The 72,089-nt window shown below is 46.6% G+C and overlaps 2 protein-coding genes and 1 pseudogene across 2 annotated transcripts; 2 read left to right on the top strand and 1 right to left on the bottom strand.

Moving 5' to 3' along the window:
• Positions 1-37,513: 37,513 nt before the first annotated feature.
• LOC123076119 (uncharacterized) lies at positions 37,514-38,360 on the bottom strand. Its single transcript, XM_044498531.1, has 2 exons — positions 37,937-38,360; positions 37,514-37,779 (listed from the first exon to the last, which is right to left on the bottom strand). Exons 1-2 carry the CDS (start codon positions 38,358-38,360, stop codon positions 37,514-37,516), a joined length of 690 nt encoding a protein of 229 aa, XP_044354466.1.
• A 10,616-nt stretch (positions 38,361-48,976) lies between these two features.
• On the top strand, positions 48,977-53,014 carry LOC123074010 (probable ubiquitin-conjugating enzyme E2 23; annotated as a pseudogene).
• An 804-nt stretch (positions 53,015-53,818) lies between these two features.
• Positions 53,819-55,012, top strand: LOC123076118 (uncharacterized). The gene is made up of 2 exons (XM_044498530.1): positions 53,819-54,305; positions 54,780-55,012. The coding sequence occupies exons 1-2, from the start codon at positions 53,819-53,821 to the stop codon at positions 55,010-55,012; spliced, it is 720 nt and encodes a 239-aa protein (XP_044354465.1).
• Positions 55,013-72,089: the final 17,077 nt, after the last annotated feature.

Genomic DNA, 72,089 nt, shown 5'->3' with positions numbered 1-72,089 from the left:
TAATAAAGGGGTTATTAAATAGTTGATATCAGGAAATGACGAACTAAATAGGCCGAGATATAGTTAATAATGATTGAAATTACCTGTCGGGTATCCCCTTCACGATGGTGAAGTCACTTTTTTTAAGTAGTGAGTCCAGTACTTCAACTTTTCCTTCTTCAACTTTAATGTCTAACAAGACCCAGTGGTAACTGCATGCGCACATGTTTGCATGTCTTAATTAAGCGGGGATGTGCATAACACTATTCAGCTACCCTAAACCCTATACACTTAATTATTAACATCTAGCTAGTTAGTAAGCAAAAACAGAATTTGTAGTACAAGACAGAGTGACTCACCGGAAGTTGTAAGGAAGTAGTATATCTTCATTGCTATTGAGGCGCTTCAAGAACTCTAGCATTTTATTCTCTACATCTTGTTTATAATATTCATATGTCCATGTCTTTTCATTAATGGTATAGGGGTCAATGGACCCAATGCCATAGCGTCCAGATTTTTTCATTTCATACATCTTCATCCTGCATAATACCACAAAAAAGAATATAGTGAGGATAATTATAGGTAATGATCGATCAATGAGCACTAAATCTAGCTTGAGACTTCAATTACAGAAAGAAATCACTTACAGACAATAGCAACTGATGAGAGATTTGTCGAGTGCATTTTGATTGAATAACTGAAATAGTTCTGAATACTCAACGGACAGAGTTAGCTTATGGAAGTAATGCTCTTCCTTGACCTTCACCATGAGGGACTCTCGATTGGAACTCTTGGTAATTTTCATGTACCAATCATGCAATTCATACATTCTCGTTGGGAGGTTCTTGACCTCCTCGGGCTCGACCAAAGGTTGGTCACGGACATATTTCCGTTTTATTTCGTCCTCTCTAAGCGGAGACATGGGCTCGATCTCGAGGAGTTGTCCAACAGTGATATTGAGAATTTCAGCCTGCATTATATGCTACTCGGTTATTACCAGATTGCCCAGCTGGGGAACGGTTTGCCCACATATATATAGGGCAGCGGTACTGTCATGTGTTGTTGGCACAACAAGCGGGGGATCGACTGCGCCGCCTGTTCTCCCAGCTGGGGAACGGTTTTCCCGCATTTTTTGCCAGCTGCTTGGCTCGAGCTCGAGCTCGACTCCTTCTGTAGTCGTGCTCGATGTGCCTTCCTGATTTGGCGTTCATAGTCTGAGTCAACAGGCTTGGGAGCTGGTGGTCTAGCCATACGAATGAAGTGGTCAATCTTTTCCTCAGGCACTTTCTCCCTTGGCGGCGGTGCCGGTTTCGGTCCAAAATGGGCGTCCACTTGGGCCTGCACTATCGCTGCGTTTTGGTCCTCGGTCATGTCGTAAGGCCTCCGAGGAAGAGTAGCGAGGCTTGGACCATATGTATATCGCTTGCCTCCGCCTGTACCTCCTGTACTACCTCGACTCATAGCGCTACGCACCATAGCTGCAGCGGCGGAGACGGCTGACGTGGCTGAGTTGGAGTAGGAGGAGTGGCCTGATGCGGTGCCTGACTTGGAGGAGGAGGAGGAGTGGCCTGACGCGTTGGTGGACTTGGAGGAGAGGGAGTCTGCTGACGCGGTGGCGGACTTCGAGGAGGAGTCTGCTGACGCTGTGCCGAACTTGAAGCAGGAGGAGTGGCCTGACTCTTTGCCGGACTTGGAGGAGGAGGAGTGGCCTGATGCTTTGCCGGACTTGGAGGAGGAGGAGTGGCCTGACGCAGTGGCAGACTTGGAGGAGCGGGAGTCTGCTGACGCTAGGACTGGGCGTTCGGTTACACCGAACCGATCGGTTCGCTACCTCCGTTAATTTTGGAATTCGATTTACAGATTTTACTAACCGATCGGTATTCTGAGAAACCACTAACTGAGAGTTCGGTCCACCGATGATTCGGTTCGGTCGTCGGTATAACTGAAGAGAGCCGAGATTGGCGGAGAGGAAGAAAGTCAATCCAATACGCCAGCCGTGAAGGAGAGCCATGGGCGTCGCCGCTGGACGCAGGCGTGTGGGAGCCATGGCTGCCTGGCGCCGCTGGTCGACGCCGCGTGGGAGCCATGGCCGCCTGGCGCCGCTGGGCGCGCTGCCGTATGGGAGCTACTCGTTGGAGCCGGCCGCCCGTCGCCTGGAGCTGGTCAAGTCCGCAACGGCGGTGTTGCGTGATGTGCCTCAACTCTGGAGCGCATTAGGATAAGCTGCAGCTACTGTGCCTGCACGCGGATGAGAAAAGGGTAGGAAAAGGCTTCGTTTTTTTTAAGAACTAGGAAAAGGCTTCGTGTGGTGTTGGATGGTCTGTCTCACGTGGATGGGCTATTGGGCTTTGTACGATCTTTAGTACATCAAAGTTCGGGGATTCGGTTAACAAACTCCAACAACCGAATTCACCGAGCTAGATTCGGTTTATGCCAGTTGCCAACCGAGCTAACAACCGAATTCTCGGTGCTCGGTTATTTCGGCTTCGGTCTTGGTTTTTTCGGCTCCGGTCTTCGGTTCTCGGTTTTTATGCCCACCCCTAGCTGACGCGGTGCCGGAGTTCGAGGAGGAGTCAGCTGACGCGGTGTCGGTGGCCTTGGAAAGATGATGCAATCCTTTCTTCATAGGATGATACGATGTTTGGCCTCTCCCAGTGTGTGCTCCACGTCACCTCTAGGAATGTCAAGCTCTAGGCCCGAATATTGGTCCACCACTTCATCAACCCGGACACGAGCATAGCCGGCTGGAATCGGGTTGCAATGGATGGTTGCATCGGGGAAATTTGTATAAGCAATGGCGTCAGCCACCTTCATGGATATGTTCTTCATTTTGAAGTGTAGCTCACAGTTAGTGCTCTCCATGATGTCATCCACAGGGTATCTATCCAGCAGTGCGTTGCCCGGGGCGGAACCAACGCTGCTTCTCGACATGGATGGGATGGTGCTATCCAATGCTGGATCATCCGCTGGCTGCTGCCGTTGCTGAGACCCCCTTTCCTGGCTAAGTGAGTCGATCTGCTGCTGCTGCAGCTAGAATTTGAGTGCCAAGTCCGCGTGCGCTGATTCTAGGCCTTGAAGGCATTCTGCTTCCTGCTTCCTCTGCTCTTCCTCCAGCTTCCTCTTCTTCTCCTCCTCCATCTTCCTTCTTGCACGGGTTCTGTAGTCGGCGTTCCAGTCCGAAAAGCCCTCATACCATGGAACAACGCCCTTGCCTCATGTTCTTCCCGGGTGTTTAGGACTTCCCAGGGCGCACGCAAGCTCGTCGTTCTCTCTGTTGGGCGTGAACACCCCCGTTCGAGCATCTTCTATTGCTTGAAGTAACTTATCTTCAGCTCCTTTTAGACTTGCCTTCTTCGAAACCAGGCCTGTCTTCGGGTCCAACGCCCCCCATGCGCATAGAACCAAGTTCTGCACCTGGGGGGCCAGCTCCTAGTAACTGGGTCGACCCCTGCATCCAGCATCTCTTACTCAGACTTATCCCTCGTAGCCACCTGGCCCCAGCCTATGGAACTGCGTCTTTTTTGCGGCATTGGCCTTGTTTTTTCTCGACCGTTCCTTAGATAATTCTGATTTCCTGAATTTCACGAAAGCGGGCCAGTGTTCCCTTGAATTATGGAGTCTTCCTTCCTCCTTCGACATAGTTGGCCCATACAGTTTTCTTGTGGGTGTTGAATGCAATTGCCATCTTCCTAAGAGCAGCGTCCTTGACTTTCTGCACATTTGCATCAGTGAAATGATCTGGTAGGGTGAAATGTTCTATGAGAGATTCCTAAAGCGTTTTTTTTGCTCTGTCGTCGACCCAAGTAACATCTGGATGTTTATTTTTTGGCTCTTTCAATTCTTGAATGGAGATCGGGAGTTGGTCCTTCACAAGAACTCCGCACTAATGAATGAACTTGTTCGCACATATATACGTGTTGATGATACACCTAACAAAAATACACAAAAACATGAAGAATTATATCTAATAAAAACATACACGTACCAAGTGTATTATACATAACAAAAAATATACGTATACCCAGGTATTATATCTAATAAGTATACACAATCCCATGAAGTTATACCTAATGATAAAATACACATATCGCATGTTTTATACCTACTGAAAATATACACATATTGTTTATATCTATTAAAAATATACAAATACTATTGATCTATTAAAAATATACACACACCAGACGTATTATATTTATTAAAAATATTAACATACCCGAGCTATTATACCGAACGAAAATATACACATACCCGAGTATATACCTAGTTAAATATATGCCTAAAGTAAAATATGGACTAAATACTATCTTGTAGGTATCCAGTCAATATATATACCTAAAATAAAATATGACTACGTATATACCTAATTAAATTATACGCATACTCAGGGTATTGTATCTAATCAAAATAATACACATACTTAAGATACCCCTGTGTATGTTCTGGTGCATCAATAAAAATACGCACGCATACCCTCCTAAGTACAAATAGTTTTTGTATATTACTAATAAGATTCACATACCTTCCATCTATGAAACATGGCAAGAAAGAGCAGATAATTAATCATGACACATTGATTATTGATTTCTCTCTCCTATTATGTCTCAACATGGAACGTTTCCATGCATGGCGTGGAGGGCCATCATTATAGCATTCAATTAGTGATTATATCATATTTATAACGATTAGCGGTTTCTAATGAAACAACCCGTTAGCAAACACACCCATTATGATAGTGCGCATCTAAATGCAATCTAGTGGTGGAAAGTCAAGGAGCCTGGGCACCTAGGTGTCCCAAGCACCCGTTACGATAGTGCGCATCTTGATATATATATATATATATATATATATATATATATATATATATATATATATATATATATATATATATATATATATATATATATATAGAAGGAAATATGCCCTAGAGGCAATAATAAAGTTGTTATATCAAGATAAATGTTTATTATTCATGCTAGAATTGTATTAACCGGAAACTTAGTACATGTGTGAATACATAGACAAACAGAGTGTCACTAGTATGCCTCTACTTGGCTAGCTCGTTGAATCAAAGATGGTTAAGTTTGCTAGCCATAGACATGAGTTGTCATTTGATTAACGGGATCACATCATTAGAGAATGATGTGATTGACTTGACCCATTCCGTTAGCTTAGCACTTGATCGTTTAGTATGTTGCTATTGCTTTCTTCATGACTTATACATGTTCCTATGACTATGAGATTATGCAACTCCCGAATACCGGAGGAACACCTTGTGTGCTATCAAACGTCACAACGTAACTGGCTGATTATAAAGATGCTCTACAGGTGTCTCCGAAGGTGTTTGTTGGGTTGGCATAGGTCGAGATTAAGATTTGTCACTCCGAGTATCGGAGGGGTATCTCTGGGCCCTCTCGGTAATGCACATCCCTATAAGCCTTGCAAGCAATGTAACTAATGAGTTAGTTGTGGGATGATGCATTACGGAACGAGTAAAGAGACTTGCCGGTAACGAGATTGAACTAGGTATTGAGATACCGATGATCGAATCTCGGGCAAGTAACATACCGATGACAAAGGGAACAACGTATGTTGTTATGCGAATTGACCGATAAAGATCTTTGTAGAATATGTAGGAGCCAATATGAGCATCCAGGTTCCACTGTTGGTTATTGGCCGGAGATGAGTCTCGGTCATGTCTACATAGTTCTCGAACCCGTAGGGTCCGCAAGCTTAACGTTTGGTGACGATCGGTATTATGAGTTTATGTGTTTTGATGTACTGAAGGTTGACCGGAGTCCCGGATGAGATCAGGGACATGACGAGGAGTCTCGAAATGTTCGAGACGTAAAGATCGATATATTTGAAGGCGATATTCAGACATCAGAAAGGTTCTGAGTGGTTCGGGTATTTATCGAAGTACCGGGAGGTTACCGAAACCCCCCGGTAAGTGTATGGGCCTTATTGGGCCATAGTGGAGAGAGAGAGAGAGGAGACCAGGGCAGGCCACGTGCCCCTCTCCCTTTGGTCCGAGTTGGACTAGGAGAGGAGGGGCGACGCCCCCCTTTCCTTCCTCCCTCTCTCCCCCTTCCTTCTCTCTCCTAGTCCAACTAGGGAAGCGGGGAATCCTACTCCCGGTGGGAGTAGGACTCCTCCAGGGCGCACCATAGGAGGGCCGGCCCTCCCCCCTCCTCCACTCCTTTATATACGGGGGAGGGGGGCACCCCATAGACACACAAGTTGATCATTGACCTCTTAGCCGTGTGCGGTGCCCCCTTCCACCATAATCCACCTCAGTCATATCGTAGTGGTGCTTAGGCGAAGCCCTGCGTCGGTAGCTTCATCATCATTGTCATCACACCGTCGCGCTGACGGAACTCTCCCTCGAAGCTCTACTGGATCGTGAGTTCGTGGGACGTCACCGAGCTAAACGTGTGTAGATCACGGAGGTCCCGTACGTTTGGTACTAAGGATCGGTCGATCGTGAAGACATTCGACTACATCAACCGCGTTGTCATAACGCTTCCACTTACGGTCTATGAGGGTACGTGGACGACACTCTCCCTCTCGTTGCTATGCATCACCATGATCTTGCGTGTGCGTAGGATTTTTTTTGAAATTACCATGTTCCCCAACAGTGGCATCCGAGCCAGGTTTATGCGTAGATGTTATGTGCACGAGAAGAACACAAGTGAATTGTGGGCGATACAAGTCATATTGCTTACCAGCATGTCATACTTTGATTCGGCGGTATTGTTGGATGAAGCGGCCCGGACCGACATTACACGTACGTTTACGCGAGACTGGTTCTACCGACGTGCTTCGCACACAGGTGGCTGTCGGGTGTCAGTTTCTCCAACTTTAGTTGAATCGAGTGTGGCTACGCCCGGTCCTTGTGAAGGTTAAAACAACACATACTTGACGAAATATCGTTGTGGTTTTGATGCGTAGGTAAGAACGGTTCTTGCTCAGCCCGTAGCAGCCACGTAAAACTTGCAACAACAAAGTAGAGGACGTCTAACTTGTTTTTGCAGGGCATGTTGTGATGTGATATGGTCAAGACATGATGCTAAATTTTATTGTATGACATGATCATGTTTGGTAACAGAGTTATCGGCAACTGGCAGGAGCCATATGGTTGTCGCTTTATTGTATGAAATGCAATCGCCATGTAATTGCTTTACTTTATCACTAAGCGGTAGCTATAGTCGTAGAAGCAATAGTTGGCGAGACGACAACTATGCTACGATGGAGATCAAGGTGTCGCGCCTGGTGACGATGGTGATCATGATGGTGCTTTGGAGATGGAGATCAAAGGCACAAGATGATGATGGCCATATCATATCACTTACATTGATTGCATGTGATGTTTATCTTTTATGCATCTTATTTTGCTTAGATCGACGGTTGCATTATAAGATGATCTCTCACTAAATTTCAAGGTATAAGTGTTCTCCCTGAGTATGCACCTTTGCGAAAGTTCATCGTGCCGAGACACCACGTGATGATCGGGTGTGATAAGCTCTATGTTCACATACAATGGGTGCAAGCCAGTTTTGCACACGCAGAATATTCGGGTTAAACTCGACGAGCCTAGCATATGCAGATATGGCCTCGGAACACTGGAGACCGAAAGCTCGAGCGTGAATCATATAGAAGATATGATCAACATAGTGATGTTCACCATTGAAAACTACTCCATCTCACATGATGATCGGACATGGTTTAGTTGATATGGATCACGTGATCACTTAGATGATTAGAGGGATGTCTATCTAAGTGGGAGTTCTTAAGTAATATGATTAATTGAACTTTAATTTATCACGAACTTAGTCCTGGTAGTATTATCATATCTATGTTGTAGATCAATAGCTCGCATTTAGCTCCCCTGTTTTATTTTTTGATATGTTCCTAGAGAAAACTAAGTTGAAAGATGATGGTAGCAATTACACGGACTGGGTCCGTAACTTGAGGATTATCCTCATTGCTGCACATAAGAATTACTTCCTGGAAGCACCGTTAGGTGCCAAACCCGCTGCAGGAGCAACGCTAGATGTTATGAACGTCTGGCAGAGCAAAGCTGATGACTACTCGATAGTTCAGTGTGCCATGCTTTACGGCTTAGAACCGGGACTTCAACGACATTTTGAACGTCATGGAGCATATGAGATGTTCCAGGAGTTGAAGTTAATATTTCATGAAAATGCCCGGATTGAGAGATATGAAGTCTCCAATAAGTTCTACAGCTGCAAGATGGAGGAGAATAGTTCTGCCAGTGAGCATATACTCAAAATGTCTGGGTATAATAATCACTTGATTCAACTGGGAGTTAATTTTTCGGATGATAGTGTCATTGATAGAATTCTTCAATCACTGCCACCAAGCTACAAGAGCTTCATGATTAACTATAACATGCAAGGGATGGATAAGACAATTCCCGAGATCTTCGCAATGCTAAAGGCTGTGGAGGTAGAAATCAAGAAGGAGCATCAAGTGTTGATGGTCAACAAGACCACTAGTTTCAAGAAAAAGGGTAAAGGGAAGAAGGGGAACTTCAAGAAGAACAGCAAACAAGTTGTTGCTGAAGTGAAGAAGCCCAAGTCTGGACCTAAGCCTGAGACTGAGTGCTTCTACTGCAAAGGGACTGGTCACTGGAAGCGGAACTGCCCCAAGTATTTGGCGGATAAGAAGGATGGTAAGGTGAACAAAGTTATATGTGATATACATGTTATTGATGTGTACCTTACTAATGCTCGCAGTAGCACCTAGGTATTTGATACTGGTTCTGTTGCTAATATTTGCAACTCGAAACATAGACTATGGATTAAGCGAAGATTGGCTAAGGACGAGGTGACAATGCGCGTGGGAAATGGTTCCAAAGTCGATGTGATCGCGGTCAGCACACTACCTCTACATCTACCTTTGGGATTAGTTTTATACCTGAATAACTGTTATTTGGTGCCAGCGTTGAGCATGAACATTATATCTGGATCTTGTTTGAGGCGAGACAGTTATTCATTTAAATCTGATAATAATGGTTGTTCTATTTATATGAGTAATATCTTTTATGGTCATGCACCCTTGAAGAGTGGTCTATTTTTGATGAATCTTGATAGTAGTGATACACATATTCATAATATTGAAGCCAAAAGATGCAGAGTTGATAATGATAGTGCAACTTATTTGTGGCACTACCGTTTGGGTCATATTGGTGTAAAGCGCATGAAGAAACTCCATTCCGATGGACTTTTGGAATCACTTGATTATGAATCACTTGGTACTTGCGAACCATGCCTCATGGGCAAGATGACTAAAATGCCGTTCTCCGGAACAATGGGGCGAGCAACAGATTTGTTAGAAATCATACATACTGATGTATGTGGTTCGATGAATGTTGAGGCTCGTGGCGGGTATCATTATTTTCTCACCTTCACAGATGATTTGAGCAAATATGGGTATATCTACTTAATGAAACATAAGTCTGAAACATTTGAAAAGTTCAAAGAATTTCAGAGTGAAGTGGAAAATCATCGTAACAAGAAAATAAAGTTTCTACGATCTAATCGTGGAGGAGAATATTTGAGTTACGAGTTTGGTCTTCATTTGAAACAATGCGGAATAGTTTCACAACTCACGCCACCCGGAACACCACAGCGTAATGGTGTGTCCGAACGTCGTAATCGTACTTTACTAGATATGGTGCGATCTATGATGTCTCTTACTGATTTACCGCTATCGTTTTGGGGTTATGCTTTAGAGACGGTTGCATTCACGTTAAATAGGGCACCATCTAAATTCGTTGAGACGACACCATATGAACTGTGGTTTGGCAAGAAACCAAAGTTGTCGTTTCTTAAAGTTTGGGGTTGCGATGCTTATGTGAAAAAGTTTCATCCTGATAAGCTCAAACCCAAATCAGAGAAATGTGTCTTCATAGGATACCCAAAGGAGACAGTTGGGTACACCTTCTATCACAGATCCAAAGGCAAGACATTCCTTGCTAAGAATGGATCCTTTCTAGAGAAGGAGTTTCTCTCGAAAGAAGTGAGTGGGAGGTAAGTAGAACTTGATGAGGTAACTGTACCTGCTCCCTTATTGGAAAGTAGTTCATCACAGAAATCTATTCCTGTGACTCCTACACCAATTAGTGAGGAAGCTAATGATGATGATCATGTAACTTCAGATCAAGTTACTACCAAACCTCGTAGGTCAACCAGAGTTGGAACCGCACCAGAGTGGTACGGTAATCCTGTTCTGGAGGTCATGTTACTTGACCATGACGAACCTACGAACTATGAGGAAGCGATGATGAGCCTAGATTCCGCGAAATGGCTTGAGGCCATGAAATCCCAGATGGGATCCATGTATGAGAACAAAGTGTGGACTTTGGTTGACTTGCCCGATGATCGGCAAGCCATAGAAAATTAATGGATCTTCAAGAGGAAGACGGACGCTGATAGTAGTGTTACTATCTACAAAGCTAGACTTGTCGAAAAAGGTTTTGACAAAGTTCAAGGTGTTGACTATGATGAGATTTTCTCACTCGTAGCGATGCTTAAGTCTGTCCGAATCATGTTAGCAAATTGCCACATTTTATGAAATCTGGCAAATGGATGTCAAAACTACATTCCTTAATGGATTTCTTAAAAAAGAGTTGTATATGATGCAACCAGAAGGTTTTGTCGATCCTAAAGGTGCTAACAAAATGTGCAAGCTGTAGCGATCCATCTATGGACTGGTGCAAGCATCTCGGAATTGGAATATACGCTTTGATGAGTTGATCAAAGCACTTGCGGCGAAGCCTGTATTTACAAGAAAGTGAGTGGGAGCACTACAACATTTCTGATAAATATATGTGAATGACATATTGTTGATCGGAAATAATGTAGAATTTTCTGGAAAGCATAAAGGAGTATTTGAAAGGAGTTTTTCAAAGAAAGACCTCGGTGAAGCTACTTACATATTGAGCATCAAGATCTATAGGGATAGATCAAGACGCTTGATAAGTTTTTTCAATTAGAACATACTTGACAAGATTTTGAAGTAGTTCAAAATGGAATAGTCAAAGAAAGAGTTCTTGCCTGTGTTACAAGGTGTGAAATTGAGTAAGACTCAAAGCCCGACCACGGCAAAAGATAGAATGAGAATGAAAGTCATACCCTATGCCTCAGCCATAGGTTCTATAAAGTATGCCATGCTGTGTACCAGATCTATTGTATACCCTACACTGAGTTTGGCAAGGGAGTACAATAGTGATCTAGGAGTAGATCACTGAACAGCGGTCAAAATTATCCTTAGTGGAATAAGGATATGTTTCTCGATTATGGAGGTGACAAAAGGTTCATCATAAAGGGTTACGTCGATGCAAGTTTTGACACTGATCCAGACGACTCTAAGTCTCAATCTGGATACATATTGAAAGTGGGACCAATTAGCTAAAGTAGCTCCGTGCAGAGCATTGTAGACATAGAAATTTGCAAAATACATACAGATCTGAATTTGGCAGACCCGTTGACTAAACTTCTCTCACAAGAAAAACATGATCACACCTTAGTACTCTTTGGGTGTTAATCACATGGCGATGTGAACTAGATTATTGACTCTAGTAAACCCTTTGAGTGTTGGCCACATGGCGATGTGAACTATGGATATTAATCACATGGTGATGTGAACTATTGGTGTTAAATCTCATGGCGATGTGAACTAGATTATTGACTCTAGTGCAAGTGGGAGACTGGAGGAAATATGCCCTAGAGGCAATAACAAAGTTGTTATTTATATTTCCTTATATCATGATAAATGTTTATTATTCATGCTAGAGTTGTATTAACCGGAAACTTAGTACATGTGTGAATACATAGACAAACAGAGTGTCACTAGTATGCCTCTACTTGACTAGCTCATTGAATCAAAGATGGTTAAGTTTCCTAGCCATAGACATGAGTTGTCATTTGGTTAACGGGATCACATCATTAGAGAATGATGTGATTGACTTGACCCATTCCGTTAGCTTAGCACTTGATCGTTTAGTATGTTGCTATTGCTTTCTTCATGACTTATACATGTTCCTATGACTATGAGATTATGCAACACCCGAATACCGGAGGAACACCTTGTGTGCTATCAAACATCACAACGTAACTGGCTGATTATAAAGATGCTCTACAGGCGTCTCCGAAGGTGTTTGTTGGGTTGGCATAGATCAAGATTAGGATTTGTCACTCCGAGTATCCGAGAGGTATCTCTGGGCCCTCTCGGTAATGCACATCACTATAAGCCTTGGAAGCAATGTAACTAATGAGTTAGTAGCGGGATGATGCATTACGGAACGAGTAAAGAGACTTGCCAGTAATGAGATTGAACTAGGTATTGAGATACCTACAATCGAATCTCGGGCAAGTAACATACCGATGACAAAGGGAACAACGTATGTTGTTATGTGGTTTGACCGATAAAGATCTTCATAGAATATGTAGGAGCCAATATGAGCATCCAGGTTCCGCTGTTGTTTATTTGCCGGAGATGAGTCTCGGTCATGTCTACATAGTTCTCGAACCCGTAGGGTCCGCACGCTTAACGTTCAGTGATGATCGGTATTATGAGTTTATGTGTTTTGATGTATTGAAGGTTGTTCGGAGTCCCGGATGAGATCAGGGACATGACGAGGAGTCTCGAAATGTTCGAGACGTAAAGATCGATATATTGGAAGGCTATATTCGGGCATCGGAAAGGTTCTGAGTGGTTCAGGTATTTATCGGCGTACCGGGAGGTTACCGGAACCCCCCGGTAAGTGTATGGGCCTTATTGGGCCATAGTGGAGAGAGAGAGAGGAGACCAGGGCGCGCCCCCTCTCCCTCTGGTCCGAATTGGACTAGGAGAGGGGGGGCGGCGCCCCCCTTTCCTTCCTCCCTCTCTCCCCCTTCCTTCTCTCCTAGTCCAACTAGGGAAGGGGGGAATCCTACTCCCGGTGGGAGTAGGACTCCTCCAGGGCGCGCCATAGGAGGGCCGGCCCTCCCCCTCCTCCACTCCTTTATATACGGGGGAGGGGGGCACCCCATAGACACACAAGTTGATCATTGACCTCTTAGCCATGTGCGGTGCCCCCTTCCACCATAATCCACCTCGGTCATATCGTAGCGGTGCTTAGGCGAAGCCCTGCGTCGGTAGCTTCATCAGCACTGTCATCACACCGTCGTGCTGACGGAACTCTCCCTCGAAGCTCTAATGGATCGTGAGTTCATGGGACATCACCGAGCTGAACGTGTGCAGATCACGGAGGTGCCGTACGTTCGGTACTAAGGATCGGTCGATCGTGAAGACGTACGACTACATCAACCGCGTTGTCATAACGCTTCCGCTTACGGTCTACGAGGGTACGTGGACGACACTCTCCCCTCTCGTTGCTATGCATCACCATGATCTTGCGTGTGCGTAGTAATTTTTTTGAAATTACTACGTCCCCAAACGTATATAACTGAAATAAACATCCAATTACATAAGTGACTAGACAGATCATTCGCACACACGTCAATAAACAATTGCATGCATTCTAAAGTAGGAGAAACGATCGTCTAGTCATCTATTCTTGTGACGCTCCCGCCACTGCTATGTGGCTCGATCCCTCGTCTGGGTCAGGAAGAAGACAGTTCCTCATGTCAACGATCCGCCTGTACATCTCGTAGCTTGTGTATGCGTCCATGGCCGCGTTCTTGACATGTTGTTCATCCAGTCTCTTATGCCACACACTGTGCCAGGCGTTCTTGTCCTTATTGCTCTCTTGCTTCATCTTCGCGTAGTAGGGGTCGATGATGGCCGAGGCGAGGTCAACCAGGGAGTTCAGTTTGCTTTTGTCGCTGCCCTAGACCTTGTAGTGGTGCTGGATGCTGACAAGATTCGGGCATTTCAAGTCTGAAACCTTGAGTGCTTTTAGATCGTTGGTGGTGTCCACCGTAGCGAAATTGTAGTCGAAGCTGTTGATAAACCTGGAGAAACGCTCGCAAGGCCTTGTGGCAAGGTGGAAGTGGTAGACGAGGACGTCATGTCGCACGCACAACTAGGCGACGGCAACCTTCTGATCATACCCGGCACGACCGATGGTGTACTCGAGGTGGAAGCCGACCACTCGGTACTTGTCCTCGGCAAGGAACTGCTCCATAGTTTGGATGGAGCTCTCCACCGAGATCGGATCGTTCGTGTCCACCATGGAGAGGGACTTCCCCCTCACGTGGGTATTCACTATGTGATGCATGGTGAAGTGCCTGCCGTTGTCTTCGTCTGCCGCTGGGAGCTCCATTGGAGCCACGGGGAGCGCCATTGGAACCGCTGGATGTCCCCTCTGTATTTGTCCTCGTGGGAGTGCTTATTGTGTCATGTGAGACGAGAGATGAAGGTATATGGCCACAGGAATAAAAGGGGGCCGGCCGGCGTGGATTCTTGGCGCGTCCTCATGGAAGTTTTTGCAGCGGGTAACTGCATCGTCGCGCCGCGCCCGGCGCAACCTGCACACGAACGTGCATGATTGTGCGCCGGCCCAAAACACTGGCAGCGCGTGTGGAGGGACAAGGGCAGAGCACCCGGAAGGACGCGAGAGCAGAGTGCGCTGCAGCCGGACGCGAGCAGAGCGCGCCGCGGCCGCCTGAACCGCAAGCAACCACACGCGTAGAGCAGTTGGACACGCAGGAAATGGTCGCCTACAAGCCGGCCGACAGTTGTGTCGCTGCGTAGAGAGCTGCCGTGTGGTACCACCTCCATCTAGTCTATAGTCTCCTTTATATTCCGTGCCATACTTTGCCCTCAAATTTAACCAACAAAATGTTAATGCATGTTTTAAAAATTATATAATTGGAAACAATGTTCAAATACAAATCCAACTATATAATCTTTGGCGACATGCATTCGTATTTTATTAGTTAAATCATACTTATAAACCAGGACGGTGGTATAGTAGGTAATTAAATTGCAAACGTTTTTTTTATTAACCGTATGTGTACGTGGCCTTTCGTCCTCCTCTCGCACGTCTTGTCACCCCGCTGCTGCAGACGGCTTACAGCGCAAGCTTGCGCAGCGCGCGGGGGCATTCTTTTTGCCAAACGATGGCGCCAATGAATCGTCGGTGAGCCCGTTCCCATGCAACCTCGCAGGTTCCCGCGCAAGCTTCCTGCCCGACTCAGTGAAATCCCCCAAAATCCCAATGCTTACCGGCCTGCTATAAAAACCCTCACGGCCGGCGGGTCCTGCGTCGCATTTTCTCTTCCATCCCTGTAGCTTATCTTGTCTGCTTCTCCCACATTCACCAATGGCACCGGTCCGTCGTCGTCGCTCAGCCACTCCGTCGTCATCAGAGGACAGCTCCACCTGGGAGGCTACACGCGGCGGCGCAGTCCCCGGCGTAGTGTAGTGCGCGTGGCGTCCCTGTTGGGTGTGCGCGGAACACCCACCACACGCTCCGCCGCCGGTGCCCGTCGGCAGCTGTTGCCGGCCGCCGTTGCCGCCACACCATCGTCGAAAGCCAGGGCCATCGCCCGCTTCGCCGCCATGGCCCGAAGGCGGGAGATGGTCGTCGTGGCCGCCACCCACTGCCGGCCACTGTGGCCATCACCCGCTCCGCCATCGCGGCCCGAAGGCGGGAGGTGGTGGTCGTGGCCGCCACCCCGTCGTCGGCCGCCGTGGCCGCCAGCCCACCGTCGACCGCCAGGGTCATCACCCGCTCCGCCACCACCGCCCGATGGTGGGAGGCGGAGGTGGATGCCCACACGTGCGACAGCGACCTTGCGCGCTACACCGAGTTCCTGCGGGAGGAGGAGGAGCGCCTCGTCAAGCATGCAAAGAGCCTGACCACCGCAGTGGCCGCGGCACACGCCGCCTCAGAGGCGAGGAATCAAGAGATCTACGAGGAGAGCCACCGCTTCGAGAGGGGTCATCTGGAGCGGCAGAGGGCGTTTGAGGCGAGCGTCGCTGAAGCTGCATTAGCGGCAGGCACCGCATTGCGCTTGCCCAGCTCGTCGGTAGGCTCCTCCTCCTTCGCCTCTTACTGAGCGCGCTCGGCAGAGGAGAGGCAGCCGGAAGTAGTACAAAGCCCCTCCGCAGTAGTAGTAGTATTTAGGGGCTATTTTGTTCAGTTCATCTGACTATAGATGTGGTGGAACTGTACAACGTACTTAAAATTAGCTAGTATATATAGTTGAACTAGCTATTTCAGTACGTGGTTGGCAACAATTGGGGAAAAGTTTGGTCGGTTCAGCTGTCGAGTTGAACTGTTTGTATAAATTAAGAACGACTGCTTAATCTATGAATGAAATCTATGCTTAATTACTGAATTTTAGTTGCAAAAATTAGATACTGCTAGTGATTTTTAGCTTCATATTTTGACAAATCGCAGTGTTACAAGGATTGACAAATCTTACCAAATTGTTTGTACGTGGTTGCACACGGGTCATCCAAAACATCCGTTTGCGTTGAAGGGATGCACAAATCCTGCGCTGCTCTCATTTTGCATACGGGTGTTCTATGTAAAACGTTTGCGATCAAGAGCTGCAGAAATCCTGCTCGGCACATTTTCTCTTGGATTCCCGGGGAAGCTATCGGTTTGCATACGGGTGTTCTAACTAAAACGTTTGTGATGAGTGTTTTATATTTAAAAAGCGAATTAAACTGCGGCTTGGGCGCCATTAATGGAGAGGATGCGAGCAAGGTGGGCGGCCATGGAAATAAAAGGGCTCGCTTCCCAGTGAGCCTACGCAGCATACAGCTCGCACGCTTCCCGGTGAGCTTGCGCACTCGAGGACAGCTTGCACGCCTCTCGGCCAGCCTGCGCGCCGGACGGCGCTCGCACGCCTCCCGTTCAGTCAAGGTCAAGCAGCTGTCCGCACGGCACCTCCTACAACCATTAAAACCAAGACACATGGCGTCACGTGAATAGTTAACAGAATTTCGGATTTACTAGAATTTAAAAACTAGGCATCTCAATGTTTTGCCGGCAATCAACGGTGCCCTGGTGATTGAAATTCATTCCCATTTCTTGCATGGGACCTAAGCATGCACCCAAGGACACATATTTGATTTTTCAACCAATTTATATGCACAGGAGCATGTGCATGTAGTTCAAATTTGAATTATGCACATAAATGCATTGAAAACTCAGTTAATGCATAAAAATGTCCAAACGAACCCTGAAAAATCACAAAAATTCACACAACACTCCTATTGTTCTATGTTGACACGAGAATTTTTTTTTAAAATCAATAAGAGGCAATGGATATCGTTTCGTCCCCAAAGGTGGGACGTTCCCTACCGAAAACCATCATGCTTGTTGTGAGAAGCTCCGGTTTGTGAGAAGCATATACCCAAACCTTCCCCAAATGGGACAAAATTTGTACCACTGCATGTTGATGCCGCTCCATGATAGCATGCCAAGTTTTATGAATTTCAGAAGAGTTTTGGATTTACTAGAATTTAAAAACCAGGCATCTCAATGTTTTGCCGGCAATCAACGATGCCCTGGTATTTGAAATTCATTCACATTTCCTGCATGGGACCTAAGCATGCACCCAAGGACACAGATTTGATTTTTCAACCAATTTATATGCACTGGAGCATGTTCATGTAGTTCAAATTTGAATTGTTCACCTGAAATGGCTAGAAAACCAATTTAATGTATAAAATGTTCAAACGAACTCTGAATAGTTCCAATTATTTTACGACACACATATAGTTGCATGTTCACTCCAGATAAAAGGTCCAGCAATTCAAACACCGTCCATTGCCGCTGTGACCCCATTATGTAATTCAAATCAAGATGAAAAATCAAGTAGATCGCACACAGTTTATTATCAGCAACCATGTCAGATGTAGTACAAAATATCTTGGAGCACCGTCGGTGTATAGTACGCCTATGGCTTACGCGAGAAGGTGCGTCGGCTCCAGTCCACAGCCGGTGTCTCAAGCACACTAGCTCACTCTCAAATATCATTTTACTTTTCAATCATCGCCGGTGAAAGATGGGCACGTGGACCCGCATCGTGAGGGCAACTTCGGTGGCCCACTCCGGCGAGAGCGTGGCTGCAGCCTCCATGCGCGTGCTAACAAGGTGCATGAGCGCGGCCGCAATTTTTGACCGGGCAGCAAAGGCAGCCCAAATGGCCGTTGTTGCTTCTCAGGTGGCGGCAGCGACATCTGCCTCGGGGATAGCAATAGGTGAGAGCGGCACAACAGCTGTCCATTCCGCAGCGGCGGCCTTAGCCCTGATGGAGGCCGCCCATGACCATGTCGAGGCCGCCCACGCCCAGCTCCTGGCGGTCACCGCACAAATCGAACGAAGCTTCTCCGACAACGGTCGGCAACCCACGGCCGAAGAGCTGGCAATCGCCGAGAGCGTTCGAGCAGCCGTCCGTTCCTCCGCCGCATACCTTGCGACGACGGAGCCCGTCCAAGCCCAGATCGCGCCCGCCCACGCCCAGCTCGTGGCGGCATTTTCCAAAGAGATGGCAGACGCGGATGGCGAGATGCTTGCCGAGTATGGTGCGATGGATGCCATGGAGCCCCTTCCCCAGGAGACCGTCGGGCGCGAGCTGGACATGGAGGCGGCGGCGGAGATCGACTAGCACCAGCCGTAGTAGTACTCTTTGTTTTGTTTAATTAAGAGCGCCGGTCTTTAATTTGTTAGAGTAATATTTAGGTCAGCTAGCTCTGTTTAATTGCTGAACTTGCTCGATTAAGAAGTGTGGGTGTGTTGTAGTCTCCTTTGTGTACCCAAATTATGCAATGATGTGGATGACCACTGTAACCATGGAAATTCGAACCAAAACTTTTGATGTTCAAACTCATCACACACGGGTTAAGCTATCTGAATCGTTTGTGATGTCCACATATCGTACACAGTTCTGAATAAGGGACCGTGTCTAATGACACTTTGCGCGCCAGTTTTTTGGCTGAAGCGATTCCAAATTTTCGGCTTCCGCAGAAATATCTACCTCCCCACCCCCTCCCCCTTACCAAAAGCCACATTTCCCCTCTTTCCGCCTTCCTTTCCAAGTTGAAACCTTCACTCCTTGCTTGCAGCGCCGCCGCCTCCTCGCCGGCGACCCTCCTTCACGTTGCTCGGCCTCCTCTATCCAGGCAGGTAATCCACACCCGACCCACATCCTCCTCCTCCTTCCACATCCCACATGCCCCGACCGCCGGCGCGAGTGCGACACCTTCTACCCAAATCATTGACCCCTCCACCAAAAAAGGGCCGGCCTAAGCCATGGTGCATGCAGTATAGCCAGGACCTCAAGGAGCATTTGGCAGCGGAGAAGGAAATCACGGCCGCATGCGTGGATGAGGTCGCGATGGCTGCCATTCGTGCCGACCCCCAGATCTTGAAGGAGCACCTTGCCAATTGCTAGCTACGCCGGTTAAGCATGCTCGGTTTACTCATTGCGTGTGCTGCTCCTGCCTTTCCTTCACAAATTCTAGTGAATTGTGCTATCTAATTTCACCATGCAATCTGTTGCTCTAGTGTATATGTTCTATATGTCGTGCAGTGTGGTGCTCACTTATTAACTATTTTGTTATTTACTTGTCGTCTTCAGTTAACTGTTTGGTTCAATTCTGCAAATGTGATGTTCAATTCTTCAGGCTGCAATTTTGTATTGTCTTCCATGTGAGAAATAAATCGAATTTATCTTTACAAAATTGTGGGTGCATTCTGTTATTATATACCATGTGAGGAATAAATTGAATTTGGCGGTAGTAAATACATGAGAAACAAATACAATTGCTACAATTGGCTGTAGTTAACTGTTTGGTTAACTCTCTGATCTTCTATTAGGAGTATGTTATATTGTGCAATGTGGTGCTCAGTTAATGTTTGGTTCATTTGTTGTGGTGTTTAGTTAACTGCTTGGTTCAATTCTGCATTGCGATGTCCAATTGTCATGGGTAGAATTTTGTATTGTTGTGCACGTGAGGAATAAATCGAATTTGGCTGCACTTAATACATGAGAAACATATACAAGTGCTATATTTCCTAGTTCTTAATCATGCTTGGTTTGGGTAAATGGGTTTTTCGTGTGGCTTCAGTTAATCTGATGAATCTGCAATGTGCTTATTTTTCATCAACATATTTTACTGATAGCATGCGAACCCTTACTTAACCTGATGACTAACTACCTTATATGTGTTGCAGGGAAACAATGGGAAACACTGAGGTTTACAACCAAGGTTAGCACGTGCATGGTCCGTTGTCTAATAGCACATTATTGTGCAATTACAGAAACCATTCTAATATTTTGGTTTTTAACAATTTGGTCTTGCACATGTAGGTCCTGCTTTCAGAGGTTTTGACCCACTGTTCGGCCCTTTTTGCATATGGGGAAATGAGTTGTCCATGAATATCAATCAAATCAAGAAACTCAGAAAGATTGTTAGGATAAAGAAATTAGCGACAAAAAACAACAAGATCTTTGTCTGCACAATGAAGAAGACATCAGTTCACTACAAGATGGTCCTAACTATTATACCTTGCCTTTTTTTATTCATTTGCCCCATTTCCAATATAGAGAAGATATTTATGCACATCCTTGTTTTCAGGCCTTTCCAAAGCAGTTCACTGATGATTACCTCTCAAACCACCTCTATGGTCAGGAGGCGAGGAAGGTTTTCATACAACACCCACGATTCAATATTGAAGTGTTCCTGAACAGGACGAAGGACGGACGGTCAATCATCCACAGGCACTGGCCTAAAGTTGCAAAGACCTTCAACATGAATGAAGGCTCAATATTCGCCTTCCGCTTCAGCAGTTTTCCAGATGAGATGCATCTGTCTATATACAGTCTATGATGCTAATTTCGAAAGGTTCTACATGTTGCATGTGGAACTTGCTGCTGGTGCAGTTGTGTAATGGGGTAGCTGAGTGCTGAAGCTATATCATGCTGTACTCTGATGTATTTCAATTATGAAATTCTGCTTCCTTAATATGGAAATGAAATATATTGTGTGCTTAATATGAAATGTCAATTAGATTAATAAATGGATTATGAATAATCGAATAATTAGCCTGCTAATGGCAAATTTGCCTGCTAATTGGGTTTTGCTATTGCAAACGGTTGTTGAAAAAAATACCGTGGGCGATGACCTCAGGCAACGCACACAGTTTCTAGAAATAAACCGTGTTGGATCAATGAACAATCACACACGACTTTCTCTTGAAAACTGTTTGTGTTAGGCCACCTTGCGCAAACGTTTACCACATAAAAATTGTGTGTGATGAACAGCCTTTGCCACACAGTTTCTTCTACGGACCGTGTGTGATACATTCAATAACGCAAACGATTTAATGGGAAAAATTGTGTGTGATGAACCTGTGAACGGAAACGTTTTCCTTGGAGTGAGCATGAGGGATGTGCATACGAACGAAAACGTTTAGCGGGGACTGACTGTGTGGGATGTACTTGCGACCGGAAACAATTTTGCCATATAATTGTATTTTTTTAGCTCTACTGTACGTATTTCTGTATTTGAGCGCTTGCCGGTCGCACACGACCTCATTTTGCCGAACGTGTGTGCCAGGAGGGCATATCCCCGACGGTTTCTGGGTCGTGTGAGAAGGAACCCCTATCGCCCACACTCACTTGGCGACGGTTCCAAATGCCGTCGCGAAAAGCGGTAAAACACCGTTTGTTTAGGACCGATGCGCACCAGTGCATGACGATGTGAACTAGATTATTAACTCTAGTGCAAGTGGGAGACTGGAGGAAGTATGCCCTAGAGGCAATAATAAAGATGTTATTTATATTTCCTTATATCATGATAAATCTTTATTATTCATGCTAGAATTGTATTAAACGGAAACTTGATACATGTGTGAATACATAGACAAAACAAAGTATCCCTAGTATGCCTCTACTTGACTAGCTCGTTAATCAAAGATGGTTAAGTTTCATGACGATAGACATATGTTGTCATTTGATGAACGGGATCACATCATTAGGAGAATGATGTGATGGACAAGACCCATCTGTTAGCTTAGCATAATGATCGTTTAGTTTTATTGCTATTGCTTTCTTCATGACTTATACATGTTCCTCTGACTATGAGATTATGCAACTCCCAAATACCGGAGGAAGACCTTGTGTGCTATCAAACATCACAACATAACTAGGTGATTATAAAGATGCTCTACAGGTGTCTCTGAAGGTGTTTGTTGGGTTGGCATAGATCGAGATTAGGATTTGTCACTCCGAGTATCGGAGAGGTATCTCTGGGCCCTCTCGGTAATGCACACCACTATAAGCCTTGCAAGCAATGTGACTAATGAGTTAGTTGCGGGATGATGCATTACGGAACGAGTAAAGAGACTTACGGAACGAGTAATGCATACCGACGATTGAATCTCGGGCAAGTAACATACCGATGACAAAGGGAACAACATATGTTGTTTTGCGGTTTGACCGATAAAGATCTTCGTAGAATATGTAGGAGCCAATATGAGCATCCAGGTTCCGCTATTGGTTATTGACCAGAGATGTGTCTCGGTCATGTCTACATAGTTCTCGAACCCGTAGGGTTCGCACGCTTAACGTTCGATGACGATTTGTATTATGAATTATGTGATTTGATGACCGAAGTTTGTTCGGAGTCCCGGATGAGATCACAGACATGACGAGGAGTCTCTAAATGGTCGAGAGGTAAAGATTCATATATTCTAAGGTTGCATTCGGACATCGGAATGGTTCTGAGTGATTCGGGCATTTTTCCGGAGTACCGGGAGGTTACCGGAACCCCTCGGGAGAAGTATTGGGCCTATTGGGTCTTATTGGAGGAGAGGAGAGAGGCCACTGAGAGGGGCACGCCCCCCTTTTCCCAAACCGAATTGGACTGGGGGAGGGGGCCGGCCCCCCTCTTTCCTTCTCCTTCTCTCTCCCTTCCCCTTTTCCCTCTCCGGTGAAAGGAAGGAGGGGGGGCCAATCCTACTTGGACTAGGAGTCCAAGTAGGACTCCCCCTTGGCGCGCCCCCTCTTGGGCCGGCCTCCTCCTCCCCCCTCCTTTATATACGTGGGAGGGGGGCACCCCAAAGGCACACCAAGCCTTCTCTTAGCCGTGCGTGGTGGCCCCCTCCACAGTTACACACCTCGGTCATATCGTCATAGTGCTTAGGCGAAGCCCTGCGCCAGTATCTTCATCATCACTGTCGCCATGCCGTCGTGCTGACGGAACTCTCCCTCAACCTCAACTGGATCAAGAGTTCGAGGGACGTCATCGAGTTGAACGTGTGCTGATCGCGGAGGTGCCATACGTTCGGTACTTGGATCGGTTGGATCGCGAAGACATTCGACTACACGAACCGCGTTACTAAACGCTACCGCTTTCGGTCTACGAGGGTACGTCGACACAATCTCCCCGCTCGTTGCTATGCATCTCCTAGATAGATCTTGCATGATCGTAGGTAATTTTTTTGAAATACTGTGTTCCCCAACAGATTCCTCCTACTTGGGGCGCCCCCTTGGCTACCTCTCCTCCTCTCCAACCTATATATATGAAGGGGGACACCGCTAGAACACACATCAACAGTTGTTAGCCGTGTGCGGCGCCCCCCTCCACAGTTTACGCCTCTGGTCATATTCACGTAGTGCTTAGGCGAAGCCCTGCGTGGATCACTTCACCATCACCGTCACCACACCGTCGTGCTGACGAAACTCTCCCTCGACACTTTGTTGGATCAAGATTTTAAGGGACGTCATCGAGCTGAACATGTGCAGAACTCGGAGGTGTCGTACGTTCGGTGCTTGATCGGTCGGAACAAGAAGAAGTTCGACTACATCAACCGCGTTGTCAAATGCTTCCGCTTTTGGTCTACGAGGGTACGTAGACACACTCTCCCCCTCTCGTTGCTATGCATCTCCTAGATAGATCTTGCGTGAGCGTAGGAATTTTTTTGAAATTGTATGCTACGTTTCCCAATAGGTATAGCCCCCCCCCCCCACATGGGTTGTCTCAGTTTTGACAGAAAAGGGACATCCAGACTCCAGACTACTTTGCAGACCGATAGGGTCCCTATTGGATGACAAAAGTTGCCACAAACGGATCGGACACCACAACCCGGACATATACCGGAGCTTTGAGGGTCTCCCTTGGAGATGCCCTAAGAAACTTTTTCCCACGGTCGTCATACTCCCGCTCTCATTAGAGTAGCAAAAAGACTAACGGCAAAGCAAAGGAGTCGGCAAAGGTTGGACAAACTCATGACAAAGAAAAACGCTCGACATAGACCCTGGACGCGTGTCCCCGACGTCCTCCATCGACAAATATGAGAAGTCACGGCTCTCTTTGCCGACAGTCTAAGGTCAGACCGACGGCAATATTTTTTTTTTGCCGACACTCAAAACAAGGACACATGACAATGATAGAAAATTTTATTTTTTATTTTCCATTTTATTGCATAGTTTATTATAATGTGCCCAAATTTTGCACATAGATTCATCCTGCCATTCCAAACAACGTTGGCGAGCTTCCAACTTTTTGTACAATAATCATTTTCCATTTTCTAAGTACCAATTTTTTTTGTGAAGCAAGTACAAACATGATGAAAAATGGCAACACTAGAATTTTCACAAAAAGTAGACCATATTTGATGTATAATTCCCAAGTTTGATGAATTTTCTAGATTCTAGCTACTTAATTTTGCACATTTAATGACTTTATGCCAATTTCCCGAGTGTGTGATAGCTTGGTCCTGAAATGCACAAAATCATTTTTAGATACACGAGTAATCATTATATGGAAGAACCACCGAGAGTTTTGAAAGATTCAGCCCCTTCTAGTTGGTTGCTCCTTCTCGCGTGTGGTCTATCACAACATGCTCGCTGCCTGCAGGCTAACCATGAACATCCCTTCTGGTGATGAGAGCTTCTTCGGCTGGTGGGACTGCTCCAGGGTTGTGTGTTTGACAATGCCCGTCCCTCCGCTAATCACCTAATCCAGACGAGGCAAACCCATGGGCTTTGTCCGGAACGAAAGGGCTAAACCATAGGGTTTTTTAACCCATCAAAAAAATGTCTACTTTTTTCTTGGGGCTGAGGGCTCCCCCCCTCTCTCTGCTCGTTGTACAGCCATCCTCGCCTTTCTATGTACAAGGTTTGCATATACTCGCTTGTATCTCTTGCTTTCTTTCTATCAATGAAATGATATGCAACTTAACTATTCATGAAAAAAGATTCAACCCCTTGCTATGAATAGCCATGCCGACCATCTTGATCCTGTTTTGCAGAAAATGAAAGAAATGAAGAAAAATTCAATCCTTTCGCATACAACCCTTTTATGTGTGCCAGTTGCAAGCAAAATACCAAACTTGCAATATGAAAAGAAAAAAACATCACAAAAGGGTTATCATGTATGAACATTCATGGCCTTCAAGCAAAATGACCAAAGGTGATGACCATATCCTTTACATAGTTTTTATAATTTGCCCAAATTGGGCACATTCGTGCGTTTTGATATTCCAAACAATGTTGCCAAGTAGAGTTTCCAACCTTTCTTATATAAAATCATTTTCCATTTTTGATGTGCGTGCCAAAAAAGATTTTTTGTGAAGCAAGTACAAAAACATGGTGAAAATGGCACCACTCCAACTTTCGCACAAAGTAGACCATATAGGTTGAGAATGCTGGACCTCTTGCCTTTGTATTGCTAGCTTTTTTTGGTAGTGCCTGATGTCCCCCCAACATCATACGTAGTACAACTGGGATCCCCAAGTCATATTTCGTAGGCTCTTGAGCCTCACTGATCATATTCTTCATGAAATTGTCCTAAAATGATCATGATGCCAAATAAACTAATGGCAAATGCAACAACTTGATCTAGTGGCATAACGAAATACGAAAGAAGCAAAAAATCTATCGTGTCCTGGTACGATTTCGTCAAATAAGACCTGGGCAGACCGGATGCCAGCGTTGCCCGTGCTTGTCCACATCCATTGGAGTTGCGGCGAGTCACACACCGTCTCCGGCACTTCCGGTTGTGACCAGCCGTTCGGAATCCCCCGTTCCGATGTCATATCGTTGTCGGTCGTGGGCGGGGCAATTGGCGGCTTCCTTGTCGGTGGTAGGTCGGTCACGCGGGGCTGTCGGCGAAGGTGGAGGGGACACATCCACGTCAATGCTCACCACCTCCTTGCCCGCAACTCCCTTTGCCGCCGCTTCCCGCTTGTGCTGACAGGCACGCCGCTCCCTCTGGGCGACGTTCTATGCCTTGTAGCTCAACCTCATGGACGGTACCCCACAGACTCCGCTAAGGATGGGGGGCATGGTAACCAATGACATCTAGGACGGTTCAGATGCGAGAGGATGTTGATTTGGTGGACTTGGTTAATTTGACAGTTGAGGAGCCCAGCCGTAGATGCTCTTAGATTGTTGTTTTTCCTTATATAGTCCAAACAGTCTTGCTAAATCTCAGTCGGCTATCTCAATCGATGCTATATTCCTGAGATCTTACATCAAGATTCGTACATTTTTTTGTTTTTTCTTTAATCTTTCTTACATGATTTGTTTCTTGATTGAGACTTGGTTAAGTCTTAGTCGACTGATCTTCACACAAAAAAAAGTCTTGACTGTGACCTAGCCTCACCCTCCTAAATGTTCCACTTGCAATATTATAACATAACATTGATTTTTCAAGCTGCAAGTTTCTCGTGCAAGCTTTTTCGGAAACAAATCAAGTAGTATGTGACTTTCACGCATTATACAATCAAACTTTTGTTTTCTAAATGTCAAAGCCACGAAGTTGAAAGGAGTTAACCAAGCAATCGCAACAGTGTAAAGAGTCAGTTCCTGCATTGTCAGCCTCTCTCATGGCTACCTCACAAAAACATATTCCCTCCATCCCAAAATAAGTGTTTGGGATAGAGGGAGTATATTTTATTTCAAAATATCACCCTACCGTCCACTTAGGGCGTGTTTGGTAGCCTGCATGAGGCCGGCCTGACTCGCGCGGGACGAAAACGGGCCGATTGGTTGCCTGCTTTCACTGTTCGGCCCGCATGGCACGAATCTTAAAGCAATCCTGGGCCTGGCTCTCTGGGAACACACGAATCGGCTGTTTCTCCAGGGCCAGACCCGAGCGGTGCACGTGGGCAGCGGCGGCTGCACGCGCGTGGCCACGCTCGAGAAGCCGCGTTGCTTCCCGAAGCGCCGGCAGTTATTAGCCTCACCGCCCCTCACCGCTCCCTCTCCCCACTTCCCTCCACTCTCCCAACTCTCACCGGCGGCGGCGGATTGGAGCAGAGCAAGAAGACCACCGGACTCCATCACCGGCGAGCGGATCATCACTTGGCCCGCGGCAATGGCGGTAAGCCCTTCTCTCTATTCGACATGCAAAACTTTTTCCCGTTCGATCCGGCAATAGATTCGATCCACGGTGGGGGGAATGGGGAATAGAGGTAGATAAGCATGTAGAGGTAGTTCATACTAGTTCATACGAGTTCATACGAGTTCATAGTACTTCAAACTAGTTCATGCAAGATCGGAATAGAGGTAGATGTGGATGCAGAAGGGGGATTGGGGGTACACAATGGACACCGGCTCACCGCGGCGTCCGTCACCGGCGTGCGGAGCGGCGTGTCGAGCCGCTGGCCTTCATCTTCTTCTTCATCGTCGTGCGGGCCGGCGGGTCGTCGTCGTCGTCCTCGGTGGAGTCGAGGTCGATCTGCCAGGTAGGACGGCCTGGCTCCAACGCCCTCGCTGGCATCTGCACCGGTTCTTCCTCCTCCTTAGGCTCCCCACCGCTGACTGCCGGCGACGCGATTGTCGTCTCCCAGTACACCGCGGCACGGCGGTCATTAGGAGCCCAGTAGTTCTTGTACTTGCTCCACTTCTTCCTCTGTTTAGCATCGTCGGAGACGGCCTGATTCATGGCCCAGCGAATGATGTCAACTGCCATCGCGCCCTTCGCTGGGTTAGGAATCAGCGTCTTCAGCTCTTGTGCAGTGGCCTTCATGAGCACTGCATTAGATTCCTTCTGCATGTCAGGCATGGAGCCGAAGTTCGAGCACACCTCCATGGTGTTCTCGAACTTGGTGCGGTCACCAGCCGACCACCTGAGGAAGAAGGCCCTCCAGCCAATACCCCAAGGGAAGGGGTTGGCGTTGGAGCTGGAGCTAGAGCTCATGGCGATGGGGAGGAGGAAGGTTGACAGTGAGAGAAGAGAGGGGGTGGGTAAGTAGTGGTCGGCAGGGTGAGTAAATATAGGGGCGATGGTGAGGAGGAGAAGAGTGACAGTCATGCCGTTTTAACTACATGCTCTTCAATAAGCCATGAACTCTGTGCTGTGCCTGACTCCATGAATTGTGTGCAGATCGAGGAGAGCAATGAGATGGGCACAGAGGTGCTCTCGGCCGTTGACAACAAGGGCAAGCAGCCCCTTCACCTAATGCCCGGCGAGGTTGTGCTGCCGCCCACCGCCGAGGAAGACCCGAAGACCCCCGAGGGTGGCGACGACGAGGGCATGGAGGAGCCCCCCAGCAACAAGCGCCGGAACTACGACCACTACCATCAGGAGGATGGCCCAACTCACTTCTACAAGGTCATCCTTGCACCGAAGCTTGAGTGCATCCCCATGCCCCCTGGACTTCACCAAGCACTTCGTCGTGGTGCCGACGGAGTTCAAGCTCAGGAACAACACCGACTGCTCTTGGGTGAAGCTGATGAACGGCAGGGTGACCCTGGATCAGGGTTGGGCCACCTACGCAGTCATTCATCAGATCAAGATCGGCTACATGGTGACGTTCAAGCTCCTCACTCCCGACACCCTCAAGGTCATCATCTCCGACGACGATGGCATTGAGGTCGTCAACAAGTGCGGGAAGCACGACGAAGCCTTCGCCGCCAAGGAGTAGGGTCGGGGCCTCCCTAAGTACTATCGAGTCTGCTTTGAACTGTTTATGTTTATGGTTTATGCCTAGAACTGTTATGAAGTGTGGTACTGCTTATCTGAAATATGCTCTTAAGTAGTTGATCCTCTGTTTGTACTCTGCTCTGCTTATGATGTGTGGTACATGGTTGTGCCGAAGTGTGCTGGTAACCTCACCAACTAGCCAAAGAGATTACCACACACCAGGCGTTGCATACAACCAAACACCATGCCTTGGGTTTGTCCACTAACATGCAGGCAACCAAACATCAGGCAGTGTGGTTCTGCCCATGCAGGCAAGAGGGCATGCAGTCAACCAAACAACATGCAGATGGTGCATTTGAGGCTGCATTTGCATAGCCAGGCTGAGTTGAGAAGGCTATGCAATACAGCTATTGTTGGCTACGGCAACCAAACACGCCCTTAGAGTTAACTAGAAGAAAATCTTCTTAAGAAAGTTCTGCACCCTCACTAACTCTTGCTGCTATCTTTGTGTGTTTTGCACATCTGTTACATGCATATCTAGCTGGCCATGGCATGTCTGCACTTTTCTCTTCATAGTTAGCATCAAATCTTGTGTGATTTCTTCTTCTTCTGAGCAACCTGGATTTGATAGTTCTAAAAGAACTTTATATTGATTCAAATAAATCCTAGCGCACTATCATCTTTTATCAGAACCACATCAAGCCAAGCATTTATACGTAGCACTACTGATGCTGTATAGACTTCACAGCTGAATGTACATTCATCTTTGAACAGAGCTAAACTACAGCTTCAGCCTTCTGTCTCACTTTTTCCGCAAATTTCACAAGGCAGAGCTGTCGTACATTTCAGTCTATTTTTGTTCGGTTACATCTCAGATTGGGTCCAGCATGGCAACTCTGCTAAGAGCAGGGCGTCTGGTGATTCAAGGCAGTCTGCGGCTGGGCTCTGTCGCAGGCTCGATGCTGACTTGGGTACGGCCTCGGGCCCGTCTTCTGCTGCGGAGTCTCCCCGCCGTGTTCGCCCTGTGCCAGTGCGTTCGCCCGCTTCCACGGCTCGTAAAAGTGGCCGCGTCCCCAACAGCGGAGAGAGGGTGGCTGATCGGGCTGCTCGGCGCACTGCGGCTCGGGATCTGCCTCCTTTAGGTTCACGCCTAGACCCCTCCTCCTCTCTCCCCAATGTTCATTCTCCTGTTCGTTTAGTGCTGCCGTCTCATTCTGATGAACATTTGCTTAGTATATTAGATGACGTGGGCATTTGCTTAGACGCTAGTTTGGGCTCCCCCTCTTTTCTACTTGGTGTTATTAGGGCTAATGAATTAGCTCAGGCTGACATTGCAAAAGCCAAGGAGGCTATGGTGGGACCGAGTGCCCCACTGGTTGTGGCCGGTGGGGATGAGGGGGGAGATGACAGGAGTCAGGCTTCCCCGGCTGTATCTAAACGCGGGGCTGGGAAACGTGCTAAATCCTGCAAGGCTCCGAGCAGGTCGAGTCTTAGAATCAAAAACCTTTCCTTCAGATGAAGGCCCTATTTTGGAAGATAAGAGGTTTCGGCGCTAGGGGGTGCAGGGACCAGCTTAAAGACTTGGTTCGTTCTGAAAATGTTGATTTTATTGGCCTTGTCGAGACTCTCAAGCCCTCCTTCTCCCCTAGTGAACTCTCGGCCGTTGCTGGGATAGATAGATTCAATTGGAATTTTGTGGCCCCTAATGGTCACTCGGGTGGTCTTCTTCTTGGCACCAAAAAAGATGTTTTTGATTTTGCCGCTTTTGATCATGGCATTTTTTGGGCTAGCACGGTGGTCTCTCATCGATCCCTTAATTCTTTACTTGAAATCATGGTGGTTTATGGTCCGGCTGATCATTCTATGTCTTATATCTTTCTGGATGAACTTAGTAATAAAATTGATTCCTGTCAGCTGCCACTCTTGATTGGGGGCGATTTCAACTTGATGCGATACCCGTCGGATAAGAGTTCCTCTAATTTTTCTTGGCCACTGGCCGATGCTTTCAATGCTTTCATTAGGGACACGGCTATCCGCGAAATCCCTAGGGTTGGGGCCCGTTTCACCTGGACGAATCGCCAAACCTCTCCCATACGTTCTGTCCTTGATCGGGTTTTCGTGTGTCCTAGTTGGGACTCGCTGTTTCCCCATGTCAGCCTCAGAGCCCTAGCTATAGTGGGATCTGATCACTCCCCCCTGATTCTTGATGATGGTACTCGCTCGGTTGCCTTCCCGAGGTTTCAGTTCGATGCTTCGTGGCTCCAAGTGGAGGGTTTCGCCGACTTGATTGCGCAAAAGATTTCGGTTTTCCTGTCTTCTAACCGCCGATCTTTTGGCCCGATGGACGACTGGCATCAATGCTCCTATTTTCTTCGTAGATTCCTTAGAGGTTGGTCTAAAAACCATTATGCTGAGTCAAGGCGGGACAAAGCTAGGCTGGCTGCTCAAATTGAGGTGCTTGATGCTCGTGCGGATAATCCAGGCCTCTCCGCGGCCGAATGGCAGATCCGGTACGGTCTTGAAGAGGCTCTTTTGGGTATTCATCGCCAGGAGGAAGTATATTGGAAGCAAAGAGGCACTATTAACTGGACCTTAAAGGGTGACTCGCCCACGGCCTATTTCTTTGCCATTGCAAACGGTAGACGTCGGAGATGCCTGATTGATAGTCTCCTTATCGAGGGTGTCAGGGTCTCTGATCAGTCTGTGATTATGCGGCACGTGGTCCACTTCTTTTCTAACCTCCTATCTGCTAAACCTGAGTTGGGTTTTAGGTTGGCGCCGTCCTTTTGGTCTCCCCTCGAACAGGTGTCGAGTTCTGAAAACGAGAGTCTGATGATTCCCCCTTCTGAAGAGGAGATTTTTGAAGCGATTCGATCTGCCAACTCTAATGCGGCTTACGGGCCTGACGGATTCTCCATTCCTTTCTTTCGGCAATTCTGGCCTCAGTTAAAAGGCCTCATCTATTATCTATTATATAATTAAGACAATAGGCAAACAAGCCATTATGTTCATCCACACAGATTAGATTATCTTGACCATTAATTTTTAGATACCAAGGGCCGAGATTAAAGATATAAACGTTACATACAAAAATTGGTATGTAGAAGCAATTGAACCTGTCACGTACAAACATAGTTGTGTACAGATGACATGACACGTACGTTCAGATCGTAAGCAAATAAGGAAAAGTGATTGGCAATGTCCTATCCTATTAGGACAACTACAGCCGGTTGTTGGAATCAGGCAGCTGCAATTTTCTCACGGCCTCCCAATAGGAGGTTTCCTATCGGCAAACACCACGACATGGTCTCTCTTTCTCTCTCGGACGCCTTTGTCTCTCCCGCACCAGTCGTCCCCGTAGCTACGTGAGGGCTGACCTGGACCAAGGCTGGAAGAGAAAAAGGTATAAAATACAGCTGGACATGAGCGCGACCACAAGCAGCAGCTGCCGCTCCACGGCTGATCCGCACGCAGCAGCCGTCGGCCGTCGCCATCGGCCACCGGCACACATCAGCCACTGCCACACCCGGACAGCAGCACGACAAGTCGGCCGACCCACCTAGGACGTGCCACTGCATGCAGCTAGCAGCTAGCAGCAGCGACCCAGCCGCACTAGCTCCACTTCTCCAGACCAGGCAAAAGGTAAAAGAGGTCCTTCTGTGAATTCACCTCGCAGACGCCATCTATTTTTTGAATCGTTCCGGTTTTTCCTCCCTTAATTTTTCACTTACTAGGTCTTCACTTTTTCATCTCATCACCAATTCAGTAGCATTTGTGGTTTACTCATTGTATTGTATATATGTAGCTACGGTCAAGGCCAGTCACCAAGGAATTGATTCAGAATTAAATACTTTTTTGTGTGTTCTTTAGCTTGGCCCGTCCATCTTTTGTCCGTAGCTCCATCACTGCTGGATTACCACGCATTCCATCCTCCTCCGATTCATCTCTTTGCTCTGTCTAGAATTTTTTCGTTGCTGCAATCTATCCGATTACAGTGTACACTCTGATCATGAACTGCTAATTCCCCAACCTTTAAAATCTTCTCAACTTACATGTATGTGTGTTGCAGCCTGCACTCCAGAGTTTCTTTAAGGCTAATTGCTATAGCAGACTGGTAACTAAGTGCTCCGCTATCATGGATATGGTTTGAGTTCATCCAAGGCCACTAATTTCCGAACTCAACAGGCCAGTAAACAAAAACACAACTTACATGATTTGTTCCTCAATCCATCCAATTTCGTACGGAACCCATCCAGATCACCTTGATTACTAACGGCAGGTCTAGAAAAGATAGGGTTTTGACATGATCTGCATCATTCTCTACATTGTTGTTGGCTATGCATTGTATGAAGTGCTTGAGGTCTTTCTTAATTGAATTACTTTGAAAGTATCTGCTCCAAAATTGAAATTGTTCAGGTTTGTTTTTCGTATTAACATATAGAAGATGTAGTAACTTTTAGTCTTCTACATTTTTGGAGCCTCAAGATGCATCCATTGTTTATATATGTTAGAAGACACTATGGTGGTGCATGACATTTGTAAGTTTTCGTACGTTCTAAATATATATATTTACAGTTTTTTTTTGCAGGAAACCTTTATATATATTACTATACTTCAAACGTAAAGAAGACATATGTACGCATATGAAATAAAGCTTGGTTCAGTGTATCAATTTCCCAAAAAGACATATGTAACAATATCAGCTGGCGCTAATTCGCCGCATGACTACACCATCTGTACGCATATGAAACAAGTAAACTACAACGTTGAACTGATCAGTGTCCGGCATCCATGTGTCACTGTAGCGAGCATGGCCATTAGTCCTGTGTTTTGGAGTACACTATTGTGCCCCTAGAGGCTAGAGTAAATTGCTTTGACACGTTCATGGTGCTATTCTTGATGTTGTGCCAAATCTATCCGCATATTTGAGATTACTAATTTCACTCATTGTTATTAGGTATTTGTTTTTTCTTTTACATTTGGTTCTGGTGTATTTTGTACAATAGCAAATCAATAATTTTGAAATTCAAATTATAGTTGTTCGTCTAAGACTTCTATAAATTGTGCTATGGACCATACAACTTATATATTTTTTAGATACAACAGCACCAAATATATCAACCACCTTGAGCCATTTTAGAAAATCAACTTTGGATCAAAATAATTTCATAGTAAATAAATAGGGATTCACCTTATCTAAAGCAAAAAAAGTTGCATGATTTATCCACGGACATGAGAAGCCCGAACCACCATACGGGCTGATCTCACCTCAAAATAAAGCAATAACGTTGAATATTGGGTTGCGATTACAAGATGTTTGCACTAAATAAAAACATATATTAGTACATCAAATATACCTATCTATAAGCTATATTCGTGATGTCAAATATTAGCAAGTCATGACATACCATTTTTCATGGAAAAAATATCAGCTATCCAATTGTGAAGTCCACCTTGCAAATAATAATGCAAATTACCCAACACTTCTGAGTTCTAAGAGAGAACAAGCAGTGAAAACTCAAAAACAAAACATCTACAAAATTATCAAAAACTGAAAACATGGAAATTATTTTCTGTACCATAGGTAGGCCGAATTAACATTGCCAGCTGCCATCGAGTTTAGCCAAGTCCACCATCGCAGTTAAACAATAAAGCCCGCTCGACCTCATAGGTGGGCTACATCCACTCCACAGGAGTTCATAGAACTCATGAGCTTCCGATTTGAGGCAATGATTTGACCCCATAAAAGCAATCATATCCTTAAAAACCACTAGGGAATTTCTTTTAATCAAACAAGCTCTAAATGATTTTAGAGGGACAGGGCGGAAAATTTAAAATTGACACCTAATAATCTCGAGGCATCTAATTTTTCCAATGGCCAATAGACCATAAAACAATTGATTTTTTGAAATGAATATAATTAATAAATGAATCAAATTTCCTCGGCGCATGATGAGAAATCTTTTACCTATTTCTTTAACATATGTAATTATCAACCAAAATATAATTATAGTGCAAGCAATAGAAATTAACTCTAGCTGCGCAAATGCGCGGGAGACCCCGCTAGTTCAGGCTATTACACAAGGTTTTTGGCTGGGAACTGTTGACATCTCTAGACTGAATTACGCGGTACTCACTCTCATCCCTAAGGTCAAAGGTGCTGACTTGATTTCCCAGTTTAGGCCCATTGCTTTAATTAACAACTTTGCGAAGATTCCGGCTAAGGGTTTGGCAACTAGGGTTTCTCCGATCGCCCATCGTGTCATTAGTCCTTTTCAATCTGCGTTCATAAAGGGGAGATTTATTTTGGATGGGGTGCTTTGCTTGCATGAGATAGTCCATGACCTGCGGACCAAGGGCACTAAGGCTGTGGTTCTTAAGCTTGACTTCGAAAAGGCCTATGACTCGGTGAGTTGGAATTTCCTTCGCCAAGTTCTTCTTGCTAAGGGCTTTGAGGGAGCGGTGGTTCACCGTCTTATGCAGCTTGTCTCGGATGGGCACACGGCTGTGGCGGTGAATGGTCAGATTAGTAATTTCTTTGCTAATGGTAGGGGCCTTAGACAAGGGGATCCAGCGTCCCCATTGCTCTTTAATTTTGTTGCGGATGCTCTCTCTCATATCCTTTCTCGAGCAGCTACTGCCGGGCACATTACGCCCGTTAGTTCTCACCTTATCCCCAATGGCATCACTCACCTTCAATACGTGGACGACACCATTATTATGGTTGAACTTAATGAGGACAGCCTCACGAACCTGAAATTTCTCCTCTTATGCTTCGAAGCGCTTTCGGGTCTTAAAATCAACTTTTCAAAGAGCAAAGTTATTGTGACTGGGGTGCCTGATACGGAAGCTCAGAGAGTGGCTCATCTTCTCAATTGTTCTCTAGGGTCTTATCCTCTCAAATACCTGGGCCTACCAATCTCCCCTCTCAAGCTCTTGGCTAATGATTTTGCCCCGACAGTGAGTAAAGTAGGAAATAGAGTTTTGCCGTGGAGAGGCCGTTATAATTCCCAGGCGGGCAAGGTTGCCCTTCTAATGCGTGCCTCTCCTCCCTTCCGATGTTTCTAATGGGCTTCTATCTCTTGTCCGGAGGGATTCACGCTGGTTTTGACAAGCATAGGGGTGCTTTCTACTAGAACTCCTCTGATAATAAGCGCAAATATAGGATGGTTAAGTGGGACCTGATTTGCAGACCTAAGAGCATGGGGGGCCTAGGCATCATTAATACTTTGGTCATGAACAAGTGCCTCATGATAAAATGGTGGTGGAAGATTATGTTCCTCGAGGAGCGTCCCACCTGGCTATCTCTTCTCAAAGCTAAGTACTTTCCCTCCTCGAGCCCTATGTTCGCCTCCTCCTCTGGTGGCTCTCAGTTTTGGCGCCAGCTCATTAAAGTTCGACCGATCTTCCAATCCCTTGTTAAATTTGTAGTTCGGAATGGTAAATCCACTCGTTTTTGGTTAGATTGGTGGGTAGGGGATACCACGCTTGCGGTGGCCTACCCGACCCTGTTCTCGTATTGCGCTTATCCCGAGATCTCTATCTCTGAGCTCTCGGCTCACGACTGGGTCCTTGATTTCCGGCGTTCTCTTTCTCCTGTGGAGTTGGATGATTGGCAACGTCTTACTGCCTGCTTCCCCTTGCTCTCGGAGGAAGATGACTCGGTGGTCTGGCCTCACACTGCCTCGGGGCGTTTCTCAGTTAAATCTGCCTACTCCAAACTTATCTCGGGTGCCCGCACAGCTAAATTCAAGGATATCTGGCCAGCTCATATTCCTCCTAAGATAAATTTTTTCCTGTGGCAAGCTTTCCGGCGAAAACTTCCTGCGGCCGATCAAATTAGGAAGAGGAACGGGCCGGGCTCTGATAGATGTGCGCTTTGTGGGGCTCTTGAAAACACCGAGCATATATTTTTTCATTGCTCTTTGGCTAAATTCCTCTGGAGTTGCATTAGACTTTGGCTTCATGTTAATTGGCATCCATCCTCTTTTGAGGATTTGCGGCGTTGTGTTAATACTTTAGCTGGCCGGTCTAAGAGGGTATTCTGGGTTGGCTGGGCAGCGATCTGTTGGTCGCTGTGGACTACTAGAAACAAGTTCACTATCGAACACATTTTCCTGGCTAACCCTGTGAATTGCTTATTTAAACCCAATGTCTTTTTGCATCAGTGGAGATCATTGTCTAAGGAAGGGGACCTAGAGGCTTTCGACGACATGTTATCTAAGATGAGATCTACGGCGTCTTCCTTGTTGCGGCGCTCTAGGAGGATGGCTTAATTTCCGGTTCTTTTGGACTCTTTGCTGGCCTGCGTGCCATGTTTGGCTGGTTGCCATGTACTCGCACTTCTTAACTCTGTTCTGCTCGGCTTATGTGTTGTTCTGGGGGCTGTGATGTGACTCTGCCTGGTGACTTTATTTATAAAGTCGGGCGCATGCCTTTTATCTAAAAAAAGAAGAAGAAGTTTTCTACGCCCCCAAATAACAGCAGCTGCTATGCCTTCTTCAGGTTCATCCACAACTTACATTCTCGATGAATACAACGGAAAAACAACGTGAGCTCTGAATGCCCCCCCCCCCCCCCCCCCACCCACTACAGATGCAACAACGATGGTTCCATAAATTAGACAATTCTATAGCAACACGGTAACACATTCAGTCAACTACAGCTAGTTTACGATGTCGGTACAGAGGGGCTTCACAGCTCCTGCCTTGAAGGTAGAGGCAACTGATTCCTCTGCTGGCTCGATCGTGCGAGACCTCTTGTGGTCGGCTGCCGGCTCTTCCACAGGACTGGTGCCAATCTGTATAAGCCTAGGACTTTTCCTAGGAGTGTCGGTATGGTAGTTCTTCTTACGATATTTCCTCTTCACTCTCACTGACACTGCGTCCCCACCTTCAGAAGTGAGAGCTTTTGGAGTGGTGGAAGTTGGGCCTGCAGCAGATCAACGTTAACATTTTTTCAGGAAGGCCACTGTTAAACTTCAAATAATAGGAATTTGTTGCAATTCTTGCTTGAATGGATTGTTCGCATGATAAACACACAACTGTAATGACAAAGGGTTAGAGCTGATTTTACTGGGGAATGATGCTGACTGATGTTGGAGAGCGATGACAGTTCGGTGATATAGCCGTATCAAGAGGTGCTTTTTCGGTAACGAAGGGCAATGGGGTAGCTTCCAAAGCATTTCCAGACTCAGCAGCATCTTGCCTCCCTTCACTAGCTGCAACAAACGCAGCCTGCACATCTCGGCTTCCTTCACTAGCTGCAACAAAAGGTGCTTTCTCCGTAAGCATGGACGATGCGGTGGCACGTCCGCACTTAGAAGCCTCTTGGCTTCCTTCACTAGCTGCAACAAACACAGCAGGCACATCTTGGCTACCTTCACTAGTCTGCTTATCAAGCAACGTCGTCCGGTCTTGAGTTGAAATTTGATCCTGTTGAACAGTCTCCTCATCGCTGCTCACGTCAATAATATTATCATCACTCAGCTCTATGAAATCTACTATAGTCATTGTATGGCCTGAAATAGTAAAAATGTGTGAGCAATGATTAATGAAGAGTGGTGCATGAACAAAAAGAAGCTGAAGCTATATCCATCTATCCGACATTTCACCGTGAAGGGGAAAAGAAACCAGAAACTAGCAAGGAAAACAACCATAAGCAAAGAAGCTTGCATATTTTAAGAAGCAAGATAACTGTTACTTTTACCTTGACAGGCTCTCTAAGAGAATTCTCTATTCTAGTACATGGGCCAAAAGATTTTTTTTTTGGAAATGGAGGTACATGGGCCAAAAGATAGAACACTGAATATACTTTAAAGTAAACATAGCTTTACATAATTCATCTCAGCCGTGGAAAAATCCTAAAATTCGAGCTCTCAAATAATCTAGCTCAGTACACTCTTAAGATGACACAGAACAGACCCTTGTTTTTTACTACTGAAGATATACAATATTGTTTGGCTGGATTTGCAAACAGAAGGTAGTCTGGTCATGTAAAAATGAAGCTACAATGCTAGACCAAGCAGCAGCATAAATCCAAATAATTGTTGAATATAGAAATATTGAAAAGAGACACTTCAATCGCATAGCTCAATATCTACTAACTAAATGTTTTTTCAAGATCATGGTACCATACTGGAATGTGCCTTTGTTGACTATTCTGCAAGGTTTCCATCTAAGAAAAAAAATCTAAAAAGATACTAAAAAAAGCAGCAAGGGTATGAAAATAGCAAACTTCATACCAGAGTAACTACCAGAAGTTACAGAGCCAATCTTCTTAAATGCTGGCCCAAGTTCCTCAACTTCAGTGGATCAAACTGTGCACATAGATCACCAGAGAAACCATGTCAAAACACTAAGGAAAAAAAGTATGCTGATGGTTATGTATTTTCGTTGCGTTAATGTGTTAATTCTTCTATATACCACAAAATTATATTGAATCTGTAAGTCAAAACCAGACCATGATTGTTTATCAATAAAAGTTGACTACTGGATTGTCCATTTATTCATCTTTAAGCACTGAGATACTAATATCATATCAACGAAACAGCTCTATTTCCATATTTAACTGCTATTTTTTTTTGCCTTGACAGCCACTACAACCTAGAGCACCAGCCACAAACTCTCTTTATTCAATACACGTGAAATCTCTTCATTTAACACACGTGGTAAATTATAAAATGATGAAAGTACTATTGATGACAAATGTACTACTGAAGATTCGAAGATTGACATTATTATCCTGCAGCCAGTCACAAACACCCCATATACTTTTTAGTGTGTGAATTGGAAGAACTCTGATTGCAGAGCTCTAACATCTGCATTGATTCATACGTGTTGGTTGATTTGATTCAGTTTCTGCATTTTACACTAGAGTCACAAGAGAAGACGTGCCTGGTTGGCGGAGAAAACTTTGCTTGAAATTGAGGGAAAAAAAAGTGCCTTCAGCCAGGTAGTTTGGCTGAAAGGTGTGCTTAGCGTAAACAAATCATTATTTACGTTTAACTAGTATCGCCAAATGTTAGGACATGTCTGTTTTACTGTTCAAGGTGCTAGTATAGTGATGTGGGATGAGTGAGCTCTCGAATTCTTGGAAGAAACAGTTGGCAAATCTCAAATCTCGAAGAGATAATCTGGAAGGACGAGTCTACGCAGCGGCCGGCTGCTCGCTGGCCTGCCCGAGCGGCCGGCCTAAAATAGACTTTTTTTACCTGAAAAAATCTCTTCCTGATCGGAAGGCTCTTGCGCCAGGTGCTACAACCGCGAACCGTCTGGCGTTTAGCGGCCAGCTCCTCGCTGTCGCTGACCGCCGAACCCTCATCCGCTTCATCGCGCTCGCCGACGCTCCCGGCTACGGCCTGTTCGCATCCCCGCTCCTCGCCGCCCGTCGACTCCGAGCTCCACCTCTCCGTCTTCGAGCACTTCCTCTTCTCCTGTCTCCTTCTCCGATCCCGCCGCCTCCGCCTACGCCCCGATCCACAAATCGCGCCCCGCATCCGGTCCTCGGTCTCCACCCTCGCGCCCACTGCCGGCGGCATACGCAAGCGGGGCAAAAATCGGAGCTCTGTCTGTATCTCGAGTTGTTGTACGCCTGCCTTAGGGAGTTCGTGCCGACTGCGTGCAAGCTGTTGCGCCTGCTCACTGGCACCCTCCTCCAGCGACCGACGCCGCCGACCCTTTCGCCCCCACTGAGTTCTTCCTCCACATGCTCATCGGGGACGACTTCTGGCCGCTGCCCGTGCAGACGTACCGTGCCTTCGTACTCAAGCTGCCCTCCCGTGCTCGAGCTGAGCGAGCAGTCAAGCTGCTCGTCGATGACAAGTCGTCATGTACCTGAAGAGACTGCTGTGTTGGTGGTCCTGCACGCATGGTGTTTGAAGAAATGGCAGTGAGGAATGTGGTCTGCGGTAGCCAGGCTTGATTCTGGAATCCCATGATACAGAGGCCTATGCATGAAGCGATGGTGCCCCTAACCAAAGCAACTAGGAGCTTCTTTGGGAAACCTCGGGGAGAAACAACCCTCACACACCTGCAGCTTAAGCTCATTCATAAGATTGATAGAAAACAATCAAGGAAATTACTTTGGTTAGAACATAGTTGGCTATGGTAGTAGTTCAAGTTGGATTTAACCCTTAGGAACTTGCACAACACGGTGGTACTAAGTTTGCTACATGATGTTTTTCTAAGTTAATCTATTTTTTCTAGTCACTTTTTTGTTGGCATCTGCGGCAGTTGTAGTTGCACACATAGTAGTTCTCAGTTGGATATGATCATTGAAAAGTTGCACAACACGGCGACACTAAGTTTGCTAGATGATGTTTATTCTTAAGTTAATCTATTTTTTCTAGTCACTTTTTATGTTGGCATCCGTAGTAGTTGCAGTTGCACACATAGTATTTCTCAGTTGGATGTGCTCATTGAAAGGTTGCACAACATGGCGATACTAAGTTTGCTAGATGATATTTTTTCTTAACTTAATCTATTTTTTCTAGTCACTTTTTTGTTGGCACCCGTAGTAATTGTAGTTGCACATATAGTAGTTTTTAGTTGGATATAATAATTGGAAAGTTGCACGACACGATGATTCTAAGTTTGATAGATGATGTTTTCATTAAGTTAATCTATTTTTCCTATTCACTCTTTTGTTGAGATCTGCAGTAGTTCTAATTGCACACATAGTAATTCTCAGTTAGATAAGATACTTTCAGAGTTACAAAACGGAGTGTTTTCAGAAAATATACCCAAAATAGACCGCATTAATCACCCCCTTTTCCTCTTTTCCTTTTCCTATCGTTTCCCCATAGATCCCATAGCGATGGAACTCGAGGCTACAACGAGCTCGCCCGCCCTCCTCGACTGCATCCATCACGAGCATGTCGCTCCGCCTCGGCCGCTCCCAAGCGCACCTCCACCCGCGCTCGTCCGCCTCGATCGCGGGCATATTGATGGAAGTAGCCGCCACCACGAGCTCGCACGCCCGTCCGCCTCAGCCATGGCCATCTCGCCGGCAGTGGCGCTAGGAAGGAAGAGTAGGTCACATTTCGCTCCCTCCCAGGGCCGTTGTCTGCCTCGACCGCGACCATCTTGCCGCCACCCCGTATGGCGCCGCCCATGCTCCATTCTCGTCATGCTTGACCACATGTGCCGTAATCCTCGGTTGTTCGAGCTCTGATCAATGATTGAGACGGGGAATCGAACCTCCCCGCGAAGAACCAGAGATTGAAGGCGGCTCAGCTGGATATGATCGTTGGAAAGTTTCACAAACAACGACACTAAGTTGGCTAGATGACATGTCATGCTGGCATTGAATGTTTGGTACCTTAAATATTGTTCATGTATCACTCTTTCGTATTTGAGTGATATTAGCTTTTTAGCAGCAAATTGATTTAGTTTGCATCAAAGTTGTTCTCTCTAATAGGGGCAAACACATTTCATGATTAAGCAGAAGAAGTTGCACAATCATGCTTTTAAAGTCGCTCATGGACTGTCAGGTAGTTGGCTGGTGTAGCTGCCGAAGTTGCACATCCTACTGGTAGGGGTAGTTGGGGCGGGAGTGTCCACAGGTAGGGAAGAAAGCCGGACATCAACTGCGACTGTTGGGCCATGGCAGCAGATGAAGTTGTATATCTCACACGATAAGGGGTAGTTAAAAATGGTGTAATCTACACATCCACGGAATAAGGGGAAGTTGCACATCGACTACTAAGCAGTTGGCTAGGACAGCAGACGAAGTTGCACAACGACTGGTAGGCAGTTGGCCGGGCAGCAGACGAAGTTGCACAACGGTTGGTAGGCAGTTGGCCGGGCAGCAGATGAAGTTGCACACCGTTGGGTAGGCAGCTGGCTGGGGGCAGCAGATGAAGTTGCAAATCTCAATGGCAAGGGTTGTTGAGGTGGTCAAACACTCTCATCAGCATAGTAGCTCACGCATGACTGCGGGAGTTGCACACGCGCATCACCATGGTCGCACACACAGGATCACGGGCGATACACTCTTGTTGGCGTAGTCGCACACGCGTGGCCGCGGAGCTGAACACTCTTGTCAGCATAGTCGCTCACGCATGGCAGCGGAGTAGCACACTCGTCCGCATAGTCGCACACACATGGCCACAAAGTTAGACTCTTGTCGGCATAGTCGCACATGCGCAGTCACGGAGTTGGACACTCTAGTCAGCATAATCACACACGTGCGACCACAGTACACACTCTCATCGGCATAGTAGCTCATGCATAATTGTGGGAGTTGCATACGCACGACCACAGAGCTGCACACTCTCGTCGGCGTAGGAGCTAACACACGGCCATGGAGTTGCACACTCTCGTCGGCATAGTCGCACACGTAAGGTAGTAGATTTGCACACTATTTTTTGGATAGTCGCACACGCACGGTCGCGGAGTTGTACACTCTCGCCCGCACAATTGCATATGCACAATCACAGAGTTGGACACCCTCGTCAGTATAATCGCACACACGCCGCAAAGTTGCACACCCTAGTCGGCATAGTTTCTTACGCATAGAGCGCGATTGCACACACTCATCGGTTAGTTGTTCACGCACAACTGCGGGAGTTGCACATGTGCGGTGGCATGTCGCACAATCAAGGTTGCGGGAGTTGCCACGCGCGGTTTCATTGTCACACATGCACAATCAAGGAGTCGCATGCTCTTGCTGGCATAGTTGGCCGGGGCAACAGACGAAATTGCACATCCACTGCTAGGCAGTTGGCCAAGGCAGCGAACTGTGAAAACTGCACATCTGCGGGCACAAAGATAGATTGCACACCGACTATTAGACAGTTGGCAAGTGCAGTACACGAAGTTGCACATCTCGCTGGTAGTGGATAGTCTGGGGTGAAAGCTTCAACAATGAAAACTGCAGTCCCATGTGTATGAGGAAAAGTTGCACACTGACTTTTTGGTAGTTGCACACTGACTGCTAGGCAGTTGCACAAAACGGGCAATAAATTGCACAGAAAGAAGGTCGTCTAAACATACCCATGTGGGATCTAATTTCGATGAGCATGTCATGATGATTCCAACAATGAAAGAAGATCTTAATTTCAATGTTTGGTTAAAAAGTTAAGACGTTTTTTAGGAAAATAGATCCCCAAGTAAATGCGTTCACACCTATTCACATCAGTGAAAACTGCATGTCCATGAGTAGGGTAAAAGTGGCACGGCGACTCTGAGATAGTTGCACATCGACGGCTACGCAGTTGCACAAAACAGGGAGTAAATTGCATAAAAAATCATCGAAACATACCCATGCAGGATCTAGTTTCGAAGAGCGCGTCACGAGGATTCCAACTGTGAAAACGAATCTTAATTTTGATGTTCGGTTCAAAAGTTATGGCATTTAAAAAAAAATCTAAAATCCAAATTAAATATGTTCACACATGTTAACATGGTACCTTTTTCCCTTTTTTCTTGTTGACATGATATTTTTCCTAATATGGATTAGGGAGACAAAATATTTCCATATATGACTGGCCACTCTGAATGTCTAACGAGCCAACGGCCACTCGTTACTTCATATGATCTAACTTCATATGAGGTTGCAACCTAGTTTTTGGAGATGCATGATCTAACTTCATATTTTCATATATTTCCATATATTCAAAACCAGTTTTTGGAGCTGCATCATCTAAGTTCATATGAGGTTGCAACCTAGCAACCATGACAACTTGATGTGCAACTAGTCTACTGCCCTGACCAATTATCTAGTAGTCGATGTGCAACACTGTCCCTACTCGTGGATGTGTAGTTTTGTTTAGTTAACACACCCTGTCCCATCTCCCCTACCAGTGATGTGTGCAACTTAGTCTGTTTTTAGAGCCAGCTTATTACTCGATGTGCCACTCCTTCCGCTCCCTACTTATGGATATGCAGTTTCAGTTGGCGGGGGCCATAAACGGAGTTGCACAAAGTCTGCTAGGAAGTTGGCCGGAGCAACATATGAAGTTGCATATCTCAGAGGCAGGGATAGTTGGATGGTGAAAATTCCACATTCACGAGGGGTAGTGAAAAGTCATATATTCATGAGGGTAGTGAAAAGTTGCATATAAACAGGGAGCTAAAGTTGCACATTGTACTAGAGGGGTGGTTTGGACCGGGTGCTAGTAGGGAAATTACACATCCACGGGGTATGAGGGAAAGTTGCACATCACTCATAAAATAGTTGGCCGTGATAGTATCTGAAGTTGCACATCCACTTCTAGACAGTTGGCCGATACATCAAACAATGAAACACAACCACGGGGAGGGGAAAGTTGCACATCAACTACTAGGTAGTTGGCGTGCACAAACACATGAATTTGCACATCTCACTAGAAGAAGGTAGTTTGAGGGTGGAGGCGCCCATCTGTGAAAACTACAATCTACAGGTAGGCAAAAATTTGCACGTCCAATGTCACATAGTTGCACATTGACTGCTAGATAGTTGCACAAAACGGAGACTAAATTGCACAAAAAAATTTGATGAAACATATCCATGCGGTATCTAGTTTCGAAGAGCACATCTCGAGAGTTTCAACGGTGAAAATAGATCGTTTGAAAGTTATGGGTGCCGAACAAATTTTGAGGTACCGAACATTCAATGCAAGCACACGTTATGTAGCCTATTTAGTATCACTGTGTGTGCAACGTCTCAATAGTCGTATCCAAATGAGAACAATTATATGTGCAACTACAACTACCATCACGACGTAAAAAATCACCATGGAGGAAGCAACTTCATAGCTCCTATACCTGATGATTTGTGTTGATTCCAACTTTGTTTAGTTCTAGCCGCAAGATCTGGTGCGCGAGTTTGCAAAAGCTGACCCCCATCCTGCCATCCAGCTGCTAGAAGAGAATGAGAAGCATGTGCAAGTTCTGTAGTCGTGCGTGAGCTACTATATAACGAGAGTGTGCAACCCCGCAGTCCATGCATGAGCAACTATACCGACTAGAGGTGTGCAACTCCACAGTCGTCGTTAGCAACTACCCCGCTGCACTTCTGCAACTGTCTAGCCTCGTGCATGAGCAAGTATGGCGACCGAAGTGTGCAACTCTGTGGCCGTGCTTGGGCGACTATGATGCCGCGTGTGTGCAACTTCAACATCTGCCCCGGCCAACTGCCTAGCAGTTATTGTGCAACTTTGACTGCTGCCTCGACCGTCTGCGTAGATATGGGTGCGTAGAACTGTTGCTTTATATCAACTGCCTAGAACTTGTGCGCTGCTATGCTATGCTACTCGTATCTGACTAGAAGCTAGCAATGAATTAACAAGCTATGGGCTATAAAGCTAGAAGTATCACATGTGATGAAGCAGAGGGGGTGCAAGCTCGATGTCTGGGTGTACAACTCCCTCCTGGTCATGCGTGGCAAGCACAAAGACTCGAGGCATGCCGATAAGATTTGGAAGGAGATGATGCGGCGCAAGTTGCAGCCTGACCGGTAAGCTACACAGTTATTCGTAGATTTGGGAGTACCACCGGCTACATCACCTGCTCGACCTCAGGAGGTAGCGGACAAAAACCTTGGGCGACGACCAGCGGACGGGCTTGGGCAGTGACGCACTAGGGACCAAGATGGCGCTGCGCAGATGACCTCGGATGCGTGGGGTCACCGGCCGGGAAGAGGATGGCAGCGGGAGGTCGTATCCGGCTGTGTGGGCGGCGGCGGCTAACACGCTGGAGGGTGGGGGCGGCGGCGGCGGTAGGCGCGCTGTTGGAAGCGGGTGAGGCGGGCTAGGAGGCCAGCGGCGGCGGGAGGTGCGCTGCGTTCGGGAGGTTGGGGATGGGGTTCCAGTCGGGAGGTTCTGGACTGAGACATCGATCGGTTCGCGCATGCATCGGGCTGCCGACCAGGTAATACCTGGCTGCTGCGGGCCGCATGATCGGGTTTGATCGAGCGGCGAGCGTTCAGCCGCTCGTTTCAACCAAAAAGTGCATGTGCACTTTTAAGATTTTAGGTAACTTTTTTCCCTCTATTGGCTACCAATCTAATCTGGGCAAGAGTAAACGGATCCGAAGAGAAATTTGCATCCATAAACCAAACATAAAGGTATCCATAAATCTAAGCATTAAGCACATGATCAAGCTCAGAGCTAGGGACTAAATCAGATTAATCATAATTATGTAGCGCATCTCATATGTCTATTGTCTACTAATTATTTTTATACACTTGAAAAACAACTCTTGGCCGAGACCATGGATTCGCTTCCTCTCTACTTGTCGGCTGCAAATCCTAGTGCCTTGACTGTGTGCGTGTGTGTGTGTGAGAGAGAGAGAGAGAGGGAGAGAGAGAGAGAGAGGGAGCTCCGTCAGCTACATCCAGACTAACGAACTTGAGGAGGATCGGAGCAAGACAAACTCAGAAAAGAAGCGCCACCATCTGCCCGAGCGTTGTGCCTGCAAGGACTAAAAAGCCCTAATCTATAAACTACTAATCGGAGCAGAGGCACCGGGATTCGCCTCCCCGCCACCAACCGCTGAAGCGGCAGACGAATCCACGACTCGTCGGTAAAGTCTGGAGGAAAGAGTTTGTCCTAGCCATCTAAGGTCAGGGGAAGAAACTATTAAGATGGGTTCTGCATCTCCTGAAAGAGTGTACTTCGCTCTCTCCATCTACCTTGCCATGGGACGGCGCTGCACGTCGCATGAGGCGGTGGGAATTTTTGATCGGGTGATGAGGAGAGACGAACGCATGCGAGACGCCTATGATCTGTCAATTTCGAAAAAGAAAAGAAAATGTATTGCTATTGTAGAAGGAACAAAAACCGCCGGGCGAAGCCTGGCCGGCTAGGCGGCGGCGGGGCTTCTCCCCATCCTTTTCGTCTTGGCTGGCGCGGGACAGCGGGATCGAGAGGAGCGTCGGGCGAACGTGGGGTTCGGCGGCGCGGCAGGTGGGTCTCCCGGCGGCATCGTGCGCGGCGCGGCGGTGGCGGCCTGCGTGTCGCAAGGTGGTGGCTACGTTGGGCCTGCTCGGTGGTCGCGGGTGCCGCCGGATCCAGATCAGATCCTGTCTTCGGACTCCGTCGGCCGCCGCGGGGTGGTGATGGTCGTCACTGGCCACGTCGGACCGCTGGTTTCAATGTCTGGAGATCTACAACGGGTTCTTCTTGATCCTCATGGCGGGTCGAGCTTCATGGCTCTTGCATCTTCGCAGGTTTTGGACCGTGGCTCGTTGCCGGATCTGGAGCAGACGGAGGTTTGGTGGCATAGGATGGGGACCGGAGGAAACTTTGGTCGGCTAGGCCGGCCCGGCATCGGCGACGTCACTCGACGCCGTTACCCTCCGTGGAGGCGAAGCCGAGGTCTCTCCTATCCACCTCCGAACCCCTCCCGGACGAAAGTCCAAAATTCAGTCTGGATTGGGCGGCGGCGGCGTCCTGCGCGTCGTATCCTCCATGGAGGCGCCGTCTTGGGAGGTCCTGCTGTTCGGGGGAGAGATGCTGTGGATGGTGGGCTCTGAGTACCACCAGCAGTGGCGACAGTGTGGAGGTTGCCAGGTGGTGCAGCGTTGTATCTACCGCATAGATGACGACGAGTTTTGGCGGCATGGTGCAGCTGCATATCGACGATGGATGCGGCTGGATGGACGAGCGCAGGGCGGTGGAGCTGTCTGGCGCCATGGTGGCGTCGACGGCAGCGAGACCGGACAAGGTAGATGCAGCAGTATAACACCGAAGATGGATTGGTGGCAGATGGCTGCGGTGGCCTCATACCCGGCAGGCATCCTGGTTGAGGAGTGCGCCGGACTGGTGGGTACTCCATACCCGGCAGGCGTCCTGGTTGGGACCTCAGGTCTTAGATGTTAGGTTTGGATGCGAGGTCTGTTTGGTATTAGGCCCAGACTGTCGGCGCCCCTTCATCAACTGGTTAGGAGTAGATACAGATGTTGCCTAGACGGTAGCTTTACTATTACTGTTGGATGACTTTGTAAGGTCTTGTGTGAACTATTAATAAAATGATTGCATGCATCATCCAGATGTAAAGGCCGGGGTCCTCTTTTTTTTCTAAAAAAAAAGAAACAAAAACCTCATCCGCATAAGGCTAGAACTCAGGAGCATTTTTTTGTATATGCAGTTTCCGTCGTGTGCGATCGATCTGTTCGAATTAATTAAGCAGGCCGTGGTACTTGTCCGAGTAGTATAGGAATTCTAATACCATCCGTACGTGGTATATAGCATATATGCCTAGCACCACCGATCCGCCGTTCGAGATCGGAAAGCAATCGGCATAAGGCCGCCAGCTTCTGGTACGTACGTACGTGCTCTCGCCGGAAAAGTCGGTTACGATGGACGTCGTCCCCGCGGCGGCATCTCCCAATCTTTACTTGCTCGACCTCGTGAGTTCCGGCCCGAAGCTCATCGACCGTGGCCTCGTTCTCCCGGACGGCGAGGTGGACAACATCTACCTCCCTGTCGACACGTTCCAGCTCTTACGAATCGATGACACTGTCGTGTATAAGAACATCGGCGACATCACGGTGGTTGACAGGAGCCACCTGTACCCCGGACAGGTGGTCGGGTCGGCCTCCGACATGGGCGGCCAAATCGGCGTCGTCACCGGCGTCAACACCATGCTCAACCTGGCCAAGCTCGACAACAAAGGCCTGCCGATCAAGGTCATCAGGGGAGTGTCCCCATCTAGCCTGCGGCGCATCAGGAGCCTCAACCTTGGCGACTTTGTCGTGTCTGGGCCGTGGCTCGGCCGTGTTGTGGAGGTGTCGATCGACATCGATGTGTTGTTCGATGACGGAGCCGTCTGCAGGGTCACCGACGCGGAGTCCAAGAACCTGGTGGGAGTGTGTGTGAACATACACACCAGGCATCGCTGCCAAATGAACAGTATACTCCACCAGGGGCAGTCCGTCGGCGGGCCAGACGCTTGTTCAATCTTCAAGGCGGCGCGGTGGCTTAATGGCTATTGGCATCCTGAACGAGACCTAGGGACCATCATGAAGCTGGAGACGTCTGGTGTCCTCGTCTACTGGGTGGCATCAATGCATTGTGGCACCGACAAGGAGCTACTAGAGGCATCCGCTCCTCCGGCCTACCAGAACCCAGACGATCTAACATTCTTCTGTGCCTCGTACAACTGCTGCTGGGGGCTTGCTGACCGCTGTTTTTTTCTTGAAACTAGTTCCAACGAAGGGGGTGGAGCTTGCTCTCCTGATCAACATGATGATGATGGTGATGGTGATGATGATGAGGAGGAGGAGGATGAGGAGGAGGAATATAACGCATGCTCAGAGGACAATCAAGAAGAGTGTGAAGCATCAACCTCTCAGGTGCTACCTCCCACGAAGCAAAAAGATGCGAGGTTTTATCGGAAGCATCTAAGGAAGCTTCTTTGAGGGCCATAGACGGGCGCAACGGTCACAAGTCATGAGACATGTGGAGGTGGAGTTTCCCATGCTCGTCGCCAACACGTGCACCACCGTAGACGTGGTATGGCAAGACGGCACACGGCAACAAGGCAGACCTTCAGCGACCATCGTCCCCTTTGGGATCTGGAATGAGCAAGAGTTCTTCCCCGGACAGCATGTTGTCGCCAACGTTCTTCCTGTTAATGCAGCCGTTGACGCTACTGTTGATGTGACAACTACTAGTGTCAACAACGACATTGCCGCATCTGGAACTGGACCAGCGGAGCGTGTCGGCATCGTCAAGAGCATGCAACACGAGGACCAGACGGTTTGTGTATCATGGTTCAAGACGCAAGGGCATCCTGATGAGGCTATGGAGGTCGAGTGCGATGATACAGTCAGTGCTTATGACCTAAGATTGGACTCTAGCCACTCTGCTTACTATGGTGATATTGTCATTCGTATCGTACCATCAGTATCAACAGATGACGGTGAAAGTGCACCCTTGTCACAGGGAAACAAGAAGAAAAATGTCGTTCCCGCCGATCTTTCATGGGTGGGGCGGGTAGTTGAACTTCCTAATGGGCACGTCCAAGTCAAGTGGGGTGATGGTAGCATGTCAACGGTACGTGGGTAGTTTCTAATACCTTTCTTAGATCTACAACTATGTTACATTCTCTACTAAACTCATTAGTTGTTGTTGATTTGTTTGGGCGAGCTGCAGGTATCACCTCATGAGATCGTTGTCATCAAAGATGAGCACTACATGGAGCTATGGCTTGAAATGGGTGATTGGGTAGAGGACAATGGCATCGATGACGCACCCGAAGAACCGGTTGCTGCCAACACGGTATATATCTATCTTTGTAAACATTATCCACTTGGGGACTATTTTTGTTTCTCCTGGTAGGCACCAAATTAAGTACTATTTATACCATGATATATGATTATATGGATGGATGGATTCACCTCAATTGATGTGCCTATATGTGTTTTGACCCGAAACTGTAGGAATTTCTTCCCACAGTTACTTTTGTACCTCAAATGATGTGGCTATATGTGTTATCTGATTTTAGGACATTGATCTTCAGAATCTAGATAACGATGTCGAAAGCGTCAGCCCGCCAATGTCAAGGACAAGACTTTTAGGTTTGTCATTCCGGTCTTTGCTCCAATTGACCAGCGACATATGGTGGCTCGAGGTAAAGGATACTTGATGAACTGGCGGTCATCGTCGTCGTCGTTGCCAAGCTCAGAGTTACCCACGCCCGTAAACGATGATAGTATAGGTGGTGCTGCAGTGGAGACCAGCGATGCTGCTGTAGATGTGACCAGCCACGGTTTTGACGGTGGGCCGAAGGCTGCAGGTGCTACCTGTTGCTCCGATGAATCGTTGTGCTTTCCACGTTTTGATGTATTGCAGATCAGCCCTCTAGATCACCACTACCTTGACACTACGGACCAGGTAATTATATATGTTAGAAAATGATGAGGAACGTAGGTAATTATTAAGGTTAGAGAAAGGGAGGTTTACATGCACAATATGATTTGTCTAACGCTGGAATCAATTTTACGGCATTTGTTTTTTAGTGCAAAACTAAACTCCCTGACTTAAAATTAGTAAATGACCACACAACATGTTGCAAGTCATTAAAAAATGTATTTTTACTAAAGTAGAACTTTAATCAACGCTCTTTTTTTTCAAGGAAATGCAGGGCGCTAGTGGTGCGAAGAGTTGGGCTAAAGCAATGCAAAAGGAATGGAAAATTCTGAAGAACGACTTACCAGGTATGTGAGTGTAGCTCAAAATACATGGTCCATATGCATGGATACAAATGAATAGCCACTTATTTAATTGCAGAAACCATCTACGTGCGAGCGTTCGAGGACCGCATGGATCTGCTCCGGGTGGTGATGGTGGGCGCAAGCGGGACACCGTATCATGACGGCCTCTTCTTCTTTGATCTGCAGCTACCTCCTTCGTATCCGGATGCCCCACCGCAAGTGTATTACCACTCCTTTGGCCTACGCCTCAATCCAAACCTCTACGAGTCTGGTACAGTGTGCCTCAGCCTGCTAAACACATTCGGTGGCGAGGGCACCGAGGTCTGGTCCTCGACGGAGTCAAGCCTCCTCTAAGTCGTTGTCTCCATCCAGGGCCTTGTCCTCAATGACAAACCATACTACAATGAGACTGGCTACGAGACAATGGTCGACAAACCGGAGGGCCGCCGCAATGCGCTGCCCTACAGTGAGAATGCTTACCTGCTCACTCTCCGGACCATGCTACACCTTTTACGTCGGCCACCTCGGGGATTTGAGGAATTCGTTAAGGAACACTTCGGCCATCGGGGAAGGTTTGTGCTCAGGGCATGCAACGCGTGGCTGCAGGGAAATATTGTCGACAATGCTCATGCCACTGAAGTGAGTAGGAAGCAGCCGTGCTCGGCTGGGTTAAGGCTTGCACTCACCAAGGTAGTGCCAAGCCTCGTGGCAGCCTTCATAGAGATCCGAGCCGAGGGGTGCGAAGAGTACCAGTAGTTGTGAATCAAATTGCCATGTCCTCTCAGTAACTCACTAGACAGACGAGTATGTAAAGGTGAAACCTTTGCTACACCTACAGATTAGTTAGAATGGGGACTGGGCCTACGTCAAGCTGAAAAGTGGGGTACGCAGATATGTGACTTTTGGTGATGGTGGTGGTCTTGTAATCATTCACGTTTTTGTTCTACAACAATTACGTACTCCTATTTGCTCTATTTTCTTAGTACTAATATGTCACGAATTTTGCTATGCTAATGTTAGTTCATCTGCAAAGGGAGGTGTTGGTACGGTAAAGTGGGGAATATGCTTCCCTTCCACAGCTATATAATCACTTCCAAAAGTCATACTTTTTGTTAGCGTATACATTCTAGAAGTTAAGAGGGTAGACTGTGAAGGAAATAAGTTTTAATTGAATCATCAGAGATGGAAAACACTGTTTGGTGTAAAGCTACCATTTAAGACGGTTTTGTTCTTAAAGTAGATCATAACCATGTTATAACAAAAGTGAAGCTATAGGGTGTCGTTCATGCTTATTGTTCTACATTTGTATGTTGTTAATTTATCATGCTGCATATTATAACAAAAGTGAAGCTATAGGGTATCAGCAATGCATGAAAACAAATATAGAACCACCACAATGATCGAAATTGTACAACATATCACTTTGATCAACAAGGTGCGCCAATACCAAACTCTTCTAAGAACAAGGCTCCATGTAATACAACTACGTTCGGTAGGCTTCGAGAAATTTACAAAGAATTTGGGATGCGTTTGGTTGCCCGCATCTACCCCAACTAGGCCCGCGTGGGAAAAGTTTGGCCCGTTTGGTTGGCTGGATCACAAACAAATGTTGGGCCGCACGGAACTTAAAGCACTCCCCAACCAGGCCTGCTCGAGCGCATGTGGTGGGTCCCAATACAGGAGGGATGCGAGCTCTGTAAGTGATTTCTTCTCCTACCTCCACTAAACTGTTCCCTAAACTCCTTTTCTTCGTCCCTTCCGGTTCCATTCAGACGATCGATTCGTAGTTTCATCAACCGTAGAGGCGAGGTGACCTTCCGGGGCGGCCATGGCGTCCTGTGTGGCCATGAGCACTGAAGAGAAGGGGAAGATCAGAGAGGAGTGGAGGAAGAAAAAGCAGGAGAGAGAGAGAGAGAGAGAGAAGAAAGGGAGGAGGGGGCGAGTCGGGGTGGCTATGGCCATGGCGGATCTTGCCACCGCCATGATCCTCCTGGTGACGAATGGGGGCGCAATGAAGGGCGGCAAGGTCGACCTGTCCAAGATGCGCCGGAGCATGTCGTCGTGCTTGTCACTGATCCTCCAGCCGCTATCCTCGTCGTTGTCCGCGGCATTCCGGCGTGCCCGATCGATGCCATCGATCAAGGCGCTGGCGGCAGCAGGTGCGCTGCGGCAGTGGTGGGAGTTGAGACTTGGTTGGATCATGACCAGGAAACCCTACTTCACGCGTGCCCTCGAGATGAGCGTGGTCGTGGCCGCCGTGCTCGAATGCCACTGCCTCAGCACACTCCGACACGTCTTCTACAAGGGACGCGTCGATGTGCACCGGGAAAATATCCTATGGAGCTTAGGCTTAGGTGCACCCCCTTATCTAGCCATCCATCTCTGCATCGCGATTCGTGCAAGAACTTTTCTCTTTTTTGTTTCTTCCAAATAAAACAACATATGAACTTAAAACTTTTGCAAGATAGCAAAACATTCTTACTACAATGAGAGAGAAAAATTTCAGATTTTTTCGTCCATCGTAAGTATTAAAAATAACATTTTTTTAATAAAGAAAATCTCATTTTGTATATTAATATCCGTCAAAAAAATCTATAAGTTTTTTCTCTCATTGTAGTAAGAATGTTTTGCTATCTTGCAAAGTTTGAAGTTCATATGTTGTTTTATTTGGAAGCAACAAAAAAAAAATTTGTACGCAGTAAGTTAGTTGTCTAGCACTGATCTTAAAGCTATATTGAAGAGTATGGATAGAGGGTGTCCATGAGCCTATGCTCTAAAAATCCGCGTCCATGTGCACCGCCTCCTGGGCCGCGACGGCCTCCTGCTCGGAGGCGTCTTCGTGCAGGACTTCAGGTGCGACTCCATCAACTACGACCAGAACTTCAACAACGGCGACATCGATGCCAATGCTAGTTGTTGCGCTGGACAGGAAGGAGGCCGCCGCCACGTGGCTCGTCAGGGAGAAGGCGCTGCTCAGACGCGCCCGTGCCGCCGAGGAGGACGCCTCCAGCTCCCGGCGTGAGAACGCCGAGTTTGCCGAGCTGCACCGGGCTGTTGACCACGAGAACGACGGCCTACGGCACGCGCTCGAGCGGGCAGCAGAGGAGACCAACACAGCTAGTGATTCGCTCGAGTTCGTGACCAACGTTCCTAGACTCCGGCGGGGTGATGACCGCCGCGAGCTGTGATCGCGTCCATTAGTAAGATCGCGGAGCTAAGGTCTGCGGCCGCGGCGGTGCCATTGGTCGACGCCAAGTCCGCCAGCGCGAGCACACTACCAAGAACCCTACTGTAACTTAGTATGTCATGTGGGTGTAAAACTCTTAATCACGTTGCATGTATACGACCAAACACCGGTTACTTGCATCTACCCAGCCAATGCACGCAACCAAACGCCAGACAAAAAAATGCCCCCCTAATGCAGGCAGCCTATATGCAGGCAACCAAACTAAGTGTAGATGATGTTTTTTTGCTTACATAAGATCAACCAGGCTCAGGTGTGACAAGTATGCAAAGTGCTAAAAAATGATGCAGGTAACCAAACGCATCATCGATACACTTGGTAGCATTCGACCAACCATCCAGTTTAAAGCCTTGATGTAGTAGAACTATTTCTCGCAAACAAACAAAAATACAAGTATTTGCTTCCGAAGGATATTGCAAAGGAATTACTTTGCCAATCAAACATGACAGGTAATGTGTACGATCCTCCCACTCCCGCAAACATGCATATTCCAAGGCAAGTAAGCGTGTCAAGTTCCTTTCAAATCGGGATTTTTGCGAACACGGTGAAAAATCGATCAAGAACAACACATATTAGGACATACAAGAACACCGAATTTTGCCGGCATCCGTTGATTTCACTTCATTATACATTTTCTCTTCTTCCTACTGTTTTCGCCTCATCATACATGTTTCATCTCATTATACATGTTCTCTTATTCTTCTTCTTGTTCATCATGGATAACTACTCCATCCACAAGATTGCTGAGTCCTGCAAGCTTCTCGGCCATGCATGATACCCTCGTCTACAATCGCAGCATACTGCAAGCTACAAAAGATCGATGAAACTGTTCTACACTAGAAAGAATCACCATTACACTGAAGTGAAGGGCAGGAAAAACAGTCAACTGGCAGCGAACTCCGTGGCTGGTGCGCGGTGAGCCGTATCTTGGGTTTACTGGCAAACACAGACACACTTGGCCAGAAGTCTGACCAGCCATCCATACAAAAGCTACAATCCACAACTTTGATGTGCGCATCTCTAGGTCCTGACACTGATAGAAAATGGGCCTTTAGTCCCGGTTCGCAAAGGCCTTTAGTCCCGGCTGTGCAACCGGGACTAAATATGCGCAACTAAAGACCCCCCTCCCTTTAGTCGCGCCTCTTACGAACCGCGACTAAAGGCCCGTCCACGTGGGCGCCAGGGGTCCGTCGGGGCGAAGGACCTTTAGTCCCGGTTCTCGTGGCTAACCGGGACTAAAGGCCCGTCCACGTGGGCGCCAGGGGTCCGTCGGGGCGGAGGACCTTTAGTCCCGGTTCTCGTGGCTAACCGGGACTAAAGGCCTCCTCCGCGGGTTTAGGGTTTTAGCCCCCCTAAACCTGGTTTCTTTTTAATTTGTAGTGTTTTATTTTTTATATATTTTATTTTGTGTTTTATTTTAATTTGATGAAGTTTCAGTACACATATTCTACGCTACTATATACATGCATATGAAATTTCAAACAAGAAGAATTCAAGAGGAATATATAGTATATATTCAATCTCGGGTGACCATATACAACTTCGAACAAGTTTCCATACACAATTAGGATGGATGACCATATACAACTTCGAACAAGTTTCAATCTCGGGTATGCATATAAATTTCTTCGTCCTCGGTATAGTGTTCTCCTTTAGGATTGATGACTTCCCTCATGAAAAATCCTGCTAATTCATCTTGAATTGGTCGGAAGCGAGCTTCTGGACTAAGCCTCCTCCGCAAGTTATCCGTCGCCTTCCGCACGCTATCCGATGCCTTCCGCTCAGAGGTGTGTCTCCGGATGTTCTCACAAACATAGTATCCACATAGATTGGTCCCCGTGGCTGCTTATCCACATTAACTAACCTTCTAAAATCTAGCTCATGTTTGAATTCACCGACAATTTCTTCTGAGAACCGTCTCCAAACCCTACAGGGCAAAGAAAATTAAATGAACAAGGGAGTTATTAGTTACTTGATATTAGGAAATGAACGAAAGAGACCGATCGATATAGAGCTCAAATGATTGAAAATAATTACTTTTGCAGCATTTTTCTCATGTCGGCCCAACGCTTTGGATCCGAATCCATAGAGTCCATGATTAGAACTCTGGAGGTGTGAAGTTTAATATTTAGCAGAATCCAGTGGAACCTGCGGACACGTTACATGCACAGTCATGCATAACTCATCGATTAGACATACCATGCATGGAGTAAACAAAAGAGAATGGGCACAAGAGAGAAACACTCACCCAAAATGATAAGGAAATAGAATATGACTTTTGAGTTGATGCTTTCTAAGAAACTTGTACAAGTCTTTCTCCACGTCTTCGGGGTGATTTTGTAACACATGTCCATTAACGATATGTGGGTCAATGAACCCAACATCATGGATGTTTCTTATTTTGCATTCCCAAATCTTCAATCTGCATAATAGCGTACGCAACAATATAGTTAGGACAATATATATATATATATAGTGCAGGCAATGAAGAACGAGATGAGGTAGAAATAAATCACTTACAGAACGTAGCAACTCAGCATAGATTTGTCGAGGTCGCGCAGATTGAACAGCTGGAACAATTCACTCATATGAACTTGTACAGAGTACCGTTTGGTGTGATGCTCCTCTGTAACATCCGCATAAACATATTCTTTGTCGGCCCATGTTATGAATTGCTTGTACCAACGTAGCAGATTTCGCATTTGTGGTGGTAGACTCTGTTCCCGCGCAGGCTCGACGAGAGGCCCATTCCGCACATATTGTAATGCTATCTCACATACTGGCGCATCCTCAAGGCCTAAGAAGGCACGAAGAGTCAAACCCATCTCGGACGCTTGTTTCATGGCACTCGCTACAGTCAATCCAAGTGCTGCCGCAGCTGCTATGATCTTGGGGTCCTCTTCCGGACCGGCTTTCACTATGAGCGGGGGGATCGATTGTTTATTCTGCATCCCGAGCTGGTCAACTTGTTTCCCGCTTTTTTTACTTTCTTCTTTCTCCTCCTTCAATATTTTTGCTTGCCTACGAAGTTCATGTCCATAGTCGTCAGGCATATTCAGCTCGGCTTGGGACGGTGTCGTCAAAAAATCCTTAGCCCACTTCTTTTGCTTCTCAGTGAATACTTGCTTGGGCTCAGGCTTTTTTATCGCCTTCATATCCGCCTTCCATTTCTCATAATGAGCAGACGCGGCCAATTTGGCTTCAGCTTCACTAAGTTCCCAAGGCCTTGGGAGGAGAGGCTTCAGTGATGGCTCCGGTACCCTGGTGGTCTTAGGTACATAAGGGTCCGGGTTAATAGTCCAGGAGCGGGTTTCCTTGCTGTCCGCCTGCTTCTGCTTCTTCTGCTTCAGTCATAGAATGACCGTCCATACATATCGTTGATTTCCTTCCGATCGTGCCTTTTCCACTTAGTCTCCCCTCGTGCCGCGATTGAGGAATACCAATCGGCTTAAGGTCAGGAACATAGTCAATACAGAACTCAATTACCTCCTCATTTCCATAGCCCTTGACGATGCTTCCTTCTGGCCTAGCACGGTTACGAACATATTTCTTTAATACTCCCATGAACCTCTCAAAGGGGAACATATTGTGTAGAAATACAGGACCGAGAATGGAAATCTCTTCGACTAGGTGGAGCAGGAGGTGCGTCATAATATCGAAGAAGGATGATGGGAACACCAACTCGAAACTGACAAGGCATTGGACCACATCGTTCTGTAACCGTGGTAGATCTTCTGGATTGATTAAGATTGCATTGAGGAATGCACATAGCTTCACAATGGCTACTCGAACATTTTTCGGTAGGAGCCCCCTCAAAGCAATCGGAAGCAATTGCGTCATAATCACATGGCAGTCGTGAGACTTCAGGTTTTGGAACTTTTTCTACGCCATGTTTATTATTCCCTTTATATTCGACGAGAAGCCAGACGGGACCTTCATACTGCTCAGGCATTCAAAAAAAATGACCTTCTCTTCTTTGGTAAGAGCGTAGCTGGCACGACCTTGAAACCATTCCGGATGCCGGTCATCTGGGTCTTTCAAAAGTTGCTGGTCCTGCCGTGCTTCCTTTGTATCATTTGTCTTCCCATACACGCCCAAGAAGCTTAGCAGGTTCACGCAAATATTCTTCGTAACATGCATCACGTCGATTGCAGAGCGGACATCTAGGACTTTCCAATATTTTAGCTCCTAAAATATAGATTTCTTCTTCCACATGGGTGCGTGTCCGTCAACTCCCCGCGGAACTGATTGTCCGCCAGGACCCTTTCCAAAGATGACTTTCAAATCCTTGATCATATCAAATATCTCAGCACCAGTACGTTCTGCAGGCTTCGGTCGGTGATCTGCCATGCCGTTGAAATGCTTGCCTTTCTTTCTTACGTTATGATTTCGGGGAAGAAATCGACGATGACCCAGGTACACGTTCTTCTTACAATTAACCAAACGTACACTTTCAGTCTCATGTAAGCAGTGCATGCATGCATTGTATCCCTTATTTGTCTGTCCCGAAAGGTTACTGAGAGCAGGCCAATCGTTGATGGTTACAAAAAGCAACGCTCGTAGGTCAAATTCCTCTCCTTTGTGCTCATCCCAGACACGTACACCAGGTCTGGCCCACAACTGTAAAAGTTCATCAACTAATGGCCTTAGGTACACATCGATGTCGTTCCCGGGTTGCTTTGGACCTTGGATGAGCACTGGCATCATAATGAACTTCCGCTTCATGCACAACCAAGGAGGAAGGTTGTAGATGCATAGAGTCACGGGCCAGGTGCTATGGCTGGAGCTCTGCTCGCCAAAAGGATTCATGCCATCAGTACTTAGACCAAATCTTATGTTCCTTGCGTCAGCTACAAAATCTTTGAACACTCTGTCGATCTTTCTCCATTGCGTTCCATCAGCGGTGTGTCTCAACTCCCCATCGGACTTACGGTCCTCTTTGTGCCATCGCAACGACTTGGCATGCTTTTTGTTCCTGAACAGACGTTTCAACCGTGGTATTATAGGAGCATACCACATCACCTTGGCGGGAACGCTCTTCCTGGGTTTCTCGCCCTCAACATCGTCACCAGGGTCATCGCCTCTGATCTTATAACGCAATGCAGTGCATACAGGGCATTCATTCAAATTCTCGTATTCACCGCGGTAGAGGATGCAGTCGTTAATGCATGCATGTATCTTCAGAACCACAAAACCTAGAGGGCAGACAACCTTCTTTGCTTCGTACGTACTGGCGGGCAACTCGTTATTCTTCGGAAACATATTCTTCAACATTTTCAGCAAATTTTCAAATGATGAGTCACCTACACCTTCCTGTGCCTTCCATTTTAGCAAATCCAGTGTGCAGCCCAGCTTTTTCGGACTATTATCGCATCCTGGATACAACGACTTTTTGTGATCCTCTAACATGCGATCCAAATTCTCCCTATCCTTGTCAGTTTCGCAGCGTCTCCGTGCATCAGCAATGGTCCGACCAAGATCATCAGCGGGCTCATCATGTGCCTCTTCTTCACCTTCACCTAACCCTTCCCCACCTTCAGCATCATCCTCCATGAAAGTATCACCGAAATGATCATGATAGTTGTCATCGATATCATCCCCTTCTTCATCTTCTTCCATTCTAACCCCTCTTTCTCCATGCTTGGTCCAACAATTATAGCTTCGCATGAAACCGTGCCGAAGCAGGTGCATGTGAACGTCTCTTGAGGAGGAGTAACCCTTCTAATTCTTACAGACAGCACATGGACAGATAATAAAACCTTGCTGCTTGTTCGCATTTGCCACTACGAGGAAATCTTTCAAACCCGTAGTGAACTTGCCGGAGAGTCGGGGACCGTACATCCATTGCCGATTCATCTGCATTATTATTATATAAAGTATATAATTAACCATCATGCATTTGTTAAACTAACTAGCTAGAAATAATACAAATTAAACAATGAACTACACACATGCATATTTTATCAATGACACATGAAAGGTTCAAGTTGCTAACCGCGATCGCGGAGGAAAAATAAATGAGAAAGCTCAAGTGTGGCTCGGACACTTCATATCATGTTTGTTTCAGGCTCTCGGGCATTTCATCGAACACCTTGTGTGCATAGGAGGAACCAAAAGCAAACCCACCACCCCCTTCTGAATATTGTGAAGTGAGCTGAGTCCTATATATAGGGATGGGCCTTTAGTCCCGGTTGGCCTGGCCAACCGCGACTAAAGGCCTTCGGGGACCTTTAGTCCCGGTTGGCCAGGCCAACCGGGACTAAAGCCCCTCCCGTCCGCCAGCTGTCGACCGAGCGCGCTGGGCCCAGATAGTTGGTCGCGGGTCTCCTCCCAAACCGCGACTAAAGACCCCTTTTGTCGCGGTTCGATTATTTTGGGGACTAATGGGGGCGTATGGAAGCCTCTTTTTCTACTAGTGTGAGGTGGGAAGCAAATTTTCCATCATCTAGAAATCACTAAGTTTGGGACGCGGCTTGACACGCGCCAAACGCAGTTCGCATGTCTATTTCTTGGGTAAACTAGTTTGTGCTTATAAATTAGACCTTTTCAAAGCCTATGATAGAGTGGACTGGATTTTTTTGGAGCAGGTGATGCAAAAGTTGGATTTCTCTGAGTGGTGGGGGGACTGGATTATCTCATGTGTCACATCGGTGAGATAGTGTGTTAAATTAAATGGAACCCTCTTGGATTCGTTTGCACCGCCTCGTTGTCTTTGGCAGGGCGACCCACTCCCCTCTTTTTATTCCTTTTTGTGGCCGATGGAGTCTGCAATTCTAAAACATAGTGTTTCTGCTGATGGTATTACCCCGCTCAAGGTGTGTAGACGTGCTCCTGGCATGCATCTCACACCTTTTATTTGTAGATGACACTATGTTGTTGTTGTTCTTTGAGGCTTCACTTGCATATGCAGAAAAAGTAAAATTTGCTTTGGACCTCTATGGTAATGCAACTGGCAAAAGTTTAAACTATAATAAATGTTCAATCTTGTTTGGAGGTGCATGTGCATCTGCTTTTTAGGAACAAGTTCGTGGTGCATTAAATGTTACTTGCTTGGTATTCGAAGAGAAATACCTAGGATACCTAGCTCTGGAAGGTTGTATGTCAAAGGGTTGTTTCGAGAATCTTCAGATGAGTTTGACTAAATGGCTTATACAGTGGGCTGATGGTCACCTAGCGCAACCTGGTAGAGAGACTCTCATCAAATTGGTAGCCCAAGCATTACCCACTTACACTATGGGGTGTTCAAGCTTCCTTTTTTGGTGTTTGATGGATTAACTAGGATGGTGCGAAGTTTGTATTGGGGTTCCACTGATGGTAGAAGGAAAGTACAGTGTCGTGCATGGGATGTTCTTTTAGGGCCAAAAGAAAGAGGTGGTGTTGGGTTCACAGACTCTCATCTCTTCAACCTAGCTCTTTTGGCTCGGCAACCATGGAGGTTAATTGTTAAACTAGAGTGTTTATGTGCACAGGTTCTTAAGGCCTGATACTATTTAGATTGTAAACTTGAGGACACGTTTTCGCAGGAACGCTTCTTCTTCATAGCAAGTTGTGAGTTATGGACTGAACTACTGAAAAAGGTTTGGTATGGAGAGTGGGTGATGGAAAAATTATTTGATTGTGCAGGACAACTGGATCCCCAGTGTCAATGTCGGTCGGTTGATTGGATCCGATCTGGTTTCTTCGAAATTTCTTAAACTGTTTTTTCTTCGGATCGGACTCATCCTTTGGGGGGCGTTAAGTTCTTCCTTTACTATACGGGAAAATCACCGGGAGGCATGTACTAATAAATTTCAAAAAAAGGCATGTACTAGCTAGTGTAAGGTTTTCGGCTTTTGGCTAACGAAACCCAAGAAAATACCCGGGAAATATACAACCATCATCTGGACTAGTGCCAATAGGGATAATAGAAATCGTCCCTTATAACTCTAAAACCAATCAAACCCCAACTATTTAAACCGGGTATTTTTCATCCCTCGCGGCACTTTAAGTGGTTTTGATATGACGTGGACCCGTTTTTGACTAAAACTGTCCACATTGCCTGGTTTTGACCGCCATGTCACCTAAGTGACCCCCAGCTCTCTTTCTCTCCCGTGCATTCTCTTGATGCCCTTTTCACCCACGAACCCTAAACCTAGCAGCGGCGGCGGCGACGGCGACTTGCTAATGGGCTGCGGCGGCGTCGATTGCGGCGGTGGCGGCGGCCGGCGGTGAGGTGGCACTACGGCGGCGGGCTGGCGGGGCCTGTGAGGCGCGGCGGTTGCCGGCTGGCTGGGCACGGTAGCGGCGGCAACGGCGATTTAGGCGGTGGCGGCGATTCAGGCTGGGGTCGCCCGTTGAATCCCTTGGCTGGTTAAGCAGATGGCAACCTCGCTCACTTCAAGTCGCTCCCGTGGGTCTTGTTCTTCACCATCGATCCCTCTCGGCCGCTCCTCCCCAATTCCCTACCGTGAGGGGCCATTGGATTATCAGCCGACGATTGAGTGCGACTGTGGCAAGAAGGCATCCAGATTGATATCTTGGAGCAATGCTAATCCTGGAAGGAGGTATGTCAAATGCATGAGAGATCTGAAGGAAATATGCCCTAGAGGCAATAATAAAGTTGTTATTTATATTTCCTTATATCATGATAGATGTTTATTATTCATGCTAGAATTGTATTAACCGGAAACTTAGTACATGTGTGAATACATAGACAAAGCAGAGTTTCCCTAGTATGCTTCTACTTGACTAGCTCGTTAATCAAAGATGATTAAGTTTCCTGACCATAGACATGTGTTGTCATTTGATGAACGAGATCACATCATTAGAGAATGATGTGATGGACAAGACCCATCCGTTAGCTTAGCATAATGATCGTTAAGTTTTATTGCTATTGCTTTCTTCATGACTTATACATATTCCTCTGACTATGAGATTATGCAACTCCCGAATACCGGAGGAACACCTTGTGTTCTATCAAACGTCACAATGTAACTGGGTGATTATAAAGATGCTCTACAGGTCTCTCCTAAGGTGTTTGTTGGGTTGGCATAGATCGAGATTAGGATTTGTCACTCCGAGTATCGGAGAGGTATCTCTGGGCCCTCTCGGTAATACACATCACTATAAGCCTTGGAAGCAATATGACTAATGAGTTAGTTACGGGATAATGCATTACAAAATGAGTAAATATACTTGCCAGTAACGAGATTGAACTAGGCATGAGGATACCGACGCTCGAATCTCGGGCAAGTAACATACTGATGACAAAGGGAATAACGTATGTTGTTATTGCGGTTTGACCGATAAAAGATCTTCTTAGAATATGTAGGAACCAATATGAGCATCCAGGTTCCGCTGTTGGTTATTGACCGGAGATGTGTCTCAGTCATGTCTACATAGTTCTCAAACTCGTAGGGTCCGCACGCTTAACGTTCGATGACGATTTGTATTATGAGTTATGTGTTTTGGTGACCGAAGTTTGTTCGAAGTCCCGGATGAGATCACGGACATGACGAGGAGTCTCAAAATAGTCGAGAGGTAAAGATTCATATATTAGAAGGTAGTATTCGGACATCGGAATGGTTTCGAGTGGTTCGGGTATTTTACCGGAGTACCGAGGGGTTACCGGAACCCCCCCGGGGAAGTATTGGGCCTACATGGTTCTTAGTGGAGAGCGAGAGGAGCCCACAAGGGGTGCCCCCCCCATGGGAGTCCGAATAGGACTAGGGGAGTGTGCGGCGCCCCCCTTTCCCTCTCCCTCTCCTTCCTTTTCCCCTCCGGTAAGAAAGGAAAAGGGGGGATCCTACTAGGAGTGGAGTGCTAGTAGGACTCCCCCCATGGCGCGCCCCTCCTGGCCGGCCGCCTCCTCCCCCCCCACTCCTTTATATACGGGGGCAGGGGGGCATGAAGGAAATATGCCCTAGAGGCAATAATAAAGTTATTATTTATTTCCTTATATCATGATAAATGTTTATTATTCATGCTAGAATTGTATTAACCGGAAACATAATACTTGTGTGAATACATAGACAAAAAGTATGTCACTAGTATGCCTCTACTTGACTAGCTCGTTGATCAAAGATGGTTATGTTTCCTAACCATAGACATGAGTTGTCATTTGATTAACGGGATCACATCATTAGGAGAATGATGTGATTGACTTGACCCATTCCGTTAGCTTAGCACTCGATCGTTTAGTATGTTGCTATTGCTTTCTTCATGACTCATACATGTTCCTATGACTATGAGATTATGCAACTCCCGTTTACCGGAGGAACACTTTGTGTGCTACCAAACGTCACAACGTAACTGGGTGATTATAAAGGAGCATTTCAGGTGTCTCCGAAGGTACTTGTTGGGTTGGCGTATTTCGAGATTAGGATTTGTCACTCCGATTGTCGGAGAGGTATCTCTAGGCCCTCTCGGTAATGCACATCACTATAAGCCTTGCAAGCAATGTAGCTAATGAGTTAGTTACGGAATGATGCATTACGTAACGAGTAAAGAGACTTGCCGGTAATGAGGTTGAACTAGGTATTGGATACCGACGATCGAATCTCGGGTAAGTAACATACCGATGACAAAGGGAACAACGTATATTCTTATGCGGTTTGACCGATAAAGATCTTCGTAGAATATGTAGGAGCCAATATGAGCATCCAGGTTCCACTATTGGTTATTGACCGGAAACAGTTCTAGGTCATGTCTACATAGTTCTCGAACCCGTAGGGTCCGCACGCTTAAAGTTACGATGACAGTTTTATTATCAGTTTATATGTTTTGATGTACCGAAGGTTGTTCGGAGTTCCGGATGTGATCACGGACATGACGAGGAGTCTCGAAATGGTCGAGACATAAAGATTGATATATTGGACGAGTATATTCGGACACCGGAAGTGTTCCGGAGAAGTTTCGGATAAAACCGGAGTGCCGGAGGGGTTACCGGAACCCCCTGGGGAAGTGTTGGGCCATAGTGGGCCTGAGGGGAGAGAGAGGGCAGCAGCCCAGGAGGTGGCGTGCCCCCTCCCATGGGGAGTCCGAATTGGACTAGGGGAGGGGGCGCGGCCCCTCTTTCCCTCTCCCTCTCCCTCTCTTTCCTTCCCCTTCTCTCTTCCTAGTTGGACTAGGAAAGGGGAGTCCTACTCCTACTAGGAGGAGGACTCCCCCCCTCCTTGGCGCGCCCCAAGGGCCGGCCGGCCTCCCCCCTTGCTCCTTTATATACGGGGGCAGGGGGCACCTCTAGATACAACAATTGATCCTTGAGATCTCTTAGCCGTGTGCGGTGCCCCCCTCCACCATAATCCACCTCGATAATATCGTAGTGGTGCTTAGGCGAAGCCCTGCGTCGGTAGAACATCATCATCGTCACCACACCATCGTGCTGACGGAACTCTTCCCCGACACTTTGCTGGATCGGAGTCCGGGGAACGTCATCGAGCTGAACGTGTGCTAGAACTCGGAGGTGCCGTAGTTTCGGTGCTTGATCGGTCGGGCCGTGAAGACGTACGACTACATCAACCACATTATTATAACGCTTCCGCTTTCGGTCTACGAGGGTACGTGGACAACACTTTCCCCTCTCGTTGCTATGCATCACCATGATCTTGCGTGTGCGTAGGAATTTTTTTGAAATTACTACGTTCCCCAACAGTGGCATCCGAGCCTGGTTTTATGCGTAGATGTCATATGCACGAGTAGAACACAAGTGAGTTGTGGGCGATATAAGTCATACTGGTTACCAGCATGTCATACTTTGGTTCGGCGGTATTGTTGGATGAAGCGGCCCGGACCGACATTACGCGTACGCTTACGCGAGACTGGTTCTACCGACGTGCTTTGCACACAGGTGGCTGGCGGGTGTCAGTTTCTCCAACTTTAGTTGAAACGAGTGTGGCTACACCCGGTCCTTGCGAAGGTTAAAACAGCACCAACTTGACAAACTATCGTTGTGGTTTTGATGCGTAGGTAAGAACGGTTCTTGCTAAGCCCAGTAGCAGCCACGTAAAATTTGCAACAACAAAGTAGAGGACGTCTAACTTGTTTTTGCAGGGCATGTTATGATGTGATATGGTCAAGACGTGATGCTATATTTTATTGTATGAAATGATCATGTTTTGTAACCGAGTTATCGGCAACTGGCAGGAGCCATATGGTTGTCGCTTTATTGTATGCAATGCAATCGCCCTGTAATGCTTTACTTTATCACTAAGCGGTAGCGATAGTCGTAGAAGCATAAGATTGACGAGACGACAACGATGCTACGATGGAGATCAAGGTGTCGCGCCGGTGACGATGGTGATCATGACGTTGCTTCGAAGATGGAGATCACAAGCACAAGATGATGATGGCCATATCATATCACTTATATTGATTGCATGTGATGTTTATCTTTTATGCATCTTATCTTGCTTTGATTGACGGTAGCATTATAAGATGATCTCTCACTAAATTTCAAGATAAAAGTGTTCTCCCTGAGTATGCACCGTTGCCAAAGTTCGTCGTGCCCAGACACCATGTGATGATCGGGTGTGATAAGCTCTACGTCCATCTACAACGGGTGCAAGCCAGTTTTGCACACGCAGAATACTCAGGTTAAACTTGATGAGCCTAGTATGCAGATATGGCCTCGGAACACTGAGACCGAAAGGTCGAGCGTGAATCATATAGTAGATATGATCAACATAAAGATGTTCACCATTGAAAGCTACTCCATTTCACGTGATGATCGGTTATGGTTTAGTTCATTTGGATCACGTGATCACTTAGAGGATTAGAGAGATGTCTATCTAAGTGGGAGTTCTTAAGTAATATGATTAATTGAACTTAAATTTGTCATGAACTTAGTACCTGATAGTATCTTCCTTGTCTATGTTGCTTGTAGATAGATGGCCCGTGCTGTTGTTCCGTTGAATTTTAATGCGTTCCTTGAGAAAGCAAAGTTGAAAGATGATGGTAGCAATTACACGGACTGGGTCCGTAACTTGAGGATTATCCTCATTGCTGCACAGAAGAATTATGTCCTGGAAGCACCGCTAGGTGCCAAACCTGCTGCAGGAGCAACACCAGATGTTATGAACGTCTGGCAGAGCAAAGTTGATGACTACTCGATAGTTCAGTGTGCCATGCTTTACGGCTTAGAACTGGGACTTCAACGACGTTTTGAACGTCATGGGACATATGAGATGTTCCAGGAGTTGAAGTTAATATTTCAAGCAAATGCCCAGATTGAGAGATATGAAGTCTCCAATAAGTTCTACAACTGCAAGATGGAGGAGAATAGTTCTGTCAGTGAGCATATACTCAAAATGTCTGGGTATAATAATCACTTGATTCAACTGGGAGTTAATCTTCCGGATGATAGCGTCATTGACAGAATTTTTCAATCACTGCCACCAAGCTACAAGAGCTTCGTGATGAACTATAACATGCAAGGGATGGATAAGACGATTCCCGAGCTCTTCACAATGCTAAAGGCTGCGGAGGTAGAAATCAAGAAAGAGCATCAAGTGTTGATGGTCAATAAGACCACCAGTTTCAAGAAAAAGGGCAAAGGGAAGAAGAAAGGGAACTTCAAAAAGAACAGCAAGCAAGTTGCTGCTCAGGAGAAGAAACCCAAGTCTGGACCTAAGCCTGAGACTGAGTGCTTCTACTGCAAGCAAACTGGTCACTAGAAGCGGAACTGCCCCAAGTATTTGGCGGATAAGAAGGATGGCAAAGTGAACAAAGGTATATATGATATACATGTTATTGATGTGTACCTTACTAGAGCTCGCAGTAGCACCTGGGTATTTGATACTGGTTCTGTTGCTAATATTTGCAACTCGAAACAGGGACTACGGATTAAGCGAACACTGGCTAAGGACGAGGTGAGAATGCGCGTGGGAAATGGTTCCAAAGTCGATGTGGTCGCGGTCGGCACGCTACCTCTACATCTACCTTCGGGATTAGTTTTAGACCTAAATAATTGTTATTTGGTGCCAACGTTGAGCATGAACATTATATCTGGATCTTGTTTGATGCGAGACGGTTATTCATTTAAATCTGAGAATAATGGTTGTTCTATTTATATGAGTAATATCTTTTATGGTCATGCACCCTTGAAGAGTGGTCCATTTTTGATGAATCTCGATAGTAGTGATACACATATTCACAATGTTGAAACCAAAAGATGCAGAGTTGATAATGATAGTGCAACTTATTTGTGGCACTGCCGTTTGGGTCATATCGGTGTAAAGCGCATGACGAAACTCCATACCGATGGACTTTTGGAACCACTTGATTATGAATCACTTGGTACTTGCGAACCGTGCCTCATGGGCAGGATGACTAAAACGCCGTTCTCCGGTACTATGGAGAGAGCAACAGATTTATTGGAAATCATACATACAGATGTATGTGGTCCGATGAATGTTGAGGCTCATGGCGGATATTGTTATTTTCTCACCTTCACAGATGATTTGAGCAGATATGGGTATATCTACTTAATGAAACATAAGTCTGAAACATTTGAAAAGTTCAAAGAATTTCAGAGTGAAGTTGAAAATCATCGGAACAAGAAAATAAAGTATCTACGATCTGATCATGGAGGAGAATATTTGAGTTACGAGTTTGGTCTACATTTGAAACAATGCGGAATAGTTTCGCAACTCACGCCACCCGGAACAGCACGGCGTAATGGTGTGTCCGAACGTCGTAATCGTACTTTACTAGATATGGTGCGATCTATGATGTCTCTTACTGATTTACCGCTATCGTTTTGGGGTTATGCTTTAGAGATGGCTGCATTCACGTTAAATAGGGCACCATCAAAATCCGTTGAGACGACGCCTTATGAACTATGGTTTGGCAAGAAACCAAAGTTGTCGTTTCTTAAAGTTTGGGGCTGCGATGCTTATGTGAAAAAGCTTCAACCTGATAAGCTCGAACCCAAATCGGAAAAGTGTGTCTTCATAGGATACCCAAAGGAGACTGTTGGGTACACCTTCTATCATAGATCCGAAGGCAAAACATTCGTTGCTAAGAATGGATCCTTTCTAGAGAAGGAGTTTCTCTCGAAAGAAGTGAGTGGGAGGAAAGTAGAACTTGATGAGGTAACTGTACCTGCTCCCTTATTGGAAAGTAGTTCATCACAGAAACCGGTTCCTGTGACGTCTACACCAGTTAGTGAGGAAGTCAATGATGATGATCATGAAACTTCAGATCAAGTTACTACCGAACCTCGTAGGTCAACCAGAGTAAGATCCACGCCAGAGTGGTACGGTAATCCTGTTCTGGAGGTTATGTTACTAGACCATGACGAACCTACGAACTATGAAGAAGCGATGGTGAGCCCAGATTCCGCAAAATGGCTTGAAGCCATGAAATCTGAGATGGGATCCATGTATGAGAACAAAGTGTGGACTTTGGTTGACTTGCCCGATGATCGGCAATCCATTGAGAATAAATGGATCTTCAAGAAGAAGACTGACGCTGACGGTAATGTTACTGTCTACAAAGCTCGACTTGTTGCGAAAGGTTTTCGACAAGTTCAAGGAGTTGACTACGATGAGACTTTCTCACCCGTAGCGATGCTTAAGTCTGTCCGAATCATGTTAGCAATTGCCGCATTTTATGATTATGAAATTTGGCAAATGGATGTCAAAACTGCATTCCTGAATGGATTTCTGGAAGAAGAGTTGTATATGATGCAACCAGAAGGTTTTGTCAATCCAAAGGGAGCTAACAAAGTGTGCAAGCTCCAACGATCCATTTATGGACTGGTGCAAGCCTCTCGGAGTTGGAATAAACGCTTTGATAGTGTGATCAAAGCATTTGGGTTTATACAGACTTTTGGAGAAGCCTGTATTTACAAGAAAGTGAGTGGGAGCTCTGTAGCATTTCTAATATTATATGTGGATGACATATTGTTGATTGGAAATGATATAGAATTTCTGGATAGCATAAAGGGATACTTGAATAAGAGTTTTTCAATGAAAGACCTCGGTGAAGCTGCTTACATATTGGGCATCAAGATCTATAGAGATAGATCAAGACGCTTAATTGGACTTTCACAAAGCACATACCTTGACAAAGTTTTGAAGAAGTTCAAAATGGATCAAGCAAAGAAAGGGTTCTTGCCTGTGTTGCAAGGTGTGAAGTTGAGTAAGACTCAATGCCCGACCACTGCAGAAGATAGAGAGAAAATGGAAGATGTTCCCTATGCTTCAGCCATAGGCTCTATCATGTATGCAATGCTGTGTACCAGACCTAATGTGTGCCTTGCTATAAGTCTAGCAGGGAGGTACCAAAGTAATCCAGGGGTGGATCACTGGACAGCGGTCAAGAATATCCTGAAATACCTGAAAAGGACGAAGGATATGTTTCTCGTTTATGGAGGTGACAAAGAGCTCATTGTAAATGGTTACGTTGATGCTAGCTTTGACACTGATCCGGACGATTCTAAATCACAAACCGGATACGTGTTTACATTGAACGGTGGAGCTGTCAGTTGGTGCAGTTCTAAACAAAGCGTCGTGGCGGGATCTACGTGTGAAGCGGAGTATATAGCTGCTTCGGAAGCAGCAAATGAAGGAGTCTGGATGAAGGAGTTCATATCCGATCTAGGTGTCATACCTAGTGCATCGGGTCCAATGAAAATCTTTTGTGACAATACTGGTGCAATTGCCTTGGCGAAGGAATCCAGATTTCACAAGAGAACCAAGCACATCAAGAGACGCTTCAATTCCATTCGGGATCTAGTCCAGGTGGGAGACATAGACATTTGCAAGATACATACGGATCTGAATGTTGCAGACCCGTTGACTAAGCCTCTTCCACGAGCAAAACATGATCAACACCAAGACTCCACGGGTGTTAGAATCATTACTGTGTAATC

This window comes from Triticum aestivum, chromosome 3D (assembly GCF_018294505.1).
Source record: "Triticum aestivum cultivar Chinese Spring chromosome 3D, IWGSC CS RefSeq v2.1, whole genome shotgun sequence".
Lineage (NCBI taxonomy): Eukaryota > Viridiplantae > Streptophyta > Magnoliopsida > Poales > Poaceae > Triticum > Triticum aestivum.
The sequence above is the reverse complement of the archived record's forward strand: the minus strand, read 5'-3'. Positions and strand labels throughout refer to the sequence as shown.

Excerpts from the sequence above, each read along its gene's own strand:
- LOC123076119 (XM_044498531.1), bottom strand. The coding sequence starts at position 38,360 with ATGACTATAGTAGATTTCATAGAGCTGAGTGATGATAATATTATTGAC. Across the intron at positions 37,780-37,936 it reads TCGCTCTCCAACATCAGTCA|GCCCAACTTCCACCACTCCA; the intron begins GCATCATTCCCC and ends GATCTGCTGCAG.
- LOC123076118 (XM_044498530.1), top strand. The coding sequence starts at position 53,819 with ATGGCGTCCTGTGTGGCCATGAGCACTGAAGAGAAGGGGAAGATCAGA. Across the intron at positions 54,306-54,779 it reads CTTCTACAAGGGACGCGTCG|ATGTGCACCGCCTCCTGGGC; the intron begins ATGTGCACCGGG and ends AAATCCGCGTCC.